At 47.0% G+C, this 71,093-nt stretch overlaps 1 protein-coding gene across 1 annotated transcript; it reads right to left on the reverse strand.

The window, feature by feature from the left end:
* Positions 1-16,975: 16,975 nt before the first annotated feature.
* Positions 16,976-53,133, reverse strand: CASQ2 (calsequestrin 2). Its single transcript, XM_054383942.1, has 11 exons — positions 52,900-53,133; positions 38,540-38,624; positions 36,197-36,297; positions 33,411-33,522; positions 32,517-32,590; positions 31,955-32,085; positions 25,461-25,506; positions 22,028-22,082; positions 20,818-20,918; positions 20,399-20,473; positions 16,976-17,206 (listed from the first exon to the last, which is right to left on the reverse strand). Exons 1-11 carry the CDS (start codon positions 53,131-53,133, stop codon positions 16,997-16,999), a joined length of 1,224 nt encoding a protein of 407 aa, XP_054239917.1. The 3' UTR covers positions 16,976-16,996.
* Positions 53,134-71,093: the final 17,960 nt, after the last annotated feature.

The raw sequence follows: 71,093 nt of genomic DNA on the forward strand, positions 1-71,093 counted from the left end.
CCTTTCCCTCCCTCTCTTCAGGCATCCTGTAAATCTCACGGCCTGTCTTTCTCCGCACGATTGCAGCGTCGGTGTTTTTGTTGGAGCGCTGCCTTGCCCGGTGTGCTGCTCTGCTTTTGCTACCTGCAGCTGTTCCTGAGAGCGCTTTGCTCGCCTCCTGCTACACAACCCTGCTTGCACAAGGGTGTGGCAGCCCCTGTTCGGTACAGGAGGAGAAAGGTATCAAAGGCAGATGTGAGAGGGCTGCCTCTGTGATCCATCTCGTCTGCCAACTGAAGACTTTTATGCTTTTCCTCCTGTCTGTGTGCTCTGTTCTGTCAGTGCTGGACCTGTATGAGCATAGTGGGATAGGTTTGTTCTCTGTGTCTCTTGAGTTGCTTGATTTGAACTGGGTCTTGCCGCTCTTCAGATTTACTTTCTTTTATGTTGGTTGGTTTGTTGGTTGTTTTTTTTTTTTTTTTCACGAATGCTTGTTAGTGAAACTTCTGTGTGACATAGCTCCCTGTTCTCTCTCACCTGCTTCCCTCTCTATTGCTGGCCTGCATCTTTGTCAGGCACTCCCAAAGCACCCTGTTTCTGTCCTTTTTCTCTCTGGCTTTGCAAACATGTTTCTCCAGCCTCAGTCCCCCTCAGGGTCTACCTTACTGCCACTTCCTTTTGCACCTGCAAGGGCTGCATATTTGCACTGGGACAGGGTAGGTAAGTAGCTGGCTGCCCCTCAGATAAATCACAGACCCTCCCTGTGTCTGACAGCCTCTCTGAGGGGAAGTGGGGTGCAGGCAGGAATGTGCCCCTCCCTCTCTAGCCAGCTTCAAGTGCATCTGGAGGAAAGATTCCAGCACTTTCCTCCTTGAGGAGAGGAGCCAGTGATGGGCTGACCTTTCCCACATGCACTTGCTGTGGAGAACTCGTGTGCTCTGGAAACACTGCAATGTGTCCTTCCGCACCATAAGCCTTCAGCTAAAGCTAAGAAATACCAAACTATGTCTGAATGTTGGGAACCTGCCTGCCTTTCTTGGCCTTTCTATGCTGTTGGAGCCTCTGCTCCGTGCTGGGATCTGCTCCTGAGAGATGCAGCTTCTGTGTGTGGCTTTGTCACCCAAGTTCTGTGGGGTTTGGAACGTTCACTGAGCCTAAAGTGGTGTCTGAAATCTGATGACCCTGGAGGCAGCTCTGAGGCTGTCAGTCATCTGTCTTCAGTCAGGTCCCCCTGAAACACCCCCCAGCTCTATGGCAGTGGATTTATGTGTGAAGCAGGGGGTTCATTCTGCCCAGTCTCTTGCCATGCAAATATCTTTCAGGCAGGATCTGACCTGCTCTCCATGTGGATGTCTTAATGCAGGGGGCCCTAGTTCAGTGAGGTACATAAACCGGTGCCTTTCATTGTCAGGGGGCATCATCTTCTGAGGGGGGCTGTGACTGCCCCTCCTCTCTCCTTTGCTCTTCCCCAGGCCTACCCTTGGCTCCTCCAGCAGCTCATGGGACTGCCTCCATGCCCCCACCAGCACAAAGTGGCCCAGCTAAGAGTGAGGTGCTGCTAGTCCTATATGGCATGGCTGGTAGGGGCTCGCCAGTGCCACCTGAAGCAGAGGTGATGACTCTTTAGCTTCAGCAGCACTGGAGCTGCATATCCAACATCACCTGCAGATAGTCCTCTTGGGATCAAGGAAGCACTCTGAGGAGGGAGGGTCCAAAACGGTGATTCATTGTTGTGATGATACCAGCAGTGTCCTGCACCTTCCTTGCAAGCGTGTGGTAGTCATCTGGATCCTCTCTTCTCCATGTAACAAGCAAGGTGTGGTTGTGAAGAAACTAGATGGTGCAGTATATGATGGGTTAAGGCTCATGTCCTCTAAAGGATAGGAAGTAGGTAATTTGTTTTTTTTCCCTCCTCTAAACTTATCGTTTGGGGGTTTTTCTACGTTGGACTTCCTGGTAGTCTGTACATGGACTTCTTAATCGACTGTGGCCTTCACAGTGTTTCTATTTTAGAAAAATAGGAAAAAGAAAAAAGGAAAAAACATAGAAAATAAGAGGAGTGTGTCATGTCTCACACTTGGCTATCCTGAAGATGTGTATATCTGTCTTTTATGGTGTTCATAAGGTAGCAGCAAGGTAGGAGAAACTGGGAGTAGCTTGGGAGACTGTGGAGCACTTATGGCTGTGTGGAGGCAACTGCCTGTGGCTGAATTGGCTCATCTCTGTGAAGCCAGAACAAGAACCACCTTGCCAGGGGCTTGGGTGTGCCGTTTGCGTGAGAGCTCCTTGTCACAGGCACCTCTGCAAAACTTTCTTACTTTCCCAGGATTTCCTTACCCTTTCCTTTTCCCTCCCCCGCGAGGGGGGTTATCTGACACTGTCTGCTCAGGAAACCCGTGTCTTAATTGCGTTAAATCCTTGAACACATGGAGAACCATACGGAAGCAGCGTGCACTCGCTCTGCTTCTGCTTCCTCATCTGTGTGCTGTGGTTCAGTGCTGCCCTTTCTGCCTGCTGCTGTTAAAAAGACACTGTCAACAGGGACCAACTCTTAAGTTGAGCACTTCTCCCTGTGTCAGCAGTGTGAATGCTTTTCCTGAGGAAATCTTGAAGGAGAAGACTTGGCCTCTCAAGCAGTCTCTTTAGAAATGCAACCTGCTTCGGGGTGAGGACAGACCGAACGGGGAACTGGGACTCCTGAGTATTCCCTGGGTTTTTTGGGGGGGATTTTTTAGTGATGTTTTCAGGGTCTCTCTTGTTTCCCATTCCTGTGCAAAACCAGGGGACCACTGTCATACCTACCTCACGGGGGTGTTGTGTGAGGCTAAACTCAGCTTGTTGACGAGTGCTTTGATATCTATAGGAATCCATAGGAGTTCAGACCATTTATCAGCACACTGAGTGGTGGGAGCAGACTGGTTTGTTTAACTCCATTTATAGCCAGATAATGAGTAAGAATCGAGTCACGGGGAACAATGCTCTGATCCAAATCCTGCAGTCCTGATTTCTGTAGAGCTTGCCAAGAGCTGAGCATAAATAAGGCTTGCTGGGTTTGCCAGCCAAGTGTAGGCTGTTTTCCTCCAAATGCCTCTCCTATCCTGTGCTTTCTCCTTGCACCTCCCTATTCTTTCCCAGCCTGGGTGCTTGTACCTGGCTGGGAATTATTTGATTGTTTGGGGTTTTTTTTTTTAGAATTCAAGTGGTTTGTAAGACAACCCTATTGGTGTTGATGTGGCCAATGTTGCCCTCAGAGGAGATCCTTGTGCTGGCCATCCTTCACTAAAGGCTGAACCATTTAATAGGGTGCTGTGTTGCCTACCCAGGAGTAATGTTGCCCCACTCCTTGCTCCCGTGTTGGCATTTTTCTTGTGACTCTCAAGTATGCTGCTCAGATACTTTAAAGGCTTTGTTGTTTTACTCTCAAGATTTGTTACAGCCTAAATCCAAAGCTCTGCTGAGACCCTCCAAAACCAGATGAGGTTAAGATTTTCAGTGTTTCTGGAACGGGTGGAAATGTCTGTGGCTTTCCACAAAGACTGGCTGTCTCTTTGATGGCTAAAGAGTGAAAGATTCAGATTTATCGCAGCTTCTAGGAATGTGGGTGCAGATGTTGGACCATTAATACCTTATCAGTCCTATAACTAGGCCTGACAAAGGTTGTTAGCAGACCTATTAGCCTGTCATTGCCATGGGGCTCTAGTCATTGATGCGTAGGCTCTGTGGGGATGTCCTAGGTCTTAAACTCCCTTCCTGCTCAGGGAGCAGAGCAGGCAGTACTCTGAGAACCACAAGCGTTCTAGCACTTCCCTGTGCAGCATATCAGTCCCTGACTGAGCCCCTGTGGGGAGGTAGAGGAGCTGCTGGCAGCTGCCAGATCTTACTGTGTGGAGGGGAGATGTAGTCAGTCACTCACCCCTTGTGGGCAGCAGAGTGGCTGGGAAGGGATGCAGTGTGATGAAGAGGTGATGTGAGGCAGCTTGCTTACAGAGCAAGGTCAGCTCCTGCTTTGGAAGTTGTGCTGGGTGCATTCAAGAGCAGTCCTCCCTGAAGGAGGTCTTATTGGAGAGAAAGGCAGATCTGATTTCAGCCCCTGCCAGCTATTCCTGACTTCTGCCTCTAAAAAGTTTCTTGACAGCAACTTCAGTAACTCCAGCTCCCATCCTCCCCTCTCTGTTTTTCCTCCTGAAGTTCCCTAGTGAAGCAGAACAAGTGGCTGCTGGGATGGGAGATGCTGGGGCTGCAGTTTGGAGCTCACAGGCAGCTCACGATGAAGCACAAGTTTTGGAGTGATCTGAACAAATCCCAACCCTCACAGAGCAGTGTAACCTTTTCTCTTGGGATGGGGATCTCCACGCAAAGCCTCAGGAATCCACTGTTGTCAAGTATGCCAAAAGCTGCATGGCATCAATTTCTGAAGCTAGTCCAGTGTAAGTGGCTTTAAAAAGTCTTCTTTGAGATGTCCTGGTTTCCAGTGCTTGCTGCTGAAGAAACTGCAAATCCATAGAGTCATAGAATGTATTGACCTGGAAGGGAGTCCTGAAGGTCATCTTGTCCAACACCCCTGCAGTGAACGGAGTCATCTTTAACTAGATCAGGTTGCTCAGGGCCCCATCAAGTTTGAGCTTGAATGTCTTCAGGGATGGGGCCTCCACCACCTAACTGGGCAACCTGTTCCAGTATTTCACCACCCTCATAGTAAACAACTTCTTAATGTCCAACCTAAATCTACCCTGCTCCAGTTTAAAAGCATTGCCTCTCATCCCATCACCACACTGCATGCCCTTGTAAACCTACTCTGTTAAATGTGGAAACCTCTTCAAGCCCATTCAGACTTGCTTACCAAAAGTCAAAAATCTGCCTTTTCAAAGGTAAAACAAAAGCCTTGCAGTCTTTTGCAGAAGTGCTCTAGTCTGGTCCCAGATTCTGCCCTTTAGCTGTGCCCAGTTCTCCCCTGCCTTGTGAGAGCTGTTCAGGGGATGTGTGTGCAGCTTGTGTGTGTCTGTGTGCTGTTGTCCTTGTGGGTGTGTACATTAGACCTGTCTAAAGCCTCAAGCAGGGCTTGGTGGTTCAGTGTTTGAACTGCATTAAGAAGGAAGTGCTCTTGTATCAAACACCCCAAAAAATCCCCAGATTTCTGTTCTCCTAAAAGAGGTGGGCTTTGGGCCATGAAGTCTCCTACAGCATCCTCCTGCACCCAGGCTGCTGCCTCCAGTAGGTGATGACAAAAAGTTGCTGTTTCTGACTGCTGCTCTGTGACTGGTGTGGATCATTTTGGGATGCTCCCAAGTCAGGTCCCTGCAGCACCAGCAGGACGAACTGTTGTTACCCATCCCTCTGCATCCCTCCAAGAGAATGTGTTGGTTTTTTATCCCCATAACATACTGAAGCCTTGTGGGCAGCAGGCAGCCAGCCCTGCCCTATGTGTGCTCTTCTCAAAGAGGGAACCCTTCCCTCTGCCTGCTTCCCAAGCACCTCTCAGCAGTGCTAATGGTGCTTGGGGGCATCTCCTGTGTGCACAGGGTGGGGGATGCTGTGTCTCACTGCCTGCACAGGTGGAACTGTGAAGGAACCTTACACTTTTCTGTGCCTGTTTCTTTGATTCAGCATTATCGTGTCTTGGGGAAGAGGGTGGGAGCGAAGGCCCTTCCCTCACCCTCTCTTGATCACTGTGTAATACTCTTTTTCTACACAAATTGTATAGTAAAATGGGGTTTGCCAAGGTTTTCTTATTGATAGACGTTAACCAGCATTCTGTCTTTCTCCTCCCCCCCTCCCCTGCCCTCTTCTTTGCACATGTGACTTTAACTGCAATGGTACCTTGTCTTTCTGTCCTTTTCTAATTGTGAACTTAAGTAAGCAAATTCCTGGTGTCTGTGACATTAATGCACTGTGGGTCTAGCCTAGTAAATTGTTCTGTTCCAAGCTGGGTTCTCTTAAGTTATAGCTGGATGGGGGTTGTGTTGTTTTTAAACTGAAACATAAAACAGTTTTACACTTTGCATATTTTGTACAGTAAAATTCTGGAAATAAACAGAAACCAGATTTGATTGTCCCACTCTTTCCTCTTATCCTTTCAGACAAAAAAAAAAAAAGCTTTTCTGGCCTTCAAGCATTCCTTAGCACTGGCTGGGAGGGGCCCTGCAAACATGTGGTTTAACCTTTTTGGGGCTGTCTTTTTGTCACCCTCACTATGGACCTTTCTGATCTGCCCTGCCATGGTGAAATGCAAACTCATTCATCACTTCTGAAGAAAGACTGGTAGATGACTGCTTTGAACACCTGAAATCTCAAATGATAGGAAGCAAATGCAGCTGGGGGGGAGGACATGGATGCCATGACTGAAGTGCAAACAGGTTTTTCTACCTCCTGTCTTCTCATGGTTTGCACACAAATTATGAACTGCAGGGATTTCATTGTTGAGTTCCTTATTTGGGCCTGGTGGGTAGGAGGAGTGGCAAGAGGCAGAAAAGCCAGTGCTCCCTGTTTGTGTGGATGAGAGCCTGTGCTCTTCTAGAACAACCTGTGTGGATCTCGCCTCAACAGCACCTGTGGGTGCAGCTTTCCCCACCTGCACTTCCCATCACCAGCACACCGAGGGCTTGGAAAGACCGAGTGGCTGTGCTCAAGGATACCTGGGAGCAGTCTTCTTACCTGGACAGTTTTTGGAGCCTGCTCTTCAGGAAAGCCCCCTTTCATGGAGAGTACCTGGCCTCACTGCTGTGTCCTGGGCAGCAGATCTTGGTGGCTTCAGCTGCTGGAAAAATCCACAGGATGCTGCCATGTGGTGAAAAACAGAGTGTGACAGTTGTGGAGATAAGCAGCACACATAAACATGCTGGTGAAGAGAAACAGCCAAATAGGTAATTCTCTGCTCCAGGGAGGGGGAGAAAATGGATGTATTTAGGCTACAGAGTACTGAACTAAGGTCTGGGAGGAAGCAGGAAGGGTGGGATAGGGGTGTGCTTGGTCCTGCCTCCTGCCCTCCCTTGATCTCTCTGCCTTTGATCTGTTCCACTCATTCCAGTGGTCTTTTGGCAGTGCCCAGTCCTGGGCTGTTTGCAGCACAGCTCCTGGAGGTGGGCAGGGAAATGGAACAATGCCTCTACTGCTTTGCAGAGCCTTTGATGGGCATGCAACCTTTTGCAGGTATCCTCCTGCCCCTTAGAAGGAAACCTGACTTACTGGACTGGAGCTGTGTAGGTAAAGGCTCTGTGAGAGCTGGCTGCAGGTGTCTCACAGGACGGTGTAAGAAGCAGGAATTTGGCACAAACAAGAGGAAAGGTTTGTTGGCCTTGTTGCAGGCTCTTAGCCTGGATAGTTGTGTCTGCATACAAGTTCAACATGCTCTGTTTCATTTGTGGTTCAGTGCTGATACCCCATCACCACCTGGTTGCTGCCATTTGTGGTGCTTTCTTCTCTCCTGCCACGGGTTGTGGAAGCTGATGGAAGGAACAGGCTTTGCTAGAGGGACTAGTTTTCTTGGCCTTCTCCCAGAGTTCAGCTATTTGAATCATAAGGAGCTGTGGTGCATGGCTCAGCAGAAATTAGAGCTGAGGGTGCTATTCTGGTTTGGCCAAGTTTTTCACTGAAGTTGCCAAGGGTCTTTGAGATGTGCTGGAGCCTCAGGTGCAGTGTTGACTTAAGTATACCAACCCAAACCTCTTACAGAAAGGTAATGGAGGCTTTCACTGGCAAGTAGTGCTCAGAGGGTGCTGGTGTGATGAATAAGAGGTAAGCACCTTCTGCCTGAGGCACATCCCAGACTAGGGTCCTTTGAGAAGGAGATGCCTCTCTCGCAGTGCCTTTCCTGACCATAAAGGCTTAATGCTGTAGCTCTTCTGAGATAGCACAGCAACAACCACTGGCATAGAGCATTTGGTGGCTGAAGTGTGGCTTCATATGTGAGAACATCAACTGACCACAGAAGGTGATGGAACCAGGTGTTCACCGTTAACAGATTTTCAGAAAACATCAACTCTAGGGAATTGAGTGGGGGAGGTATGAGACAAAGGGGCCACATGCAGTCATGGTGTAAGAAAAGGTCAAGAGAAGGATTCATCGTTTTAGGCAAGTGTGTCCAGAGCCTTGTGTGAAGCCCTGTACAATATTGTTAGCTAAATTAATAGTTTAATGAAACATCTGGCTGTAGAGGTGGGCCCACTTCAAACCCTGAAAGAGCTTCTCCTGGTGCTATATACTGGCTTTGTTGTCTCAGCCCCAGATCTGAACTTCTGGAAAGCATGGGGAGAGAATGAACCTGAGGTCTTCCAGGGGCCTGTGTAGCTCAGAGCTGGTAGGGTGGGTGCGAGGGAAAGGGGATCTCTCAGCAGGATGTGCTCTCTCACAACAACGTGCAGGAAGGGAAAGGGCATTGGGAGTTGGCCAAGTGAAGTGCTTTGATTTGTCTTTCAACACCACTCCTGAGCTGATGCTGGACTGGGAAGATGATGGGGTTGGGTTACAGTCCTTTCCGGTACTGACAGATAATCCACTGGGGCAGAGGTGTCTGTCCCCTTCCCCCGTGTGCATCCATGCACTGCAGGGTCGGGAGGTGCTGAGGGAAGAGAGCACTGAGCAGAACATGTCTGCATTTGTGGGTAGTCATGGTGCAGTGGGGTGATTGCACATCCATAAATCACTCTCCATGGACAAGGTTACCTGAGCTGCTTTGAAATGCTGTAATAAGTTTCACAGCCCTGCTGCGAGCGTGTCTGCTGGTTCCTGCCAACATGGTGCTAGTAGAATGGAGAGCACCTCAAGTGGGAAGACAGGAGGTTTCATCTTTCTCCCCATCTAGAATCCCCTTGCTCCTGGGGAGTTGGACTGGATGACCTTTGAAGGTCCATCCCCACACAAATCATTCTGTGATTCTATAATGTCCCAGAAGGGTCTATCCAGAGCCAGTGTGTGTGTGCATTTTGTGCATGTGTCTGTCACCATTTTTTATCTCCTGCTTTGTGTATTCAGGCTGGAGCTCACCTGCAGGAGCAGCAGTGGTACCCCATCAAGTCTCTTACAGCTGGAGAATGTTCTGCTGTTTTCAGAAGGGATGAAAACTGGGGAAAGGTTGGACAGGACTTTGAGCAACCTGGTCCAGTGCAAGGTGTCCCTGCCCATGGCAGGGGGGTTGGACTAGATGATCTTTCAGGTCCCTTCCAACCCAAACCATTCTATGATCTCTCTGCCCCTCTTCATGATGGCCTTGGATAAGGTTGTGAGTTGGTGGTTCATTTTTTTTTTTCTTCTCTAGCTACAGCTTATGTAGCAGTCTGTGATCAGGTTGGTTCCCACCTAGAGACTGCCAGACTACTCCAAAGCCCTGAGCTGGTCTTCCCTTTCTCCAAAATCTGGGGAACTGAATAGAGTGAAGATGGCCACTTCTGTACATGACTTGAGGCTTGCTCCAGTTCCAGCTCAGCTAAGGCAAATAACCTGGAGATGCCAAGAGCCCCTCATGTAGTAGTGTTGCTGCTTGTCAGCCTCCCAAAACCCATGGGTCCTGCCTGTGGGAGGGAGAAAATGGTTGTTTGCTGATGGGGTCATGGCCAAGATGAAAGGACCATGCAGTCTTTGAGCTCTGTGTGGTCAGCACTAAATACAGTTTCAAAGAGGAAGAGGGGAGATAACTTTCACCTTGCGAATGTGCTTTTTGGGATAGCTCAGTGCATCCACCTTGCTTTATGTATCAAAACATGGAGGAAGGGGGAAAACCTCCAAAGAGAAAGTGAGACAAGGAGGAGGCAATGTGAAGTCAGTGGAAGCAACCTTGGAGAACAGGGTGTGTTTTTTTTCCCTCCAGCAGCCTGACAAACATGAAGGTGCAGAGATTTTAAAAACAGAGACACCACAAATTGCTTTAGGCATGAAGCTACTCTGTAAATTGAAACATTTTAAGTCTCAACCAAAGGCAAAAATCAGGCTCATAAAAGGCTTAGACATCTACAGTCTTGGTTGTCTTTTTTCTTTTTTTTGTGTCTTTTTTTTCTTACTACTTGAGGAGGTAGCATAAATTAAAAGTGGATGCATGAAGAGAAGGGACTTGTTGATAAAACATATCTAATTCAGCCTCTCTGGAAGTTTTAAGAGACATTTAGAACTCTTTAACATTTTGGACCTCTCTTCAGTAAAAATCAGATCCTGTGGGCACACTTTAAAAGAGGGAACAAGAAGGAGCTGATTACGTCTGGGCCACAGATGTGAAACAGATCTGCAAACCTTTTAGCTTCTATTTTGTAAAAGTTCATTTACTGAGTACTTCTAATACCAGATCCTACAGTTGATTGTAATTTTGCTTTGCAAGTGGTTGGGAGAAACTGGTTTAGTAATTCAGTAACTAGACTGTGGGAGGCTGTGCAAATTCCTTCAGCGAGTTCATTTTGCAGGGACTAAAATGTTCTTCAAACACTGAATTCCTTTTGTCACTCAATAGCCTCCTTCTTTGTCACTAGCAGGAGCAGGGCTTTGACATGTTGGATTGAATTTTAAAGCACGAATCTAACATCAGGCAAGCTTCAGGGCTGCTCTCTGATCAAATATGCTTTTATTTTCACCCGAATTACTGAGGAAGGGACCTGATTCCAGATGTGCCCTTTGCAAAAAAAAAGGTGGAGGCTGAGGCTGTCCGTGGCTATTTAAGTCATTTATCACCCATGACCAAAGGAAGCCTCAGTCAGGACAACTACTGGTCTTCTTGGGCAGGTAGCTGGCTTGCTGGCTGCTGCTGCAAAGTGAGATAATCCCTCCAACAAAGTCACTGTGTCTAACCCACAAGTTTTCATTTTTCCTCTGTGAAGTCATGCCACTTCTGCTCAGATGGTGTAGCGGTGTGATTTCTGGTGACATTGTGGGTTACTGATCTTTTTCCACTCTGGGTTTGGCCACACGGTGATAGCTCCTCATCTGGATTTTGGGGCAATGGGAAAAGTTGCCCACCCCCAAAAAATCTTGATATTTCTTCAGTGCCCAGGCTACTGAAACAGCTTCACCTTGAGCATGTCCCACCTGTCCCCTCTAGAAAGAAAGCCAGCATCAGCCTTGTCCGGTCAGCTTTCTCCTCACTAAACATTGTCACTCCTCTTGTTTACAGCCATGGCTCATGGCATGGGGGTCCACCATGCCCGGTTCCTGGCAGTGGCCTGAAGGAGGCTGGTGTTTCCCTGGACTGGGGATGAGCTCTAGCACTAGGGGCAGGGAAGGTCCTTGTCCTTAATTGACTCTTAATGCCATATGCTGAAGGGGCAATAGGTTAAAGAGAAGAGGAAGACAAGTTAGGTGGAAATGGAGAAAAACAATTGTGGGAACCAGTGCAAACAGAAGAGCAGTCAGTCAAGAGGGTGAAAAGGCAGTTTCCCGCTTGTTTTCCCTGGCATTAGGGACAATGCCAGAAGCCTTTTGCATGCTTTGCCAATCTGCTTCATCACAGGAGCCCTGCAAGAGAAGACACAAGGTGGGAAAGGAAAGGGGGAGCAAGACACTGGAAGGATCTTTGCTTCCATCCTAAAGCTGCTTGTAATCTGACTCCAGAAACTTGCAGCTTCATGCTGCAAGGAAGTCATGTAGCTGCCTTCCCCACCCCACCCCCCCCTTTAAATAGTTTAACACCCTTTAAACCTATCAGGGAGCATTCTGGCTACCAGGACAAGAGGACTGTCTCTGCCCTGGACCCTGCCCCATGATCCACACAGTTATTAGACATCATGTTCTTCAAAACAGGTGTGAGAACCATCCCACAACTGATCCTGAGGGGTACTGACCAGTGAAGGGCCACTTTGCCCAGGTATTGGTGGTACAGGGGAGCTGGAAAAAGGCAAGGAATGCTGCAATGCTGTTGGTTGGCACAGTCTTGGGTTCCTAGTAGCACATGGCCCTGTTGGCACAGCCTCAACACCAAGGTTAATGATCCTGCCTGCTGTGCTCTGCTGCTTCCAGCTGCTAGTGGATGGTGTTGCTTGATGGAGAGGTACTGGGAGTGTAAAAGCAGCTTAGAGGCAGCTTGAGGTCTTGGTGCTTGTTCTTCATTCCCACTCTTCACCCCACCAAGTCCTGGCATGGCTGCATGTGGGGCTTCCCTAAACTCAAAGCTCTGGTTTAGAGGAATCCAGATGCCATCCTGGCCTGTTTTCACAGGACTCCAACTCAATGGGCAGCTGGGAAGTGACACGTTGCTGTCTAATTAGTTATTTGCCTGGGAATAAAAGGCAATGTTTTTTGTTTGGTCTCGTTAAGGAATCAGTCGTTCCGAGGTATGATGTGCAGACAGACACAGAGGAGCAGCCGGTGGCCTTCGGCCGTGCGAGCATGTCGGCGGCTGGCTGAGTGGCTTCGTTCTGGGATGGGAAGCAAATGAGGTCTTTGGTTTCACTACAGGGCCATTCCTCTCCCAAGGGCAGCATAAGAGACTCTCACCACTCCTCAGAAACATCACAAAAGCTGCTGACCCTGAAAATATGGAGTGATCTGTGATTTCCAGAGTGCCTCCCTCGTCCCTTTCTGAAGCTGTTTCCCAAATAGTTGACGTGAGGTCAGAGCAGTTTTGGATTCGCAGAGCCTCTCCACTTGGTGTCCTCAGGTCCCCTACAAAGGCAGAAGCTTTCTCCTTCATGTTTCTGTAGGTCAGCTGCAGTATGTAGCCTCTGATGTGTTTCCCTCTCCCTTCATCATTGGCCATGAGCAGCACAGGGTTGCCTGTGGTCCAGCACACCAACCAACCCCCTCCTCTGTGGCTCCTGGCCCCTGTGTCTGGGGACAGGGAGGAGGTGGGGTATCACTCGGTGGTGTTGACACATATCACACGCAAGGGGAGTCCTTACTGTTGTTGGTGGCTGGTAGGACTACAGAGTGTTGGGTACTTTTAAGTGACTGATCATCTTGAAGCACTCTCAGTTCGATGAGTTGAATACAATTCCTTGTCTTTGTGTGTACTGAGACCTATTTCATGTGAATGTCTCATCAGTGCTTTGGAGAAAGAGAGCTATTTGCCAGGAGAGAGACAATCTCAACAGGCTTGGCTGCCCAAACACTCCTTACTGCCCACATGTGCAATTTTTAATTTTAATTTTAAATTTTATTTATTTTTTTAAATAAGGGGGATTTTTTTCTGCTCCTCATCCAAACATAGTGACCTCTTGCTTTTCAGTATGTGCTGGGCAGGGTTAGGCTGGCATTGCTATGTCAAGGCCACCAGTGCTTTTCAAATGCCAGTTGTGCCTACTTCCGACAGGAGCCCAGGAGCACCTGTGTTTGGGATCCTGCATGTGATTCCTCCCCATAACACTATCTTAGCTGTCCCTGTAAGGAGGACCACCAAGTTCCATCTCCTTCCCAAGGGGTATCGCTGTGTTCAGTGGTTCGATCACTATGAACTTGGGGCATGTGAGTTGTTATAGGGGAAGAGGAGAAGCTTTGCTGCCTACTGTTTCATTTGAACTTAAGGAGAAATTTCCTTCCTTTGAGAGTGATGAAGCACTGGACCAGGCTGCCCAGGGAGGTTGTGGAGTCTCCTTCTCTGGAGACTTTCAAAACCCACCTGGATGTGTTCCTGTGCAATCTGGTCTAGGTGAACCTGCTGAGGCAGGGTGGGATTTGACTAGATGTTTCCTGCAGGGCCCTTTCAACCCCTACAATTCTGTGATTCTGTGACACTCATCTGATTGCTGCCATCCTTCCTCTACCGCAACATTTTCATAGCTTATATTTGTTTGTCCCAAAAGCTGACAATGAAAATTTCCTGTTTGTGGGCAAAGAGACTGTATTGGAGGGATAAGGGATGAGAGAAAGGGTGGTCCTATCAAAGCCTAAGCATCACTACATTCATTATCTTTTTCTCCCCCAAGCAGCGATGCTTGATGCACTGAAATATGTATGTCTGTGAAACACCTGTGCACTTGAACAAGTTCATAGTGCCCTTTGTAGGGTCTGCCTGTGTAATCTGTGCCTCTTGGAGCATCTAGAGAGGGCCACATTAGAGCATACCAGCATCCACAGTGGAAAGGGAGAGGTGTGGAAAGTATTCAGGCAGTTGGGATGTCTGGAGACAGTTCCAATCAGGAAAGGGAGTAGAGCAACTTTCTGTCACTCTCAAGTGACTGATCTGGAGCTGCAGGATGTGTACAGGCTGTTACCTTATGCAGGGTGAAACAGTTAATGTTTTACTCCTAGGAGTAGCCCCCAGGTAAAGATAAACAAGTACTTTTCTCAGGTGAGTATTTGTCCCTTAATCACAGAGTAGGAGACTACTATGGCTAATATTGCCTGTTCTTGCTCCTTACTAATCATAGAATCACCTGGCTGGAAAAGGCTTCAAGATCATTGAGTCTGAACATAACCCAACATCTTCCTGTAAACAATTTTTAGACCGTACCCCTAAGCTCCCTATACAAATGTTTTCTAAACACCTCCAGGGATGGTGACTCCACTGCTTCCCTGGGCAGCCTGGTTTCCAGTGCCCAGTGAACCTTTCAGTGAAGAAATTTTCCCTAATATCCAATCTAAACCTCACCTGATGCAACCTGAGGCTGTTTCCTCTCATCTTATTGCTTATTACTTGGGAGAAGAGGCTGGCCCCACCTGGATTCAACCTCCTTTCAGGTAGTTGTAGAGAGCAATGAGGTCTCCCCTGAGCCTACTCTTCTGCAGGCTGAACAACCTCAGGTTCCTCAGCTGGATGTCACAGGACTTGTGTTCGAGACCCTCACCAGGCTCATAGCTCTTCTCTGGACCTCCTCTGGCACCTCAGTGTCCTTCTTGTAGTGAGGGCCCCAAAACTGAACGCAGTACTCAAGGTGCAGCCTCTGCTGATGTGCATCAGCGAGACCTTGAGCCCTGCTTTGTCCCCCTCTCTCTGAGCTGAAGTCTGCCAGCAAACATCTCAAGGAAACAACTGAAAAGAAAGAGCAGAAGGAAGGTGCTTGGGCACCCTCCAGCCAGAAGAGACGAGAGTGTGTCTGAAAGAGAGGAGGGAACCAGTGTGACCAGGTGGATCATTTCCCCATACACACTTGGCTAAAGTCTTCCAGGCAGTGCTTATGCATTGTTAAAGAAGAAAGGGCAAATGGTTGACCTGGGGACTTTGCTGTCCTCTGTATTCTTCTCATAGGCTGTACCTTAACACCACAGGTTGGATGTTTGATGTTCAGTGAGAAGCTAACGTGGCTTATGGTCACATAGCATATAAGCACAGTATTCATTCGTGTACACAGAGATACATAGATATCCAGCTGCACATCCTTCATGCTGGCACTTTGCACCAAGGGGATATGCTACATGTATAAATATCTCAGTATTTCATCTGTTTTAGATCAGTAGTTTCAAGTTTCTATTTTCAGCTAATGTAGAGAGAGAGTCAAAGAAACTGATCAACAGGCAGGAAAAAGGAAAAAAAAAATCTATAAAACCTTGCTTTGCAGTTCATCTGATAAAGGAAATAACATATAGTGTGTAAACCTTGTTTCTCATCAGGCTGATTTGCATTCTCATGAGGAGCTTTGGTTCTCCTGTCCCTGACGCTTTTATTTCCCCTAACATCGCTCGCCTCTGACATAAGCCAGTGTAAGACAGGTCAGGACAATGGGGTTTGTCTGTAGCAAGAGAGGACCTGGGGACCCTACCTATGCTAAGGAGTCTGGACGACTGGAGAACATACTTATAAATGTATTTCTAAAGAGAAAACTACCTCCAAACTCTCCGTTCATTGCACTATTGTCAAACCGAACAAGCTAAGACAACTGAAATCTGCCAGCATGGGAAAGCAGGGACACCTAACACCATCACAGTGACCTGCACATGGAGAGTGCTGAACTTTTGTGAGTGACCCCCTTGACTGCCAGCTGGCACCCTGAGTTTCTTCTCAGTCTGCAGTCAAAAGAGGCTTCTCATGGGCTACCATGGGACATCTGAGTCTCTAAGCAGGGAGGAACTGTGCAACCAAATGCTTAAAAGCCAAACATCTTGAATCCTTTCACAGCTCATTGCCCAACACATGTTATCCAGCAGCTAATGTGGCTGGCTGGATGTGTTACCTCCCAACATCTTGGTCATGGGAAAAGGTGTTCTGTAGGTTTTGAGTTAAAAGTCAGCTAAAGCTGGGAAATCGTGGGGAACAGGAAGGCTTCAGGGTGGGCCCCTATGAGTGTTTCCACATCTGAAAGAGAAGGTGGGCCCAGCCCAGGTATGGCTGCAGATCTTTGGAACTGGCTTGGAGTCTGCTCTGGTGTTTCTTTGGGATTAAAAGTCAATGCAATGATCTTCAGCCTCAAGAACCTGGATCAGCTTTTCCAGCAGTTCAGGAACTCACAAGTTTTGACATCTTGTATCAGACCCCCTGTGCTTTACCCTGTCTTTGGCCTGAGCTTTCAAGAAGAAAGTGGTTCAGACAGGGAGCATGGTGTTTGGTTTTGCATCACACTGCCAGACAGGAATATCCTGTTGTCGTATGCAATCTCTAAAAACTTCAATAGCATTCCTAAAACCTTCCTTCCCACCCCAAACTTTTTGCTGTTGCTAGCGTGTTAATGAGTATCTACAGACTCCTGCAGCAGAACTTGCAGGATTGAGTAGCTGCAAAGGGCATTTAATAAAAGGATGAAACTTCATAGTGGCCTTTCCTATGTCTTGAAGGGAGATTTGGTCTTTAGATGTTAAATGCTGGGCTGACGAGCATGGAAAACACAAATTGGCTCTCCGTGTCCCTCTGGCAGCAAGCAGGCAGGCATTTTTCTCCTGCCCTGGGACACTGGGGGCAAATTCCCTGCAGTTTCCTGTTGTCCTTACTAAGGAGGCATGATTTGCAGCGGTGCTGGGTGCCTGCAGGTGCCGCCTGCCACAGGGGCAGTGCCAGTGGCTCAGCACCGCTGGGAATCAGGCCAGGGAGGGGAGTCCCAGCAGGGGCAGGGGGAGCAGGGCAGGGGGGAAGGAGGAGCAGTGGTGCTTGCTGACGCTCAAACACAGGTCTTCCAAAGGAGGGACCTGCCACAGGGGGAAGCCTCTTGGCCCCCACGAGTCAAAATGCACGGAGTCACAGTTAGTCATCGTCATCATCATCATCATCGTCGTCATCATCATCATCGTCATCATCATCATCGTCATCGTCGTCGTCATCATCGTCATCGTCGTCATCATCATCATCTTCAGTATTTATCTTCCCAGAAAGCACATCCTCTATCCAGTCCTCCAGCTCCTCAGCTGTGGGCAGGTCATCATCATCTGTGATCTCCATCCAGATGCTGTCAGCCTGTGAGGACAGATTATGGGGGATTAGCCACCCTCAGAGACACAGGGAAGAGACTGGGTTCTCTGCTGTTGTGGGGGTGCAGGTTGGGCCACAAGTGGGGTGCAGGGATGGTGCTGACATTAGCTCCCTCTCTGCCACAGCTTGTAGGCAGGCTTGGCCACCGTGTCTCTCTGCCCACACATTGGAATTACCACTGTGCCCTGAAGTGCTGTTGCATCAGATTAGGGGCCATGGAACTGGTCAGTGGGTTTAGATGAGAGTGTGGGACTGCTTGCCACAGGTTAGATGTGTGCCCTCTCCCTGTTCCAATCCTGCACTGCCTCCAACTGTGAGCAAGTGCTCCGTCCCTCTGATACATCATCCTTACCCTGTCTGGCCAGTTCTGTAGGCTCCAAGTCTACATAAAGAGAGCATAAAGAGACATATGCCAGCTCCCCCTGCATTGTCCCAGCTCACAGGACATCACTGTGTTTCCCTCTCTCCTTTCAGAGCCCCTCTAGAACCTCCTCCTTTGAGCCTTTATACTCTGCTGCCAGCACCCCTTCTCCCTGGCCCCTCTTACCATCATCTTTGCCACAGGATGTTGCTCTGAACTCTCCACAAGCACTAGTGGCTCCACCTCTTGGAAGAACTTTTCCTCAGATCATCTCAACTGTGCTCCCGCTGAGGAATGATGAAAACTACTGATGCCCTGGACTACAGGTGTTCTCTGCACCTTCTATCCAGCCCTCCGTGTTACTTCCAGTAACAAGATGCTGTCTGGATTGTGACTGTTACTCGTGAACAAGAAGCATAGCTTAGACGGGGTCTAAGGCTGGGAAATGAAAGGTTCTCTCTCTGCTTTGCTATAGGTTCCTTGGGTAAATGCCTGGGTAAGGCCCTTTGCCTTGACTATCTCCCCTCCATGAAACAGGATCAGCCTCCTCTTTTGCAGAGGTGCTGTGAGGTTATCTTGTTTGATGTTGGATGCTGCAGGAGCAAGTGCTTTTCATATGTCAGAAGGCAACTATCAGCCTTTGCAAATGCATCTAATTTCTTTGTCTCTTTTTGCTACATAATTCTCTTTGTGCTACATAATTCTCTTTGTGCTACATAATTCTCTTTGTGCCATGGTCTAGTTGATTGGATGGGGCTGGGTGATAGGTTGGACTGGATGATCTTGGAGGTCTCTTCCAACCTGGTTGATTCTATGATTCTTTGGTTTATGGCTTGCTGAAAAGCCAGACCAACTTTTGCTCAAGGAAGGCTGCTTTTCCCTTACACTCTTTTCCTCCCAAACCACCAGAACCGTAACAAAACGGAGCCACAGAGAGGCAGGCAGCTCTTGCTTCATGCAAATGATCTTATCATAGAACCACAGTGTTGGAAGGGACTTTTAAAGGTCATCTAGTCCAATACCCCCCTGAAGTAAGCAGAGACATACCCAGTTGGATCAGGTTGCTCAGAGCCCCATCAAGCCTGACCTTGAATGTCTCCAGGGATGGGGCCTTCAACAAGTCCCTGGGCAACCTGTTCCAGTGTTTCACCACCCTCACAGTGAAGAATTTCTTCCTAATATCTGATCTAAATCTACCCTTCTTTAGTTTAAAACCATTGCCCCTTTTCCTAGTGCTACAAGCCCTTGTAAACAGTCCCTCCTCAGCTTTCTTGTAGGTCCCCCTTCAGGCACTGGAAGGCTGCTATAAAGTCTCCCCAGAGCCTTCTCTTCTCCAGGCTGAACAACCTGAACTCTCTCAGCCTTACTTTATAGGAGAAGTGCTTGTCCTCAGCCTCAGGACTGTTTGTGCAGCAGAAAATGACACCTTTAAATAATGGGAAGAGGAGCTGGCCCATTGCACCTAGAGAAGACGACGTGCAGATGCAGCAGCAATATTTTGCAGAGTGTCATGGTCCTAGTCCCAAGCCACTACAATGTGACAGGCCAGTGGGGGCTGCTGGGAGCTCTGGTGTTTGTGTTGGCAGGTTTTTAGAGAAGTGATGGGGTCACAGGGGTTATGTCCACCCAAGCCAACAGCAGTGTTTATTTTCACTCTGTTGTGTAAGCCTCACTTTGTACCTGTGTAACTTGGCTGAATGCAGTGATGCAACACTGAAATAACAAAATGCACTCAGCATTTGTTTTAGGTATCACCTGCCAACCTAGAGCTTTCTTAAATCTCTCACTTGAGGAACAGAAATCAGACTTCAGGGGGATGAAATAAAAGCTGCAAATGCTGTCATCAATAATATGAAACATTTACTCTGTCAAAGCTAGATGATGCATGAGTTTTAACAGGTCTCTGAGTGACTGCTGGATAATAAGGCATATGTTCCTGCCTAATTCTGCTTTCTGTGTGATTCTCTTGCCACTGACAATACTACTTCCATGAATTTCCATTGACAGCTGTTTAATGGTCTTTTGACATGACTTAAACATGGTCAACAGTAGTATATATAATGAAGAGAGATACTGCAGACTAGTAATGAGGGCAAAAGACTTGAAGACTTGGGCTCTGTTTCTGGTTTGTCTGATCATCTTGCTCATGAACTGAGGTGACAGATTATCTGAGGGCCTGGATGAACCCCAGTATACCTTCTTTGCCTTGTCAGGACCCCTCTGTTGCCAGTATATGTTATACTCTCATTAAGACTGTATATTTATTAGGTTTTTTTTCAAGCTGTGCAGTTTTTCCCAGTCATCTGCTGGAGACCATCTTTCCCTCCTACACTCAAGCTGTGCCTCTCTGCTTGTGCTGTGAAAACATCCTCCTTTTTCTACTCTTCTTCTCCTTTAAGCACATCTTTCTTTCCCCACTACACATTTTTCCTTCACAAACCCACCCAGGTTCAGCCAGAGAAGGACACGAGCAAAGGTACATTCTGTGGGTCAAGGAGGAAAAGTAAGACCTTGAAAACAAAACTGAGCAAACCCCTGAAGATCAGACCACAGGGCTTGGTCTTGTCCTCAGCAGATGTGGTTTGTGTGTGACTCGCCAGCAGAAGTATGCCCAGACTGAAGCCCTGAAACCTGATGTCAGAGGTTCCCTGCTATGCATAGGAATGGTGAAGTCTTTACACTTTTTTCCTGAGGAAAAAACTGGTCTACCCACACTTAACAGCAGAAATCTCACTGGTTCCAGCAGACCTCATATCCCATCCCTTCTATCACCCTCATCCTGGGATGGCTGGATTTTCTGGGCAGACGCTACTCACATCTGTGACGTTCACCACCCCGATCTGTGGTCTGAACAGGTCTATCTTGAAGGTCTTCTCCCAGTAAGTGATCAGCTGGAGGAATGAGAAACAAAGCTCAGAGAAGGGTGTCTGCAATACCCCATAGCATTAATTCAGCCATCTGGGCTGTGGTGTGGGGACCCTGCATTGATAAATGCACTGGAGAGAAGAAATGCAGAAGGCAAGCTTGGGCTGCCACACATGGCAAAGGGAAGTGCCAACTCTGGGGATGTTCCCAAGACACCGCCTTCATGGGGGGGCAGACCCAAAACAGCAGCCCACAGGGATCACCCATGGTTCAATTTCTCAACCTTCCCTGTCCCAAATTCACTGGGGCAATTCGTGCACACATGCACGCACAGCCCCATCCATGAGAGCAAGGAGCCCCTGCCACTCACCAGAGGAAAGTCGTCAGGGTCAATCCAGACAATGCTCAGGTCGGGATTATCCGTGTTGTCCCTGGCAACCTGCTTCAGAATTTCCAGGAACTCAAAACCATCTGAAATGATACATGAACTGCTGCAGCTCTCTCCTGCAAGCACGCAGGCACTTTGTGGGATTTTCAGCTGCCCCCTCTCCCCCATGCACACAGGAGTTGTTTATAGTTCTCATTAAAATGCTGTCTCCCAGCTCGTTCTTCTGATAATAAGGCTTTTAATTTCCAGCACCCTTCTTGGGCACTGAAATTAGTTACACATGAATTAAGTCTTGTAATCCTTCCACTGAGTGGAACAATGTCACTATTTTCTTCTGGTGAGGGAGGAACTGAGCCCCCGAGAGGCCAAAGCTTTTGGGCATGCTGATGGCACCGGGAAGCATCGATGCTGCAGCTTTTCAGGAGCCGATGCCCTGGTGTTTCCCACAAGCCCATCTCACACCCAACTCTCTGCACTGTCTCAGAGCCACAGAGCAAGAGGCATGCAGAGTTAGGGAGCCAATCCTGGTGCTGGAGTAGAGTGGGCTTTTTTTCCCCAGTTGCCCATCTGTTTATATAGAATCACAGAATACATTGGGTTGGAAGGGACCTTTAAAGGTCGTCTAGTCCAATCCCCCCCTGCAGTAAGCAGAGACATATCCAGCTAGATCAGGTTGCTCAGAGCCCCATCAAGCCTGACCTTGAATGTCTCCAGGGATGGGCTTCCACCCCCTCCCTGGACAACCCGTTCTAGTGTTCTACCACCCTCATAGTACAGAATTTCTTCCTAATATCCAATTTAAATCTACCTTGCTCTAGTTTAAAACCATTTCCCTTTGTCTTAGTGCTACATGCCCTTGTAAACAGTCCCTATCCATGTTTCTTGTACTGGAAGGCTGCTTTAAGGTCTCCCCAGAGCCTTTTCTTCTCCAGGATGAACAACTTTAACCCTTTCAACCTGTCTTCACAGGACAGATGCTCCCTCCCTCTGATCATTTCTTAGGCTCTTCTCTGAACCTTCTCCATAAGTTCCAGAAGAGGAATTCCAGTTAGCATACCAGCTAGCATGAAAACCCAGAAACATTCCAGCTCCACATCCTGGCAAGCTGGAGCTCCACAATGCAAACAAAGTACATGAAACTACACTTTTTTGAGTGACAGAGAGTCACACAAGGAGGAAAACAGCCTCCTACCTGGGTCGTCTTCTTCAGCAAAGGCCACGATGTGGATTCCCTCCATGTCATCTTCCTGGAAACAACAAAACTATTACTGATGGGCCAGAGGATTGCAAAGGGAGGTTTGACTGGAGCCTGGTGATACACCAGAGATGGAAGCTGATATGAGGCCAAGTCATGGAGGTATTAGGTGCTGAAGCAGGTAGTTTGGGTAGCACTGCTGAAACCTTACAGCTAAAAATGAGGCAGACATCACATTGACAAAGGTGAGGAAGCTTCTGATAGTGCAGAGAAAAACCATGCCTGTAGAGAAGATCAAGAGCTCTGTGGCATGGGCTCACCTTCCATAAATAAAGTCACCTATCCTCATATCTACCACCATGGATGCCCCCAGACATGCTCTTTTGGGGTCATCAAAGGAGATTTCCTCACAACGTGAGAGGCGAGGTGGCTCACTTGGACCCCTTTTGGGAGGTGAAGCATCTATGCTTTAGGTAAGGGTCTCTGTGAGCAGTGAGTAGAATTTCGTAGGAGACTCATTTAGGGGCTCCAAGGAGTGGAGGACAGAAACGGCAGCCCGCGGTCTGCTTTTCTCCATGAGACCTGTGAGTAATGGATAACGATACTGGCAAAGGCCGACGGAGCTGCTGGCCAGTTCATCATCCTCCCACTAAGGATGCCATCTCTGAATTATCCCACAGACCAGCTTCGCCTTCCTCCCTCACTACCAGTCCTGCTTTCCATTTCAATTGGTTTTAATGCAGAAAAAAAAATTCCCATCTAAATGCTAATTTCTTTTCCCTTCTGAGCCCAGAGGTGACAAAGCCACCATCAGAAACTGAGAAGGGAAAAAAAAACAACCACCACCAACCAAACAAAAACAATCCAAAAAAAACCCCTGAAAGATTAAGTGGAAAACATTATCTTTAAAGACAATAGCAGATGCTGGGCCTTTGCTGGTATCTTAAGGGAATACATTTCCACCAGGGCGTCAGGGCAGATTTACTTGGGATTCAGACCACTTATGGCAAAATCTGGTCTGTTTCTTTTTCTCCATGTTTGCCAGCAGCATTGTCAGACAGCAAAATTAAAAAAAAAAAAAACAAAAACAAACATATATGATATAGAATTATATATATTTACATAATATAGCTCTATTCTGACCTCCAAAGAAACAAACAAAACTGGAGTAACTCCAGTGGGTGAAAGCATTGAGGGTGTTCTGAACTTGCAGCAAGGTCAGAATCCAGCCTTTTGTTTCCTGTAGGTGCAAGTCACCTACTCGTAGTAGGAGGCAAGCTGTGTGTTCCCAGGCTGTTGGTAAAATTAACATCCCACCACTGACAATTCACACTTTTCCTAAGGTTATTTCAGGACATGTTCAGGATGAAAGGAAAACCACCACATGTGAAATTTAGGTCCTACTGGAAGCCCTACGAAAAATCTTCAAGGGACTTGAAGCTGGTGAAAGGTCTAGAGAAAAAGCTTAGGAGGTGCAGCTGAGGGAACTGGGATTGTTTAGTCTGGAGAAGAGGGGGCTGAGGGGAGACCTTCATGCTCTTTACAACTTGCTGAAAGGATGTTGTAATGAGGCATGGGGGTCAGGCTTTTCTCCCAAGTAATTAGCAATAGGACAAGATGAAATGTCCTCAAGTTGTGCCAGGGAAGGTTTAGATACTAGGAAAAAATTCTTTTCTGAAAGAGTGGTAAAGCATTGGAATGGGCTGCACAGGGAGGTGGTGGAGTCATCCAACCCTGGAAGTGTTCAAAAAACATGTAGACATGGCACTTTGGGGACATGGTGGTGTTAGGTTGACAGTTGGACTTCATGATCTTAGAGGTCTTTTCCAATCTTAATAATTCTCCTCTCTGGTGAGACCCCACCTGGAGTACTGCATCCAGTTCTGGAGCCCCTATTACAGGAAAGATCTGGACATACTGGAACATGTCCAGAGAAGGGCCATGAGGATGATCAGAGGGCTGGAGTACCTCTCCTGTGAGGACAGACTGAAAGAGTTGGGGCTGTTCAGTCTGGAGAAGAGAAGGCTCCGAGGAGACTTTATTGTGGCCCTCCAGTATCTGAAGGGGGCCTACAAGAAAGCTGGGGAGGGACTTTTTAGGGTAGTGATAGGACTAGGGGGAATGGAGCAAAACTAGAAGTGGGTAAATTCAGATCGGATGTTAGGAAGAAGTTTTGCACCATGAGGGTGGTGAGACACTGGAACAGGTTGTCCAGGGAGGTGGTGGAAGCCCCATCCCTGGAGGTTTTTAAGGCCAGGCTGGATGTGGTTCTCGGCAGCCTGCTCTAACGTGAGGTGTCCCTGCCCATGGCAGCAGGGTTGGAACTAGATGATCCTTGAGGTCCCTTCCAACCCTAACAATTCTATGATTCTATTCTATGATTCTATGACTTCCATGGATCTAGAGAGCTCTCTTCTCTACACAATCTGTATTTCAAAACAAAATGAGAGGCTATCATGCCTAAGTGACTAATAACTCCTGGCTCAGTTTTATTACCTCTTGCCTTTTTGTATTAAAGACTCGTAAGTTTTTTTGATGCTTTGGAGTCCTGCAGTGTTTCATGTTACACAGCTAAGCAAGGAGGCGACTCAATGCTGTTATAAATGTACTGAGCTTTTTTGGAGGAATGACTGCATCATCCTTTGGGTCTGTAAAGCACCTGTTCAGCTTTGCTTTTCAGCATTCAGCTGGCACTTGAAGTTCCCTGGTGCGCTATTAACATTGTGCTTGTTCACAGCAAAGGGATAATTGGTTATACACAATTTTTCTTTCATTTTCACCCTCTCCCTCTTCTCTCCACTTGCAGGCTGGGAGAGTTCTCACTGTGTGATCAGTGCCAAACCTCTGGTTAGTTCCTCACAACTGCCAACCTGTGGCTTGCTCACACTGTGAGAAGTACAATCGATGCACAATTTGCTCTGTAATCTGTACAATTAACGGAACTGCTTGCTTGTGCTTGGAGGCATACAACTGCTCTGGTACATTCTCCATGAGTCATCTGTTGGGTACAATCTCACCCAGTGAGCAGATCACTGAAATCACTCCACCACCAGCACTGACACCCATTAGATGAGACAGAGACACAGCACCCATTAGATGAGACAGAAGGATGCTCTCAATAGCTATATCATGGCTGCTACAGATGCCCAACATCCAGCTGGCACCCTTGGTTAGCTTTCCCCATTCCCTCCCTGGGACAAACAGGGCCCAGCTCAACTGTCCATTGCTGCTGAGTGAAGCATTTGAGCACACCCTTTGAACCCAGATACTGGACATCACAGCCAAGGCTTTCCCTTCCCAGAGGAGGCAAAATGGCTTTTCAAGGAAGGAAAGATAATGTTTTGCCCAGCCAGAGGCTTTGGCTCCTGTGCAGCAGTCCCTTGCTGGAAGCTAGTAGGGGACTCAGGGTTTCCCACCCACACATGCTTACCCATGTCTCAAACATGTCTTCTGGGCGCAGCTTCCGCAAGGTGGCCCTGAAAGGAAGACAGAAACACTCTTTGGGGACATGTCCAGCACTGTCACACACGACACTGCCAGCATCATGGAAAAGGTCACTGTGGCACATTTAGTTGGTGGCTGGAGTCAGCACAGCCAGCCACGTTTTGAATACAGGCACAGGAGGTCAATGTACATTTTTATTTATGGTAATAAAACTCTGCCTTGCCCCCACTGGAGTCACTGCAGCCATGATTTGTGCTTGGGAAGATGAGTTGCCTCTCTGTGCTGGGACATGCTGGTGAATTAGTCCCACACATGGCAGATTGTTCTGTCTGTGACCAGAGCATGAGGTGATCCGTTCACTTCTGCCTTGCAATCCCTGGGGTGTTCCTAATGGCCTTTGTTCCCCTTCTCTCCTGGTTTTACCCCAGCATAATTTCACCATAATAATCCTTCAAAACTCTGCTAAAGCAAAGAAGACAGGATAACCTTTGGCAAGAAAACTAGATCCTAATAAGCACCATCAAGAAAATGTAAACCGTAAGACTGACCAAAACAATTTTTTTTACCAGTGGTTAAAAGAAAAAGAATAGCAAATATTTTCAGACACATTCATAGCAGGAACCCTGTCAGAGGTCCTGGCAGGCTGAGAGGTGACTGGGGTGTTGAAGGGGCTCCCAAGGAACACAAGGCTATAGCAGACAAGCATGAGTAATCCTTTGCTCTGCTGCTTGCTGTGGCATCAGGTGTTCAGGGAGGCTTCCCTAGCAGAGCAGATCTCCTTGGCTGACCAGCCCCTGGAGCTGTTGCAAAGAGAAGAATCACTTGATGAGGTCTTAGAACAGATTGGTAAAGGGATGGCATGTTGGCAGAACCTCAATTGAGGAGCCACAGATCAGGAAGGGTGACTTCTTTATTGATATGATGCTACCAGGGAAATCTGGTAACTATTTAGTCTGGAGAAGAGGAGACTGAGTGGGGACCCCATTAATGTTTATCAGTATCTAAAAACTGAGTGTCAGAAGGATAGAGCCAGACTCTTCTCAGTGGTGTCCAGTGAGAGGACAAGGGGCAATGGACACAAACTGGAACACAGGAGGTTCCACGTAAAAAGAAGGAAAATATTCTTCAGTTGGAGGGTGACACAGCACTGGGCCAGGCTACCCAAAGAGGTTGTGGAGTCTCTGCCTGTGGAGGTATTCCAAACCAACGTGGAAATGTTCCTGTGTGTTCTCTAGGTGATCCTGCTCTATCAGGAGGGTTGGACTAGAGGGTCTTCAGAGTCCCTTCCAACCCCTACCATTCCATGATACTCTGAAAAGCAGAGTTAATAGGCATCTGAAGGAACATTACACAACAGCATAAGAGACACATGGCATTCAAGAGGAAAGTCATGACCTTGGATCTGCTGCAGCTCCCAGAAAAAGTCAATGAGTGGGTGGAGGTATGATGGTCTGTGCAACAAGCTGCCTTTGGAGGACCATTGGACAAGGGCCCAAACTAAAGCCTCTTAGAGAAACAGAGATGCAGTTAGATCAGAGGAGAGGTCCTCCTGTGGAGTAATGACATTGGAAGATGAATGATCCCTTTGCACAACAGAGGGGACTAGCTAATTAAAATTCATAGCATATGCTTTGGCATCATCATCATATGCATAATATATTCTCACATAATCTAAAAGAGATGGGAAATGGGAATGCAGCAGTGTTTGCTTATCATGTCAAATTCTTTGACATCCAACAAAGGTCTGACTATGAGGAGATATAGAAGGACCTCCTAAGACTTGAGTGTCTGCTAACAAGTGATAGAATGAAAAGAAATGGCCTCAAGTTGCACCAGGGGAGGTTTACATTGAATATTAGAAGAAACTTCTTCACTGAAAGGGTTCTCAAGCACTGGGACAGGCTCCCCAGGGAGGTGGTTGAATCCCCATCCCTGAAGGTGTTTCAAAGACACAGAGATATGGTGCTGAGGGACATGGTTTAGTACCAGACTTAGTAGAGTTAGATAATGTTTGGACTCGATGATCTTAGAGAACTTTCCAATGAAAATGATTCTGTGATAGATAGACAAAGGAAGTAATGCACTTGCAGGAAAACAACCCTGGTTATCCAGGCGCAACTACAGGTTGAAATAAATTATAATTAATTATTGTCTCACAGGAAAGGGGCCCAGTTGTCACAGATTTAGAAAGCATCAGCTCCAAAGGCAAAAGGCAAAGAGAAGGTTACAAATAATTGGGAATTAATTAGGAGTAAAACACATTATTCCATTATGGCACAGGACAGCTACATTATGCAGCTGCACAGTGAACACATGTGTGGTCCTGGCCATCCCATCACAGAAATTATATGAAAAAGAGACATGGAAATATTGCAGTGGTGAATGAAAGTATGGAATGCCCTCTGTTTGGTGGAGAGTAAATAGATGAGAATGCATCTTGTAAAAGAGGTGACTGACAACGGATTTGGCAAGGGGTCTAAAAAATTGGGAATGGTGAAAAAAACAGAAAAGTGAAACAGGGAATGGTTGCTGAAGTGTGTCTACAGAAGGGCAAGAAAGCTGATGAAGGGCCTGGAGAACAGGTCTTGTGAGGAGCAGCTGAGGGAAATGAGATTATTTAGTCTGGAGAAGAAGAGGCTGAAGGGAGACCTTGCCACTTTCTACTACTACCTGAAAGGAGGCTGTAGTGAGGTGGGGGTTGAGCTCTTCTCCCTAGTATCAGGTGATAGAATGAGAGGAAATGGCCTTAAGGTGAACCAGGGGAGGTTTAGATTGCATTGGAACAGGCTGGCCAGGGAGGTGGTGGAGTCAGCATCCCTGGAGGTGTTCAAGAAACATGTGGACATGGCATTTCAGGACATGGTTTAATGGCCATGGTGGTCTGAGGTTGACAGTTGGACTCTATGATCTTAGAGGTCATTTCCAATCAAAACAATTCTATGATTCTATGATTGTTCCTCTTAACAACATAGCAAGTAGGTGCACAGCAAAATTATTAGGTAGCAGGTACAAAATGAACAGACAGGAATGCTCTTTTGATGCCATGAATAATTCAGCTGCCAAACTCATTCCTGTCAGATACTTTCAGCATTAAAATAGAAATGAGATTTTAAAACTACTACAAACATTGAAGAAATAACCACAAAGCACAAGATCAGGGATATGAGTTTTGACCCAGCAAGTCTCCTCATTGCTGATTGCCAGGAACTGGAGATGGTATCAGGTAAATGTATGTTATGTACTCACGCATGCTTGTACCTGGTTTCCAAGATGCTTTCCCAAGCCATTCTCTAGGGGCAGCTCTTGGAAAAAGAAACCTCGGTGGGAAGGATTTGATCACACCCACACATACTGATTGCTGTGGAGTGACTCAGGATTTGCTCTGATTGCTTCCCTGTGCTGCAGGGAGCAGGGTAAGTGGGGTTTAGGTGAGTAAGAGCAAGCAGAATTCAGCCCCCACATCATTACACCACAAGGTGTGTGGGATGGGGAATGGGCTTCCAACTTCAGCATTTTGCACTTGAAACAGTCATGAACCTAGAGGTCTTTTGCTGCAGGCAGAGGAAGTACCGAGTAATTTGTATTAGTGCAACTGAGAGCAAAGTCTGAGCGGAGAACTTGAAGTCAGGGCACCTGGCCACAATCCGCAGACAGACACCCATCTGTTGTGCAGCCTTGGACAAGCCACCCCAACGTGCTGAACACAGGCTTCCTGGCCTGCTCAGCAGACAGTTAACTTCACCACCACCACCCACAGCTGCCCAGGGAAGCATCAGTCAGGAGGCTGTGTACCTGGGCTTTCTCTGGGCACCTGCTTCAGACCCTGTGTTGAAGCTACAATGAGAGCTCAGCAAATGACTAGATGGTCTTCAGAGGTTCTTTCCAGCCCCTACCATTCTGTGAAATCTCAATTTCTGTGCAGGGCTGGAAGAAGAGGTGGTGAAGCCTATCTGTGCACAACTGCAGGGAACCCTTTTCAGAAGAGCTGTTTAAAGCATGCCAAAAAGCTCCTAGTGCTCAGGCTTTCTCCAGTGATGTGACAAGGCTCCTTCTTAGGGACAGAGAGGTGGCAGTGGGGCTTTGCACCTCAGTGGAGGAACAGCCCACACTTGCCAGCTGGGATGAAACGAGAAAATCTGCTGTGTGAGGAGGAGAACCCAAGTGGTTCTCTACATCTGCCTGAAGAGGACAAGATTATTCCAAGTTGTCTACAAGGATCCAGCACCTGGCAGCTGATGAGGTTTCTTCATTTTCCTCTACAGGCCTGATCATCTTTGTGCCTGACTAATTCCACTTCCAGCCTTTTGATTTAGGTCCTTTACTGGTGATACAGCAGGAAGAAACACTTCTGCTCTGAGATACTCAGCATTAGGTGCTGGGAATACACCAGCGTCACACCAGAGTTTTTCCCCTGCCATAGCACCACTTGACAGGTTAGGATTTCAGGCATCTGATTTCATGAGAGTCCTTTTAATTCCTTTCTGAGCCTTGGAACGTGCAAAATACATGGTCCACCCTCTTGCTCCTACCAAGCACCATATAACATTGTGAAATATGTAAGAGTTGGGGGGGTTCCACTGCAATTTAGTGCTGGTGAAGAGCTTGCCTTATTAGGCTAGCATTTAGTGGACTGTTTAATCAGCCTCCTGAAGCTTAACAGAAAGAGCTTAGGGAAAACAAAGATGAGAAGAACCAAGATCAGGAAAGTCCAGGAGGTCTGCAAAGTGACCTGCAAGTACATGGGAGATAGAGGACTCCATATCTTAGAAAAAGCAGAGAATTGACTCTGGCCACAAAGATGATGGGGGGCTGTTTAGTCTGGAGAAGAGAAGACTGAGAGGGGATCTTTATCAACGCTCATCAATATCTAAAGGGTGGAGGTAAGGGTGTGGCTGGGCTCTTTTCAGTTGTGCCCAGTGACAGAACAAAGGGCGATGGGTACAAACTAGAACACAGGAGGTTTCACTAGAGCTTAAGGAGAAACTTCTTGCTTGTGAGGTTGCTGGAGCCCTGGACCAGGCTGCCCAGAGAGGTTGTGGAGTCTCCTTCTCTGGAGATTTTTAAAATCCACCTCGATGCATTCCTGCGCAATCTGCTCTAAGTGAACCTGCTTAGAAGAGGGCTGAATTAGATAATCTCCAGAGGTCCTTTCCAACCCCCAACCATTCTGTAGTTCTGTAACTGTTTCCATGTCTGGTGACTTGCAGATTCTAGAGATGATCTCTTGTCTCTAAATGCTCTGTGTGTGAACATAAATCTCCAGCTCAGCCCAGTTTGGGGTCTTCTAATTATGTCGATAGCCCTGCTTTTCTTGAACTCTTTTCCGATCCCCTGAATGTCTGCTGAGAAGTAGAGCTGCAAGAGCAGCAGATAGCCTCTGTAACTATACTGCACTGTACTTTTAAGGGTGTAAAAGTAAAGCACCTCATAGGTAATTGTGCACTTCTATCCAACACTGTGATTTTATATGGAATCAGGCTTTCCAATCACTTCCAGACTCCTGGTAGATGAGTGCCTGATCAACTGTGCAATAAATCTGATGGCAAAAAGCATGGAACATCCACAGCTCCTGCTGAGTTCATCAAACACTGTAGGTGCTCAGCACTAGGGCCACATGAGACCCAAGAGCAGCCATAACAACAGTGGCTTCCTCTCTGTGTTTGCAATCAGCAGGAGCCTCTTAGTACATCACAGTTCCTTGGAGCTCGGTTTGTGTTTGGACCCTGCCTAGAGACATATTTGACATCAGGAGAGAGGTGTACTCATTAGTGAAGCTGTTTAGGGGAAGAAGACGACTAGAGGGAATTTGGAATTGGCTTGAGAGGCCTTGGAGAAGATCATCTTCTGTATAGATCTAAATTAAAAGCATGGACAAGTAGGGCTATATGTCCATTCCCCACTGCTGGCAAGCCTCCCTACTCTTTGAGAGAGAACTAACCAGAGAGAGGGAGGGATGCTGTGTTGTCACAGCCCCATGGTGGCAGGGTCTGATCTCAGCTTACACACATCTGGACCTCTGAGAGTAGGAAAAGACCAGCCAAAATCAATGTCTATAAATAGCTAAAGGGTGGGTGTCAAGAGGATGAGCCTGGCCTCTTTTCAGTCATGGCCAGGTTACAAGGGGCAACAGTTACATCTAAACATAAGGAGAAACCTCTTTACTTTGAGAATGGAGCACTGGAACAGGCTGCTCAGAAAGTCTTTTCTCTGGAGACTTTCAAAACCCACCTGAATGTGGTCCTGGGCAATCTGCTCTAGTGGGGGGGTGGGATTGGGGATTCATTAGATGATCCCCAGAGGTCTCTTCTAACCCCCACCATTCTGTGAATGTGTGAAAATCTCAGTCCTGGACCAACAAATCACCAAAAGGTTTTCATCATCCTATTTTTCTTCCTGAGGGATGCCCTAGAGCAAGGAGCCTGCCATGACAGTCACCTTTATCCACTTGCCATGGCCAGGAGCATCCTGTATGCTACATACCTTCTGTGCTCCTTCACAAATTCAACCAGCTCCTCTTCTGAGTAGGGCTTATCAGGGATGTGAACAGGCTCGTCCATAAATGGTTCGTAGAAGTCCACCTCGTTCATCTTCAGGCCTAGCTTCTTGGCAACCTGTTACAGTGCAGATGGTCAGAGATGAGTAAGCTTGACATGCCTCTTTGCCATCCAGAGTGGCAGAGATGAGGTCAAGGTGCTTGCTCTCTCTCAGCGCACACTTTTAAGGGTGGCCAACAAAATAAGAATGGAACTTTCCTTGGTTAAAAAACCCACTGATGCTGTCTACACCACCGGGGTAGAGCAAGGCCAGAGTCAACATCCCATAAATTTAATTGGGATGGTTTTCAGACCCGGATCAAGACCTGCCTCCAGGCTGCAGAAATGGCCTTTTACCTTGTGAGAGGGACAACCCCAAACGTAGACACCAGTAGCACAAGGTATAGGTGGAACGAAAATGAGAAACTGGAGACAGTCATTAAATCTGGGAACATCCTGAGCTTCTGGAGAACTCATGTGAACTCCCATGGAGGCCCCTGGATTCTTACCCCTTTGTCAAAGGTGGCAAAGAACTTGATGTACGGCTGGAATTGTTCAGCGGCTTCTTCAAATGCCTTGTAATCTGGAAGGACAAAAGGGGAATGAAACAAAGATTTCAAAGGCAGCCCAGTTTGAGCAGGTGAGACAGCTGAAGGGAGAGGTGAACAGGCTGTGGTGGTGCAGCAGAGCTGGGAAAATGTTGCTTGTTTAGGTAGGAACACTTGGAGTTTTTTGCTGAAGGCAAGCTTCTCTAATGTGGGGTGCACACTACCAGCACCACCTAGAAAGCAGGGGGATTGCCTGGGGCTGGCAAGAGGAGATTGCTGGAGCTTGCTGGAGAGAGTCTCAGGTGAGGATTTCTCAAGACTCATCTCAAGATGATATTTTGCCTGGAATCGTCTCTGAGGTGCCCATTGCTCAGGGCATGGGACCAGCCCCCTCTCAGTCTCGGGGTTCTGCGAGGAGGAACAGGTCAGTGTCTATGCTGAGCTTCTCTGAGCTGTCCTGCTTACTGCTGCTGTGTGTTTGCCAGGTTATGATTTAATGTGTGTCCCTCTCATTCCCTTTGCCTCCCTCCCTCTTTCTTTGACCCTTTAGGCTCATAAGCAGTGTAAGTGTAACCTCATCTGGTTTGGGATGAGGTAGACTAACGTTAAGCCCCTGGATTATCTCCCCCTTGCCTTGACAGCAGACACCTTGCAGAAGGGACACAGCTGTTGGTGTAGGAATGGGCTCATGCACAGCAACAACAGAAATTTCCCTGCAATCCCATCTCATCCTCCAGCAATTTTGTCACTGTCACAGCCCTAACATATCTTAATCTTAATGCAGAAGAACTAATGCCCAGTCCCCAGAGCCCCAAGATTGGGCTCCAAGCCCTTCAAGGAACATATTTATCTTACGTTCAGAGTCCTCTCCTTTGAAGTAGCCAATGAGTTTGATTTCCTCGTCAATTTGGTCAAAGGCCTGAAGCTCCAGCTTGCTGTTTATCACCTCCACAGGGTCTTCTAGCAGCTGCCACGACAAATGCATTTGGTAACACAACGATTTGTAGCATCAACCTATGCCTGGCAGAAGGTGTCACTAGCAGCCTAAGTGGGGAGAAAGAGGTCACCCAATTTCTCTGCTGCTGGAAACTCTGCTTAGTGCTCTCTGCCTTAATGTAAGGGACTGAGACATGCAGGTCACCTTCAGAGAAAGCTGTTATTAGGATCATTGCTTAGGTTGAAGCAACAAGAGGGAAGCTGGGAGATTCATTTGCATCTGGGTAACCCAAATGAGTGCTGAGGGACCTGCTGTGATGAGAGATAAGGGGTAGCAATTGCAGCTGGCTTTATCAAGACTGAGATAAAGCAGATTTAAAGGGGCTAGTATGGGGACCATAAGCTTCTGTGAATGATGAATATCTTTGTTTTCACTTGTCATTTTACTGAGACAGGTCGTTGCAGAGAGCTTGTTTGTGGAAAGCCTTAAAACCAAGACACTAGAGGGTGGCCAAACAGTGTTTTAGAGCAGTGGAAAGTCATGCGAATTTCCCTGCCTGGACCTTCTGTGCTTTCACCCCAGAGATGTCAGTGTTGTTGAGAAAGCTGGAAGACCTATCTCCCTCTTCAGCCTGTCAGTGTTTCTGTTTTCTTAACTAGTCACTGCTGGTGAAGATACTAGGTCTGATTATTTTGCCCTGCAATCAGGTGGATCAGGTGTAGTTTCACATAAAAACAACCCAGAAAAAAGCAGTCAGCCCACTGTACAGCCTACAGAGGAGCAGAGAACCTGTGGGTTTGTTTTCCTTTGAGATCAGGCTGCCAAGGCACCACAGATGTGTTTGGTTTTATTTCCGTTCTTTGCTGGGTATTTTCTCTTTTGAGAAATCCTTGTTCTCTTCCTTTGTTCACAGACCATGATTTTTCAGTGGCACACCACAAATAGAGCAAACAAAACCTCACAAAATACCTTACACTGCACCCCTTGTGAGTGGTGCTCTGCTGTGAGTCTGTCTCTGCTGTGTGTCCACAGCAGCATGTGCAGCTCCCTGCTGCCATAGTGACCTGAGCCATAGGACCTGGGGATCCCACTGCTGCCAGGGTCACAGCAGAGCCCTGCCCTGTCTGTTGCACTACTGGGTGGGGCAGATGCCTGTTTCTGTCCCTGAAGCCACTTGCATGTGTTTTGGGTGCAATACCTGGTACACTAAGACACAGACTGTAGGAGATCTAAGGTCCTAGGGAGCTGCTTTTCTTCTCCAGCCATGCCTCTGCCCACCAGCACTCCTGCACTGCAGGAGACCACTTAGGCAACCTGCCACCCTAGGAAACAAACCCTTGAAACTCACCTTAACCCCTGATCTGCATTATTACATAGCTGCTCGTTCAGGGAGACTCATCTCAAAGGAAAGCCAAGCTGCTGCAAAATGTTTTCCCTACAAAGCAGAGACCATGTTTTTGGGGTGTTGCCTCTCCTAGGAATTAAAATGGGCAGAAAGAGAAGGGCAACACACTGGTGAGGCTTTTGCAATCCAGCAGAAAGATGAGTACATAGTTGTGCCCATGCACAAAGTGACTCTCCTTCTCTGGAGATTTTCCTATGTTCCTGTGCAGCCTGCTCTAGGTGAACCTGTTCTGGCAGGGGAATTAGACTGGGTGATCTCCAGAGTTCCCTTCCAACCCCTATCATTCTGTGATTCTGTGACACAAGAGCACCAAGTCCTAGCTAGTACCTTGATCTTCTCTAACTCATGGCAGTGCAATACAGTAGGTTCACTGAAAAGGCAGTAGAAGACTATGCTGTTCATGTGGTTATGCCTAGAAATGGGCAAATAGTTTCCAGCAGGTGCCTTTTTCAATGAATTGAGCTCTTTTTAGTTGCTCTATGAGAATGCTACTTCTTGGATTCTTTTCTTTTTTTTAAATAGCTCTTCTTTTAGAAAAACTCTTCTTTAAAAAAGAAGACTGAAAGTTTTTGCAAACGGCAAAGTATTTTCACACCAGCTTGCTAACTGAGGTGGGTAAGGAGCAGTTATGAAGGACTGTTTCTTGCCTCCAATCAAATCTGTAAACAGGACAGGAAGCAGAACACCTTATGAAGAGTGACTGAATGATCTGAGGCTGCTGATTTGAAAAAGAGGAGGCCTCATCACTCTCTGCAACTACCTGAAAGGACGTGGAGAGGCTGGTGCTGGTCTCTTCTCCCAGGTAATTAGTGGTAGAACAAGAGGGAACAGCCTCAAGCTGCGACTGAGTAGGTTTAGACTGGACATTTGGAACAATTTTTTCATGGAAAAAATGGTCAGCCATTGGAATGGGCTGCCCAGGGAGGTGGTTGAGTCACCAACCTTGGATGTGTTTAAAGGTCATTTGGATGGGGTGTTTGGGGATATGGTTTAGCGGTGAACTTTGTGGAGTAGGCTTATCTGTTGGACTTGGTGATCCTGAGGGTCTTTTCCATCCTGCAAGCTTCAGTGATTCTGTCTTTAAGATGTAAGTGGCTGGTGGCATGCAAATATATCAGCTTTCCCGGGAACTCGTGGTCAGATAAGTATTTGGGAAGCTGGACAATGTCATCTCTACCAGTGTGTAATAAACAGGGATGGAATTTCAAATAAAGATAAACTTGTGTTTTTTAGCAGAGTGAGCACTTGCTAGGCCTTTTCTGAGAGGCTTTATCTAGCTTTGAGCTTATCTGTGCTTACATCCAGAAGGAATTCCACCAAGACATCTGTGGCCAGTTCCCCATCAAATTCAATCAACCGCTCATCCTTAAAGACGTAGAGACTCCCCTCTTCAATCAAACCTGAAAGAAGGAGACAGGAAACAGCACTTAAAGCATTTTTACTACAGAGTATCTTGCTTGTTCTTCTAGCAACACCTCCTGGGAAAATACCGTTTCCAGTTCACTGTGTTGGTCTAGTTGCAAACAGCCTGAGCAATTTCCTGACAATTGTTTCTGATGTTTGAGATGATGCCCTTCTACAAGAAGGACTGGAAGGAGGAATTTGGGAACTGCAGGCCTGTAAGTCAGAGATCAGTGCTGGGGAAGGTCATGGAGCAGATCATCTTGAGTGCCATCACACGGCACATGCAGATGTGTTCATCCTTCATGAACCTGATCTCCGTCTATGACAACCCACTTAGTGGATGAGGGAAAGGCTGTGGGTTTTGTTTAGTAAAGCCTTTGACACCATGTCCCACAGCATCCTCCTGGAGAAACTGGCTGGTCCTGGCTTGGATGGGTGGATGCCACACTGGGTAAAAAACCTGGCTGAATGGCCAGGAGCAAATCAAATTTCAAAGGGGGAAGAGGGAAAAATGAGCCTCACTGAGGACATTCCTGGGACAATTGTGAGACAGGGTGCCAGCTCCACTGCTATCCCAGGGGCTGTAGGGGATAGTGGATTATGCAACACCCACAATGGTAACAGATACTCCTCTGCTAAGTCTCTGAAGTGTCTGTATACCAACACAAGAAGCATGGGGAATAAGCAGGATGAACTGGAAATCTGGGTGCAGTCGCAGGGTTGTGATCTTGTTGCAATTACAGAGCCATGGTGGGACAGCTCCCATGACTGGAATGTGGTTATGGACGACTGTGTTCTTTTCAGGAAGGACAGACTGACAAGGGGAGGTGGTGGAGTTGCTCTCTATGTGAATAAGCAACTGGAATGGGTTGAGCTCAACCCAGGGGGAGATGATAAAAGTGCTGAAAGCTTATGGGTAAGAGTGAAGGGACACACAAACATGGATGATATGGTTGTGGGGGTTTACTACAGACCACCCAACCAGGAAGAAGCTGGAAGTAGCCTCAAGATGAAGTGCCCTGGTGCTTGTGGGTGACTTCAACCACTCGGATATTAGTTGTAAAGATCACACAGCCAAGCACAAACAGTTCAAAAGGTTCCTGCAGTGCATTGATGACAACTTTCTCCTGCAAGTAGTTAAAGAACCAACAAGGAGAAGTGCAATGCTGGACCTGATATTAACAAACAAAGAAGGACTTCTTGTAGATGTCAAGGTTGGAGGTAATCTTGGCTGCAGTGACCATGAGATGTTAGAGTTTAATATCAACAGACAAAGAAGCAGGGTGATAAGTAAAATTTCATCCCTGGACTTGTAAGACGCCCAACTTTCTGACTGACATTCCATATTTTAACAACCCATCACTGGAGGGAAAATGGGTTTTGATGCAGGTTGTGTTCTCTGCCCGAAGAAGGCTTAACTATGTGAACACAGTGACCTGAAAGCCAAAGTGAGCTTCAACGTCTCTGAGGTTCAGCTAGTCTTGGCAAAAGGGTAGAAATCTATGGTAGAGATGTCACAGATGGCAGATTTTATTGGCAGATCACTGGATTGAGTGGAGCCTCTCAGTGGAGGCTCCCAAGTGTTGTATTTATGTGCCATAATATTTCCATATGGCTCTTTGGGCTAAAATATGAGGGGATTTCTAGCCCCTGCAAGACAGCTGTTCCCAGAGGGGAACAATGCAAACAACCTTTCACCTTTATAGCAAATTTCCCCTTCTGCTTTGGGGAACAAGACAGAAGGATTGGCGCCTGGATGCCAAACAACTGCAAGGCCGGAGCCTCCCCATTAGTGGCCAGGGGTCACTCTGCCATGAGGCTGGTGGTATTTGGGGTCCTATGTGATCTGCCTGTAGATTTTGGTTCTGTGCTGCAGTGTCAGACCTGTGTCTGTGTAGGAAGAGCATGGAGTTACTCCATGGCACCTCTTTGCATTTTCTGCTCAGCAAGCTGTGAGCTTCCACTCTGTCATCACTATGACATGAATTGGCTTTCTTTTTCAGCTGGATAGTTTTGTTTTGGCATTCTCAGCCAGGAAGCTTTTTAGTGGAAGGGTCTCAGCTCATTCCTTTCATCCTTACCCCTATGTTTGGGTGGGTAAGTGGTCAGTGTGCAATTGCCACTATCATCCCCCTCATCTTAGCGACAAGGATTTGGCTGTCCTCTATGGGGCTGGATATTGGGCATCCTTCTGTGCTCTCTCCAAGCTATTCCACAGATATCAGACATGGGACTCACCTAACTTTTTGGCAAGTTTGGCATCCTTTTTGGAGTCCACCATCCCAAAACCAATGCTCCTGGGCTCCAGGACCTGAGCTGCCAGCTGTGGAAGGAAACAGAGAACTCAACATTAGTGGCATTTACACCACAGGGTATCTAAAGGGCATCATGCACTGCTAGCATGGCATGACAAGTGACCCATATTCTGCTTTCAAACAGTACCAATAGCTGGGATGCATCACATGCTGCCTTCCCATTGAGATAACACTGCCCAGAGGTCACAAGGGTTGAGTTTCTTCCCACTATGTCCCAGCACTGAGTTTGCTGACGATATCACACTCTGTTAACTGCTGCTTTGGCACTGGGGGATGGCTCCTAACCAAACTGGGGACACCAAAGTAGTGAGCATAGCTGGGAGAAAGACCTGTACCACCAACACAACCCAAAACCTGACTTCCTGAGTGGAGGGGAGTGTGACGTGTGTGCACCATGGACATTTTAACTTTGGAAGTGCTTGGTGCCAGGCATCAGTGGCTGCAAACTGGAGGGGATGCAGGGCACTGCAGCAGCACATTTCCTTCATACATGTTTTGGGTTGGCCAGAGCAGGCATCTGGAAAAATAAAGCAATCTGCTGGCTTTGCAAAAGCAGTCCCTTCTCCTACAAAATGCTTTAAGTCACATCTCATATTCAGGCTTCAGTCACCCCCCTGTTCCTGGTTCCATCTTTTTCCTTAAGGAATGAGTCTAATTCCAGCTATATTCGTGTTTGCTTCCTGCTTGTGTTGCCTCCCCAAGCTTCACAAAACCACTGCCACCCGTCCCCACCATTTTTAACGAAGGGGCCTCTTGCAGATATCGAGTTTCTGCCTGTTTTGTGAAAATAGATATGTGAGGAAAGGAGAGACTCTCTGCAAGTGCCCTGTGAATTCCAGATGGGCTCCACAGAGATGCAGTGACCCTGGGAAATAAGCCCCTTTACCCACCAGATGACTGGCTTAGCCCCACCACAAGCATGACAGAGACCCTACAAGGTGGTAATGATGCTCTGAGGTCAAAAAGCAGCTGTAAGAGCTCCCTCCTCCTCCCTCTCCTTCTGTGCTCCATGAATGCATCTGATGCTGATGGTTTCCTAGCTGTCCCCACTCCCAACCTTGCTAGATGGGGAAGAATAATGGGCACAAGGGGTTGGGGGTCTCTGAGACAGGAATGTCCCTATTAGGGCACAGCTGCCTGACCTCCAATATGGGAGGTTGGAGGGAGGCAGAAGAAAAGCTGTGGCCAGAGAGATGGAGGGCTGATTTATGAGGAACACCCTCCCTCAGGACACTTTTTGGCACCCTCCCCCAGCCTCAAAGCTAGTTCGAATGTCACCCAGTGACGCTGCCCCCACGGACGTGCGGCCCCTTAGCTCCCCTGCTATAAATAGCCTCTGCCTGTGTCTGGCTGCTCCAAGAATGAGCAGCGCTTAAAGGCATTGGGGAGCAAAAGCTGTGGGGCAGCCCTCTCGCCTGCACACCAGGTTGTCATGGGTCTGACCAGCTCCCTGTGCTGGTAGCATCCAGGCCTTCCTTGAAATCCCAAGTGATGACGGCAGGCACCCTGGTGATCAAGGCTCAGAGAACTTGCTTGGGCAAAGGGGAGCGACGGAGACCATGGCTGTCTTCTCCCTTCCACCCAGAGTGGCTGCATCCCAGACCTGTACCAAAGCCCTCCAAAAGGCCTTATTCTCCACAACATCACCATGACCTTGATCTCCCCTTGGCTACCTGGTCTGTTGTCTTTACTGAGAAATGCCAGCTTGGAGGCCAAAGAGGTGCTTGTGTCAGGTAACCTGAGTGACTCACTGCTCTTATCTTGCTACTCTGCCAGTGCTTCGAAATAAAGGTGAGGCTGAATGTTCAGGGCATGTTCTTACAATGGATACTACCTGAATGGGGCATAGCCCTGGTCTGTGTTTGCACATCAATTGCAAAGACAGCTGAGCACTGGTCTGTCACTGATCCGGCATCCCATCTCCTGGTTCAGGCCATAGATGCAGTAGCTGGTATCCAATAATGCAAGGAGAGAGGGATATCTCCTGTGAGTTTCCTAGACATCTGCAAGTGGGCAGTGAGAAGAGAAGCAGTGTTCTGTTCCCCATTATGGGGTTCTGCTTTAATGGATAAAGGGATGGAGCCTGTAGGTTCATCAGCTTTTAAGGGCACTGTCAGTCTGTTCCCTCTTGTTGGCAGTTGTGTAGACAAGCCAGAGGTTCCTTAGGGACAATATTTGAGGCTCTGGCTGCATTGTAACCAGAGGCCAAACACAGAAAACTCAAGGGAAGAAGACTGTTCCTGCCCAATCCATACTCCAACTAGCTAATCACCTAGGACTATGTTGGCCATACGCTGAAGTTAAGGCAGTTTAGGCTCAATAGTTCTTGACTCCTGTACACAGGAGAAGGTTTGAGTGTTTTGGGGTTGTTCAAAGAAGCTCAAAAATGTGCAGAAAACCCACAACACCTGCTACAGACAAGTAGTTGGGGGGGGAGTGGAGATGTTTGCAAGAGAGGAGGCATTAATCAGGAGTAATGTGTGTCAGCATGCAGCATTTGCAAAGTGGCTCTTCAGAGGGGAGTGGGTGCTGGGAAAGAGTAAATGTGTCCAGAAAGAATGGGTGATGGAATAAAAGTCTCTGTGTGTGATACTGTGGGAGTGTGCATTTCGTGAGGTCTCAAGGCAAAAAAGGTCACAGTAGCACTGGAAGTGTGCCTGTTTGTGTGGCAGGGCTCATGTGACTGTGTCTAGCCAGACTGTTTCTAGAAGGTGTATATGCTGTGGGTAGAGTGTTTGGAAATGTTCCTCTGAATAGGCCCATCCCAAGAGAAGATGTGTGACAGAAGATGTCAAATCCTCTCTCATGTGAGGAGAGGCTGAGAGACCTGCGTCTCTTTAGCCTGGAAAAGATACTGGGAGGAGATCTTACCAATGCTTATAAACACGTGAAGGGTAGAGGTCGAGAGGATGGGGCTGGGCTCTTTCCAGTGGTGCCCAGTGATAGGACAAGAGGCAGCAGGTTCAAACTAAAACACAGGAGGTTTCACTTGAACTTAAGGAGGAACTTCTTCCCTTTGTGGGTGGTGGAGCACTGGACCAGGCTGCCCAGAGAGGTTGAGTAGTCTCCTTCACTGCCTGGACATGTTCCTGTGCAACCTGATCTAGGCGAACCTGTGTTAGCAGAAGGGTTGGGCTAGGCTTAGGTGTCTCTTCCAGCCCTTGCTGTTCTGTGATTCTGTGTGAGCAGTGTGTGTCTGTGGGAGACTGCATGTGTACAGCATGTGCATGCACCTGCAGGGATGGAGCTGACAGACAAGTGAGCAGTCCACCTCCTTTGCTGGGTCATTCATGCTGGTGAGATAATCTGGTGAGGGGTACAGCCTGCACCTGTCTGTAGAGTACTGAGGTCTCACACTGGGAAAATCTTTATGCAATGTGAGGTTCTTGGGAGCTCTTTCCACTTGGCAGTGCCTAGAGACAGGAGAACTTGGCAGTGTCTCAGGACCTATGGTGGGTTTTTCAAGTGCAAGTTATGCAGGGGCTGAACATTGTTCCTTCCCTTGTTTTCCCTGCTTTCCCCTGCAGCAGGTGATTCTGACCAGTGCTTAGGTGAGGACATGTTCCCACACCTGTATTTGAAGCCTGTTAGGTAGCAAAATATAGAGTACGCCAGAGGCACAGGAGTTTGGCTAGTCGTCCTCTGCTCATTACAGTATCAAGCATTTATATATCCCCTTACAGTATTTTCTGATTCCATAATGCTAGTGGGATTTGAGTGCAGATAGAGTTTCTAATCTTGACAATCCTCTTGGCTCAGAACCTTGGGACAGAAGCAGTTGTAATGTAAGAACACAGCCCCTCCTCCTCCCTTTAAATTCATATCACTTGAAGTCTTGGCCAGCCAAAGCCCTTGCCTTTGTATCAGCCTCTGTAGTGAGTAATTTAGCTCCAACAGCTGCATGGGGAGGTGGAAGGGAGAAACTGCCCTGGAAGAACTGGACCTAACTGGTCATGCTGTACCCTAAGGTACAGCAAGAGCTTTAGGCAAGCAGAGCTGGCTGAAAATGTGAGTGAAAATCCTGGCAAGTTGTAAGCTCATTTCTCATTGCAGCCTTCCTGTCATGCACGAAGTCTTTAGAATGCACATTTTCTAGCCACAGGATCACAAGCTATGTCCTGTGCAGCACTGGGAAAAGGAGGTGTGAGTTTGGGAGCACTCCTCTTTTCTCCCACTTCCTTCCGGTAATAGCTGTACTTGAATTTGTATAAACATGAGGAAGTGCATAGCGCTCTGGGGTGTGTGAGAGATGCCAGCCCAAAGTGAAGCTTGAGTACTACCAAGTAAGCAACCATCACCTCCTCTTGGATGGATGCAACAGTTACAGGCAACCTGAATAATGGGGATGGAGAGAAACAACTCCCTGCCAGAACATCTCAGCTTCACACCTACCTGAACCTAGGTGTGACGCTGGAAAGCTTCAGAGGGTCATTCTAAGATCCTAGGCTATAGAGCAGCTGTGCCACTCTAGGCTGCCTGACTGCACGCCTATTCCAGCTGCAGACCACACTATGGCAAACCTGGCACTTGGTGTCAGTTTTGCTGCTAAATGGCAGACCAAATCCAACAGAGAAGGCTACAGATGGGAGTGGGAGGGGTGGGTGTCATGGTCAGTTTTCACTGTGGAGCAACATTATGGCTTTATGGCCTGGACTTTCTTTCCAATTACCTAGCACCCACTTATCTTCCACAGCTGCTCAGGCTGGGAGGCAAAGCACTGGGGACGTTTGGGCCTCAGTGAGAGCTATCATGGGTAAATTCCTCAGCACGGGGAGCTTTCTCTTTGTCTAGCTGGGAGTGGTGAAAGAACAAAACTCAAGCAACATGAGGAGAGCAACAGAAGATGACAAGGGAGCGTCTTCTCTACTGTTTTTCTCCTAAATCATTTAAAGCTGCAGTTTATGTTGATGGTCAGAACCGAGTTGATGTGATGATGATGATTTTATATCCCCAAATGTTAGGGTTTTATTCTCATAAAAAGTAGTAGGAGATGGCAAATATGTCGAGTGTTTCCCAAAAAAACCCTTTTGATCTTTATGCAGGACTCATGCCTTCATGCTACTGTTGCCTTCTCTGCTGTTCAAGCTGGTGGATGGTTTGTTGGAGAGCAGAGGAGGTTGTGTCTCCTTCTTAATGCTGTACTATGACTTCTAATGTTCCCTTGTATACCCCACTAGTAACATTTCAATTTCTTGCATAATTCAGGCTGGTCCTGAAGTGCAGTGGTTATGGTCATCAAAGTGAAGGGGCAAAAGCTTGCTGAGCAGCTGCCACTAGAGAAGTCACCCTGTTGGCAAAAGAGAACAGGAAAGAGCACGTTGGTCTCACCTTCCTGCCCTTTCCTACCACCTGAGCTGCCTGGAGAGGCTATTTATTGCTGAATCTGTTCTCCCAGAAATCACTGCTTCTTGATCTAAAAGGCAAGTCCCCGAATATGGAAAACTCAAAGGTCACTCCTGTGGAGGTAGCTTTCACAGGTAACACTCCAAGAAAGCCACACTGGGGCTTTAATTGCCACTCAGCCTGGTCAGACATACTCTTTGGCTGCCTCCCTAAAAGTTTCACATAGCTAGGGCAGTATTTTTATCTGCACTGAGTATCCCTAATTTTAGCAAGCTGTAAACCAAAGTGCAGCCTCCCCAGCCATAAGCTAACTGGGGCTGATGCCCATGCCACCAGGCACCCATGGGTGAAGGGACCACCTGCTGCGGCTCCCAGCCAGTGCTCACTTGCATTGCATCACAGATGTTTTCCAACTCAGCTGGGCAGCTTGCACACCAAGGGCAGCCCAGGGCAGGGTGTGTGTGTGTATGTATGCATTTGCTGACCCAGGCTGTGGAGTTTGGGATGATGTCTGGGCACCACCCTGCTAGACTCTCTTTTGTCAAAATAGAGACCAGAGGTGCAATCTAAAGGCTGTTCTTGACAAAACTGAAGCCATCACTGCCTTGTTGTCCTTCTGGCCTCAGAGAAGCTGCTTTGAAATCGAAAGCCAGACACTGCCATGAAGCCCGTTCAGGGCACAAGCTGGCTCTTTTCATTAGCTGCTGGAGAAGGGAAGCATGCTTGATATTTATTCTGTTCACTCACACATGACATTCCTACACCTCCATCTCCCAGTAACAAGACAGATTTTTTGATTTTTCTGGCCAAGTGTGTGTGAACCAGAACCTCTGAAACCTTGGAAATTCCAGGGTGCTGCAGGTGGGAGCCAGAAGATCCCACTCTGCTCCACAGGAAGGATCAGCAAGTGGGAGGCCTGCAGAAATGGTGGAATCCTTGAGACAACAAAAAGCCTTTTACCCAAGGAGTGAGCACAGAGAAATAAGAACTGAGGAAAGCTTTATAAATATGCAGCCTCCTTTGCACAGGGTTGGAGGTGTCAGAGGTCTGCTAGCTGACAGCAGTCCATCTCCTGCTAGGGCCGGACAGAGTTCCTGGAAAAAGGACGTATCATGTACAGCAGCTGGTCTTCACTAAAGCTGTGCCAGAGAGCATGCAGGAATGAGCACCATCAGCACTGGTTACAGGGGAATGTTGTCCCTCCTGGGGTGCTGGGGAGGGGAGGAGCTAATGTTTGCTCTGCCCACCCCTCCCCAGGAATTGAGTTCTTCATCATCACTGCTCGTTCTATTTCCTTGGGCAAGGTTTTGTCTCATGTATGTAGGTAAATCCCAATGTGCAAAGGAAAATAAAGCAGAAGAACTTCTACCTTGCTAAGTCACTTCTTTCCTAATGGAATTCTTGCCTGGGTGCCTGATACTTAGGGACAGAGGCTGTAAAATGACATCTTTGGTCATCAAACCCAGGACCATGTCATTCAATCTTTGTCACAACCTGGCCACTGTCCATTTAAAACTCATTGGGCTGTTTTCCCCTTGAGGTCTTCCTCCTGTGGTGATTAGGGACTTCCTAGTTTCCAGACTTGCTTTATTCATAGCCCATTTGTCCTTAGGCTTTGTGCTTAAATAGCTCTTCTGCCTCTTGGGTGTTTAAAGAGAATTATCATATCCCCTTTCCATTCTCCCCACAAATGAAGTTCAAGCATGAAGGAAGGGTAGTCACAGGCTTTGTTTAGCTTGGTTTTAGATGAAGGGCACAGGAAGGTGAAGCTCTAGAGTAAGGTCATGGTGGGCAAGCAGAGCATGGCCCACTCACAACCAGTCTGCCTTGCACAGCGACAGCTGCCCCAGCCTGCAGGCAGGCTCCTGAGAAATGCCAAGGTTGGGGGCAGAGAACATTGAATGATAACTATAAACACCACACATGTCCATTGAATGAGGCCACTCACTCAGGATGAGGCAAAGGTATGAGTGAAACCCTGCCTCCTGGGAACCATCCCAGCAGGAAGGCACTGGCAACCCTTGCTGGCACTATTGGGAAGCCAGGTGGCTTCCCGATGTTGCAGGATGGACAAGACTTAAGAGGATGGTGTTTTCAACATTTCATCAATGGCATTTCTGAAGGCAGGAGTGACACAGAAAGAGTCTGTGTCTTAAGTTCTTCCATGGCACCTACAAAGGTTGTCTACAACAGATGGATGGTGAGAAGAGCTCCTCAGTTCAGGGCCAAGAAAGCCTGCAAAGGGTAATCAGATGTGGCCTCGTGCTGTATTAGCAAGTGAACCCAAGCTCACAGGGGCCTGCCATGTCTCCAGGTGGCATTTGCATAACAGAGGGCAGAACACAAGAAAAAGATGTTCTGGTGGGAGGCAAATCACCGCACACCTTCTCGCCTTCCTTCACAGGAGAGTGACTCTGAGGAAGAGTTTGAGGAGGATGAGGATGGGCTGAATGTGGATTTAGATTATGAAGATGAAGACCTGAACTGTATCAAGTATGTCATAGGAGATGTCACCCCAAAACAGAAGAGGAGGATGCTATCATTGCCCACTGTCTGTTTGGGACTTAACAGGAATGTTGTTATATGAGGTGGACAAGGAGGATGAACTGTCCCTACCAACTCAGTAGTTTCTAATTTCCTTCCAGACCAAACTAATTTGGCCAGGCTTTGGAATAGGGAGGTGATGGGTCACTGTCCCTGGACATGTTCAAGAAATATGTGGACATGACACTTCAGGACATGGATTAGTGGCCATGGTGGTCTGAGATTGCAGGTTGGACTCAATGTTCTTAAAGGTCTCTTCCAACCAACCCAAAAAATAAAATCTGTGATACTAGTGTCTCCGAAGGAAAGCAGCTTGATTTTCTTTAGATCCTGGGGTTAGAGCTGGTCTCTGCAGTGAGAACTGCTGTTAGTACAGCTCTCTCTGACCATACTTCAGCAGTTGAGAAAGATGACTTTCAAAGAGTGGCATTGCATTGAAAGTAGGGTCTTATACTAGGTGGTGGTCTTGATTCCAGTTCAAACTCACTGATGGGAGCTGACAGAGGGAGAGAAAGAAACTGGGTACTAACAGGTAAAGCAGCCTTATAAATGTTTGTTGTTTGGGGGTTTTTTTGCCACTGTTACACAGACAGATGAACTCACACGCTTGGCCCTGGATGTTAATGTGCCCATTTACCAAATGGGGAGCAAACTGTAACTTGTTTTGGTGACTGACGTGTCAGTGAGTGAAATCCTCCTAGGTGCTATTGCTGAGAACCAGTGCTGTGCTGGCTGTTGACTAGTTGAGACCTACTTAAATGATCTCCATGGCCAAAGTAACGAGTGCACACTTTCTCCTTTTCTTTCCCCTGTACTCCATGCTGGTGAGGCCACAACTTGAGTACTGGGTTTAGTTTTGGGGCCCCTCACTACAAGAAAGACATTAAATTGCTGGAGTGTGTCCTCAGAAAGACAACAAAGCTGGTGAAGTGTCTTGTTAAAGGAGAAAGGCAAGCAGAGCAGAAGAGCCCTTTAACCTGAGCTCTGGAACAACCTGTGCTTGTGCTGTCTCTGCCCTGTGTTTTTCTGTAACAATTCTTTACCAACACTTTTCAATCCTAGCCAGAAAGCAGTAGGCAGCTGCATGTCCGGCAATTGCTTTGACTGATTTCCTGACAGATTAACCCAATACTTCCAAGCTTTCCTGTCTTGACCTAACAAGCTGGCACTTGCCATCCTTGGAGCTGTTTACATGCACAAAAGATGGTCCAAAGTAGCTGGTCCCAAAGAGGCTTGGTTGTCCCCAGACCCTGTCCTTACCAGGTAGAGCCCAGCAGTGTAAATGGTAGGAGCTGTCATGATGGTCTTCACCTTCACTCCCTTTTATAAACTGGAAAGGAACTCTGTGCTGTGTGGGCAGCAAAGATGGTGAAGGCACTGGAAAACAGGTCTCATGAGGAGCAGAAGAGGGAACTGGGGTTGTTTAATTTGGAAAAAAGGAGACTGAGGGGAGACCTTCTTGTTCTCTTCAACTACTTCAATGGAGGTTGTAGTGAGATGGGTGTTGGTCTCTTCTCCCTAGTATCAAGTGATAGGACGAGAAGAAATAGCCTCAAATTGCCTCAGGGAGCTTTAGATTGGATGTTGGGAAAAATTTCTTTGCTGAAAATGTGGTTAAGCATTAGAATAGATTGTCTGAGGAGGTGATGAAGTCACCATCTCTGGAGGAGTTCAAAATAAGTGTAGACATGGCACTTTAGGGCATGGTGTCATGGCTGTGGTGGTGGTGGGTTGGCAATTGGACTCAATAATCTTAAAGGTTTCTTAACAACCAAAACAGTTCTATGATTCTGCAATGCCCTTCCTTCCTTATTTTTGCATTAACTTATCTGTAGTGGAAGTCACAGCTTTAGTAGCCATGGAAACAAAAAAAACTCTTTTATTGCAGGTATGTAACAAGGCACATCCACTGTAGCCTTCTTCACACAGCTGTCCAGCCAGGTGAGTCTCATTTCTCACCTTGAGTACTTATCCTATAGGGACCCAGAGACCTACCAGTTGCTTTGACACTCAGTCAACTTGTCTTGTACAATGTGTCTACCCACCCCAGGAAATTGTGTCGAGGCACTGTCTCATGAATGTGCCCAGACTGAAATCTGTGTTTGTGAATCAAACAGAAGGGTACTTAAAGAACAAGCTTGTGTTTACATTTATATCTATATTTATATTCACATATTTATATATGTTTATACTTATACCCTGCCTAGAGAAGAGAATAAACAAGAATGAATTTCTGGGATAAACTACACAGACCTAAACTTGTAAATCTTTTGTCTATGTTGCATCAGAAGCAGAGAAGGACTTTTTGTTATGTATTACATGGCTATGAACTCTCATGGGACCATCTGGATGGAACTACCCCCAGTCCAGCTGATTAGTTTTTCCATCTCGAGCTGGAAGCTGCAGTATTTTCAACACTTGAAAATAAATCCTTGCTCTCAAGTGAACTGGGAGGCAGACCTTACAGTTTAACCATTGCCTTTTCCTGGATTCAAAATCTTTCCCTCTCACACTACAGGTAGCTACTGGCTGTGATTGCAGATGGGGAGGATCTCATGCAAGATAATCTCATAGTTTTATATTCCCAAGTTTGCAAAATTTCCCTTGTGTTATGGAACTGGCCAAATGCATTAAGGAGTTTCACTTTGTTCTGCAATTTATTGCTAGAGACCAGGGCCATCCTTGACCTCATCTGGAGAGTACTGTGTCACTCACCTCTAATCAGACAAGGGTAGTTGTCCATGAATTTTTATCCCAGAGGCACTGTTGCACTGAGGGACATGACCTTAACAAACCTCTTTTTTGTAAAGAATATTACACATGCACATTGATAACAAGGTAAGAATTCTAGTGGAGCCTGGACTGAGTGAGATTCATCAGGGAAGTAATGAGATGACCTCAACTGATAGAGAGAGCTTCTCAAGTGCAAAAGGAAAGCCTTTAATCCGGCTTCTCATTATCCTTGTTACATGATTCCTAGAAACAAGGGCTGGCCCACTGGAAAACAAAACTATCCCAATATTTAGGAGATTCAGAGATGCCAGGGAGAGGTAAGAAGGTCTGAGAACTGTTTTGACTACACAGAGATGTAGTGCTGAGGGACATGGTTTAGCACCAGGCTTGGCAGAGTTCGATACTGGTTGGACTTGACAACCTTAAAGGTCTTTTCCAAGGGAAACGGCTCTAGGATTGTATGAAATCTAGTCACAGTTCCCAGTATGCCTGAGTGCAGAGAGCTGAAGACCCCACATGCTGTTGCATTATAGTATCAGCTTGGTGATGGCATCCCTTTTCTGGTGACTGATAGCTGGTGTGCTTTGACAGTGACAGTCTGTGCTGCATGCTGGGCTTTTGTCCTGGGAAGGAATTTTTTTTTATAATATCACTTTCTTCTCAGTTTGCTGTTTGCAGTTATAGTTTGGTAAAGTCCTTAACTTTACTAGTGTGCTGTCAGGTTTTTGGTTTGATTTCCTAAGGATATGAGACCCAGGTGATTCTATTCTCTCCTCTCTCAGCCCTGTCAGCTACCCTCACCTAAACTATTGGCCTTTTTTATTCTAGCTATTGGCCTTTTTCAGCCATATTTTCCAAAAACTTCGAAGGGAAGAGATTGAAGTACTCTGAAGGAAGGAAATGTCACCACATGAGCTCAACCCCTGTTAGACACCAGAAGACTCAGGTAGGCAGAGCCTCACGGGCTCCTCGCTCATGGGAGAAGCCCCAGTCAGAGCTTATTATTGACCATGATCTATATATGTTTGTGGTGAAGGGACAATGTATTTCTTGGCTCATGGAGTGTTTGTCTACACCCATCTTGCCCTTCTCAGGTGCTTTTAGCTGTGGATTTTTTCCCTGTGATGAAGCCGAAAGTGGTGGCTTCATCTGGAGTCAAGGAACTTGTTGGCACTGCTGGAACTTCTGTTTGCTTCAGCAACATGCCAGATCATCCAGCTGGGCACAACTGGAAGTTTCTTCTAGCAAATTTGCAGATCCTGGGCACTGTATCTCTCTTGTTCTTTTTTTTAGTGTCTAAAATACTTCTTCTGCTCCTTAGAATTAGAAAGATACATGTGGGAGAAACAGAAAAGGCAGAGAATCTGTTTTTCTTCTGGACTTAGCATCCATATATACATGTAGTCTCATCAGGAAGCAGGACACAACCCTCAACCACCCAGCTTAGATCTTTGCTTAGTTTCACACCCACCTGTGTTTTGGATGAAGGCTCCCTATTAGTAGTAGTGATGGAGACCAGTGCCATTTTATGGATGGGAGGCTAAGGACATGATGTTGCCCAGGCTGTGGAAGCAACATCTCATGTTGTAAGTCAGTAGGTAAATTCCCAGTGCAGTAAGATGGAAAAATGTGAGATGCTCCAGAAAGGCATCTTACCACAGGCAGCAACCTAAGCTGGGAACTCCCCAGCTGGCCTGCAGAGAAAGGACTATTTGTTTCTTAGGTACCTTATTTCAGGCATAAAGAACCTTTAGCACTCAGCCCTGAACCCTCTACTGAAATTAGATACACAAAGCCTTCCCAAGTGGCCATTTCCCAGTTTTGGCTGTGAGGAGAGGTGCTTGAGCTAGTACAGATTTGGGGAGCACTAGCACCTTTCTAGGCAGTGTCTTATGCAGGAAAAGACACATCCTATCTTTGTTGCCTTCTGAGACCCTCCCTCTGTCTGCTTCCCTCAGGTAACAGAGGCAAAGAAGTGCTCAGTCTGCAGATTACTCTGGTGCTTGAGCTGTCGAATTGCTGCTGCTGCAGTTCCCAGTTTGGGGTGGGGGAGGCTGTGAAACGTTGAAACATGCACTGAATCAGCATTGCAAATGCTTGGGAAATGTTGAGGTCAAAGCCATAGGTGCCAGTTGTTGCATGGCACAGTTAGCCAGTAGCTGAACGTGAGAGGACTGGAGCACTACCACTATGTAAAGTCTGCTGCAGATCTAATCCTCAATCTCTTGCCCAAGGTCACATAAGAAGTCCATGGCAGAGAAGCAATTAGAAACCAAATCACTGGAGTCCTAAGCTAATGTACTCATGGCTGAATCAAACCCTGCAGAATAAAAGCTTTAAGCCAGATGGTGTTGTAGTCATCACACCCTTGATAATGGTTAATGTGGGTATAGATATCATGGAGACTAAAACTGATAATACACAACAAATACCTGCTTCTGGCAGATTTCTATAAATACATATTTAGCAATCACTTGCCATCTATTCAGCATAAAACAACTCTCCTATTAAGTAGAAATGCAGTTGTGCTACCAAGCTTACACATTCCAACAGGAGTTTCAGTGTTATTCTTTCTTTTCTTTTTTCCTTTTTCAATTGTTATTTTACTGCTCACCTGGAGCTAGTAACTGTTTCCTGACAGGTGAGTAAAATATGGTTAGTTTTTGAATCTTTCTTGTTGCCGGGCTTAATGAGGAGGTGAGTGGACTCTGAACTTGACATTAGACTGTTTCAGGCCCTAGCTCTCAGCAACTGTAGTTTCTAATTCACATTTGCTATACTCCTAGAGGTGCAAAGCATTTTCTCTCTGGATTTGATATATAAAGTTTATGTGCCTCTTCTGCAATTCTTACTTTCTTCCCAAATGTATCTTTTAATCAGTGGGGAGTATTTCTAAGCTCCTGGAAGGAAAAAAGCACCTAACAATCCAGGCTTCCATCTCTATGATTCCCTAGCTTACAGCTACGCTACAAGAATGCTATGAATCTACTTCACGATTTTTACAGTGGTTTATTTTACTGAAGATTAATTAATCATTCTTTCACCAAATAATTAACACCATTTTTTTGGTTGTTGTTGTTTCAGCACAGAAGCGAATGGTTGCATTAACAAGAGGCTACAGACTGATTCCAAGTAGGCAACCAAATGCCAGGAAAACAAAAAGGGATTTAATGCTGCACCAACAGGGAGCTTTTGAGGTGGGCAGCTAGGACGCCCATTTGCAGCATGGTTTGTTAAGGCTTCTTGGCTGATTATTCCCAGTGGGATAAAAAATGGGACTGAATCCAGAATACGAGAGGGATACTGGCTTGCATGGAATAAGAAAGGATCTAAACATTTCAAGTTATAGACTAAGGTCTGTGCTGAGATTTGGGAAAGCTCAGCTGAGTTCATGTTGAAAAGGTTGGCAAGGTTACTTGCTATTGCCTGGATTTCTACACACAATCCAGAAAGACAATTTCTCAGCAAACAACTCAAAAGAGCACAAAAGAGTCTTTTTCTTAGGCTTTACAGAACTCAGCAGCTAACTTAAATCCAAGGAAAAAAACGCTAAACTTTTGGGCACTCAACACTGCCCTGCACAAGACCCTTTGACTGTCCTATCCCACGTCTCCAAGCATCCCTGTGGTATTGACCCCGGCTGGGACATGAAGCAGTGCTTACCTCCAGGACCATCTCTGTCATCTGGAACTGCTTCTGGGAGACCTTGTCAGAGCCCACAGGCTCATGGAAGAGCAGGCAGAGCATGTCATACTTCTTCAGGGCCTGCTTGTAATTCTTCTCATTCAGGTCGATCACTCGGTCTTTCCCATCATAAGTGGGGAAATTCAGTCCCTCTTCTGCTTTGCAGCAGAAAAGCAGGTAAAAACCTGCCAGGATCCAGCAAATCACCTTCATAGGGGAGCCCTTGGAGAGCAGCAGAGGGCAGGTAAATGTCCCTCTCCTTCTTAATTTGGGAAAAGGGGGAGAACAAAGACTCCAGGTGAAGTTCAAACTGAGTTTCTCTTTCTGCTGCCTTCCTAGTGATCAGCCCAAACGCTGGAAGGCTGGTGGGGAGCAGCAAACTTGCTGTCCTGGGCTCACAACAAAGAGACAGACAGGAGAAGCTGTCAGGCCAAGCCCTGGATACCTTACATAGCTGTGTCCAGCTCCCGTGTCATTAGGAACTCCATTTTTAGGAAGCAGTTGTTTCAGGCTAAAAATAAACCCTGCAATGAATAAAAAGGACAGATATGACACCACTGAGGGACTTGCTGGCACTCTACATCATCTGAGAGAGAGGGAGTGAGCAAGAGGGAGGGAGTTGAAGATGGGAATACACAGGCAGGGCTTGCAAACGGGCAGGCTTCACTAGTACAGAGAACCAAGGCACAACCTGTCCTACTAGGGCATCACAAAAATAGAAGGTATTTACTGCATTTTTTAATAAGGGTTACTCTCTTTGTAACCCCTTGGGCATCACAGTGATTAGGCTTTGGATAGCAGCTCAGGCTAAATAGTTTCAGAGCCTCATCTGCACTGCCAGAGGAGAAGTCCCCTTTCCACAGCAGCAAAGGAGGTGAGCCCTCATGGGACACCCTCCGCACCCCCCCACTCCTCCTCTCTCCCAAGGCACTGGCCAAAGCTTCTGCTTGATATTTAAACTCTTTTCTGAAGCACCTTCTTTGCTTATGGAGTACCAAGAGAATTGCTGGCACTTGGATGTGTGATCCCAAAGTGGAGGGCAGCATATATTGCAACCTCACATGCTCACAGCAGTTACTGAGCCCCAGGATGTTGCTAGTGAGTGGTCAAAACCTTATCATACTAAGGGGGATGAAGGACAGGAGCCACGTGCCCAGGCTGGTGAAAATTCTGAGGCAGGAGGCAGAGCTCTCCTTAGATGATGGACATACTCCACCATCACTGCTTGGCCTCCCAGCCAATGGGACCTGCCCCCTGAGCCTAAGCACAGCTTTCTCACACCCCTGTTGCATTTCTCAGCAGGTAGTCCAACATATTCCTTCCTCTTAATTTTCTAGGAATGGTAGCTGGTTCCCCCTTCCCTGGGGAGCTCAGTGCCAGCTGCTGCTTTGCTGCATCACCTGCATCACGCTGCTGGGGGGAATGGTTGGGTGGCACACTCTTTCACCTCTTCTCCCCCTCTGACCGAGGTGTCACTACTGCCCTGTGACTGGCAGCGACAGGCAGATGGAAGCACGCCAGCTGACCGCATGCCAGCACCCGGGCTGACGTGGATCTGCTGGAGAAGGCATGCTGAGGGACTGGCAGAGAAGAGCTTGCCAGGGGCTATGATTCTCCCCCTGCTGCCAAAGTGATGTGCAGGCACATGGCCTCATCAGGCCTCCCCCTTGCACGTAGCTCCATGACAGCCTTGCTCCTTTCCCAATGGGAAGGAAATGGATGTCCCTTTTTGATGCATGCAACTCTCTTCCCAACCAGCTGCTCCCACTGTATAGCTGGAGTATTTCAATGCTTGGGGCAAAGGATGAGTATTACTTAGCAATTATGCCCATCTCCTGGGTGACATAGGAGCACACCTGCTCTTCAACTTTCACTTACAGCCTGAACAGCCCATGATATACTGATGGAATCTCTGCAGCCAACAGTTTTCATAGTGGTGTCCTATTTCCAAATCCTCTTCTTAGTTTCTGGCCATGCGTTTTCAGAAGTTCAATGTTTGCTTGCAATTAATGATGAAGCCTGAGGATTCTGGGTCAAAGCAAAGCAAGACAGCCTCAGAAGTTCACTCCCTACTGAAGTGTCTTTCAGAGGAGGTTGTTTCTAGACGGAGATGTGACAAACTTGGGTAAGTCTGATTGCTTTTAGTGGGAGAGGCAAGACTTGTGTCACAGTGGGTGGCAATTGCTGGCTGGGTTTTTGCTGAATGATTAAGCTGTAAAATGCACAACCAAGCTTGTGGAATGATGTCCTGGTTTTGTTGGGAGAGAATCCAAGGCCAGCCATGAGCTGCAGGCCATCAGCACTTCTGAGTCAGCCAGGACAGCTGACTTGAGTTGGCTACATGAGCATCTCAGACTATGAGCATCACACTGAGTACCCACTATGGAGAGAGCAGCCTCTTGTTGGATTTTTTTTCCCCCTGTTCCTCCTTACCTTCTCCTGCTCTTGAGAGCTGCCTTTCTGGGTAATGTGGCTGCTGCACTTCTGCTGGAGTGAGTGTGACTTCATATATCTTGTGCTTATCATAGAATCATAGACTGGTCTGGGCTGGAAGGGACCTCCAAAGGTCATCTAGTCCGACTTCCCTGCAGTCAGCAGGAACATCCTAATTATGTTGGCATTAATTTGGCTCCTTCATTAAATCTTTTCTCATTTCAACCTGTAGGTCTTCTCCTCCTGATTCCCCTTCTGTCCTGGGGAGGGGTCATTGGTGATAGGGTAAATACTCCTAGCTAGGGACTAAATATGCAGATGACCAGGAGTCCATGGATTTTGGGTGCAGGAACAGGCTTTTACTGACATCAAAGTGTGTTTTAATGCAAATATACATCAGACAGGGCAGTAGAAGTGAAATGCTCACAGCACTTCAAAACTGCTTTTCTAGGCTCCTGCCCTCCTTTCATTCTTGCAGGTCTTCAGCAGTTGCTCCAGTTTCATATCACTCAAGTTTTATTTGAGGTGCTATCTCTCTAGTATGAATAACTTTTTAATCTACCTAAAAATAGATACAGTCCCATTTAATTTTTTTTCTTTCTGCCATAAAAGGAAGAAAAAAGGGGGTTTATTCACAATGTTACCTTGCTAGCCTTAGACCCATCTGGTTTATGTGTATGTCATAAGTAGCAAAGATCTGTGATTATTGGTCTTCACCTCTGTTCCAAAGGGAATTCCTCCAGCAGATTGACAGTGGATGTCATAGTGACATCCCTTTGTCTCTCCACTCAAATTCTCCATAGACCTGTTGGTACTAAATCCAATGGATATTTTCTGTGGTATTCTAGCTCTAGCTGCATCTCTCTGTAATTCAAGATACCTTGTCCACTGTCAGAAATGGTCTAAATGGCTGTATGCTTCCCAGGAAGCAGAATTTGTTTGACTCAAAACGATGAACTTATGGAGGCATTCAGGATTAATTCCTCCAAGTGTGAATTGCCTCAATTACTTAAATCAAATTAAATTCAGTTAAAGGATGTTCTCCTTGTAACCCTGACAATAAAGATCTGTAGTCCTGGATTCACATTTTGGGATGTTCAAAATGGTGATTAAATACGTAAGTCTGAACAGAAATACTTTTTTTCCCCAAGGATGATGTAGGGTGCCAGCATCAGGGCTAGGATAAAAGCAGAACCTTCCACACCCTGACAAATGCCCTGAGTAATGTATCTTTTCTTCATCTCTCTAAGTCTCAATAGCAGCACACTGAAACATGTCTGCCTTGGCCCCAGGAGCAAATTTTGCAAGTTCAAAGCTGTCCATCCACATTTAGACTGTGAATTTTGATTTGGACTCATGGTCAAGAAAGGGATGATGTGTAGATTTCATGGATTTGAGGAGTCTGAGTTTTGTTGGATATCCTACAGGACACTAACATCAGGTTTCTCTGTGCCAGATCCTCCCCTGAAGGACAGGAACAATAGCCCTTCCTCACAGGAGAAGATGAGGGGGACAAAGAGCTTCTCTGAAATCTTAAATTTTGCATTCAGTACTACTGTGCTATCTTTCTGCATAGTCCAAGTTCTTCCTGATTCTATTTAGCTGCCTGTTTCTGTGGCCATGCAAAGTATTGACATGGCCAGCACTCTGTCCTGGAACATATGTCCTCCAGCTCATTCCCTGGCAAAGATGGCATCTGTTAGTCTTTCATAAGCTGACTGCAAGGCTGGACTTCTCAGTTTTGACTCCTTAACTGTCTTTCAGTCCAGCCTCCAGAAATCAGTATGGTACTCTTCCCTGGCAAACCATCCTGCCATCCACCTGAAAGACCTTTAAGAAATCAGCTAGCATGCCTCAATGCCCATCCACCTGGGCAGATGCTCATGTTGTTCAAAATTGTCAAAACTGGCCCCAACACTTCACAGAATTAAAGGAAAAGCTTGCTATGAGTTTAGCCATTATTCTAGGCTCTTTGTTCAAAGTCCTGGCTCCAGGGAAGGAGGCTGCAAAACCCTTGACATGCATAGAAGTAGGATATTACTTTGTGTCTTTGAATTTTGTGAGGCCAGGCAGCCAGTGATGGCAATACAACAGAAGTACTCAAAACAGTTCCCTTCACTTTGGGCTGAGGAAATGCTGAGTGGGGACATTCTTTGAATCTCCTTCTTGTTGAATTTTTTTTTCCTACTAGTATTATAGGTTAGGTATATCTGCTTGCTACTCTTCCATCCTGGCTGCTGCTGCAGCACTCTTCCATCCTGGCTGCTCTCACCTTCGTTGTCCTTTCTAGCTTATGTGGTAAGAGAGGTCCCCAGCCACTGCTGATCCAAATGCTTCAGTGAGCCTTTTTATTTTTTTTTTCCAGGGCTTCAGGATTTAAGGTTCTGCTTTAGCTAATCTCTTTTCAAGCTTCTAAGACCTCATATGTTTTGCAAGATAGGACTATTCAGAAAATACGCCTCTTGCCACTAGCAAGCCAAGCAAGGTCATATCGCCTAGTAACTACTACTGTCATTAGGGTGGGAGCCTTTCTAAGGAGATCAAGAGGATTGCTGTCACCTTGAGGAAAGCTCTGCAGTGTAAGAAAGCCTAGTTTTCCCTCTCTTTCCTTCAGCCCTGAAAGGTGGCAAGTCCTTCATGGTGCTTTACACTGCCTGTACTCTGATCAGTAATGTCAGTGATGGCAAGTACAAGGCAGAGACGTTGTATCATTTGTACTTTCTCCCTTTTTTCTATTTTAAGCTGTCAGTGATCTTTACAGCACTTGATGCTTTGCATATTTTTCCTGCAATGCTATGAGACCTGCCATGTGACAAGATGCAATAAACCCTCCCATTTTCTGACATGGACTTTTTTTTTTTTTTTTTTTTTGAGGAAAATACAGCACAGACAAAAAGCACTTGCACAAAATTATAGGGAAGTTGTAAAGGAAGGTCAGTGAGATGATGCAGGAGTCCTGACTTCAATCTAACCCATGTAGAGGCTCTGACATACCAAAAAACATCTTGTAGTCTTATTGTTTTTAGACATTGTTTGAAGAGGGAACTTTATCCTAGTCCCTGACTGCAAAGACTGAAAATAAATTACCATTGGATGTAAAAGGAAAATAACAATAAGGCCTATATAATTCATTGGCTTGCTAATGGGAATATAGAGCAGAGGCATAAACAGTTCTTTCTCTCTTTCCTTCTCCTGTTGCTTCTGCTTGCAACTTTCCTCTCTCTCCCTTGTGTGGCCTTGCCAGGGGTATCTCTGTTTTCACTACTGTGTGAGGTAAGAGTAAGGATGGAGGGAGTGGGGAAGGAGGTGAACAGGTCCCCTGGATCCATCCAGGGGGGGGTCTGAGGAGTTTCTGTGTTGTTTATAAGTTGTAAAAAAAAAAAAATATATATATATATAGTACATATATTGTATATTTTGTACATATTCATTGCATTTCGTATTTCTAGATTGTAATTTGCTTGTAAATATAGCTTCATTTGCTTCCAAAACCTTCTGAGCTAGTCTGGCAATTTTATTCTGGGGGTAGTTTCTCCAAATTAGTTGGGGGGTAATTTCAACCCACCACAGTCTCTATAAGCAAAGTTGCTCTCTGCTGCCTTATGGGGATTGTTGCATCTTCCTGTCTTTGGGAAGTCTGCCACCTGTGTCTTATACAGGTCAAAAGTACTTTAGAAGGTCAAAACCAGGACTGTTCCAGCAGTCTTGGTATGGCAAGAAAGGGCTTTGGAGCCACATGAAAATGGGCCCATCGGTGTGGATGGGAAGAACAGCAACAAAGTGAAAATGCAAAGCAAAAGGAGAAATGCTTGGAGCAGACAAACCTGCTGCTTCACACAGGGGTCTGACAAGGGACATCTGAAGGCAACCTGCTGTGGTGATCACTGTGAAAACCCAGTGATTCACAGCCAAGCCCTGAGCCAGTGGGAAAGCATGGCCCAAAGTCAGCCCCACCAAGACCTGAGGTGTGAAAATGGGTGCAGGCTCAGTTCTGGCCCAGGGACTACAGCAATTGCCAATACAGAAATAGTAATTACTAAAGTAAAAGAAATAAACCACATGGTCTGTCAGAGTATGATCCCTTCTGGAAACCCTCAGGGCACATACAGTCTGGCCATTTCCACTGCTCCCTTCCCTGCCTTTTTCTTGGAGGAGGTAAGATCACTGGACTGCTGCCTAGATTTGGCCATGATCGGTATGTTCGAGCACAGACCTGTGTCTCTGCCTGAGCGCTCCCCTGCACGCATTAACCACCAGTGCTGCTCCCACTCGCACTTCTGGGGCCAGGGTCTTAAACAAAGATCCTGCACCAGACAGGGTTGAGCTGGCCAGCTCTAGGGCGCCACTTGCACCTCGGATTTCTCCTAACTATGAGAGCAGTGGTATATTCAATAGCATCTTGATGACCGGAGGAATGTTTAATTTAGCGACGCAGCGCTGGCTGCTGCCGACAGAGCTGTGCCCAGCAGATTTACACCTGTTGCACTGGAGTGGCAACTCAGCTCTACTTCGCTCCCATCCTCCCCCTTGAAATCTTCCCCCTCTCCTGTCCGGATTGTGATGCCTGCAGGGGCTCAGCTGGCAGGGCTGGGAAGCGATGGGGTGAGCTCACTGTGCCACTGGGAACTTCATTCCTTTCAGATGATGAGCTGGACAAGGTTAGAGCACTCCTTAATCTTGTAAGGGGACAGAAAGGATTTGCTGCTCTTGAATTTCTGCTCCATTTTGACCTCTCTCTTCTCTGTTTGGACTTTGTACAGTCTAAGACAGCACTGAATCTCTCCTGCTGGCACCTATCAGACACTTGTATTCCTAGAGTAGATTTCTAGACAATGCTTATATCTTACGGGTAGTCACTTATGCACGGTCTGTTCATGACCTTTTTTTTTAATGCCAGGCTTTTTTTTTTTTTTTTTTTTTTTTTATTCAAATTCTGCAATGTAAAAAGGTCTCACTGGCAAGAAACAACTGTGGATGTTGGTAGGTAACTGAATCCCCAAAATTCAAGAGTAATGACTCTGGTGTCCCCTCCTCAGATGATAAAGCAGTTGCACAGCATTCCCCAAAATTCAAGAATAACGACTCTGGTGTCCCCTTTCCTCAGATAATAAAGCCAGCCTAGAAAACTGGAGACCTGAAAAGTGTATTGTTTGTGATTTTTTTTCACCCCTGCCATGGCAGCTTCTTGGTGCCTGTGCTCAAGCTTTTACCTGCAGGCACAGAAGAGGGAAATCTCTGTTAAAACCTCTTGGTTTGAAACTGGAAGGTGGAAATGCTTGAGTAACAGCAGGAAACCTGCCTTCAAGAGCCACAAAAGGACCTGAAAATCACAAACTATATGGTGGAGGCTAGCAAAAAGGTGGAGACTTTGCCTTACTCCTTAGGGATAGAAGAAAGTTCCTGCTGCTGCTGACAGTGGGAAGAAGCATGTCTCTGCCTTACTGAAAATGAGCTGCTACCTGAAATGCAGGGTGGCTGGCAGCTGTTTAGCTGGAAGAAAAATCACAGCTCCTTTTGACTCTTTTTTAGAAATTGTCACTTGTGCTTGAAGAGATACAGGCTTGTGTTGCTGAGGAGTCTTCTCATTCAGGGACAGAGCACTCAGTCTCACAAGCCATGAGCTGTGCTTCCATCTAGCCCATTGGCCATGGCTGCTGTAGAAAGATGATGAGAGGCTGAGGTTCCACCTGCTCAAGCTGAATGCTCAGAGGAGCCATGCTAGAAGGAGAGATCTTGGCAGCAGCCTCCTGCACCAACCCTGTCCTGAGAAATCTGGAGGAAAAACACCCCAGCACGCTGCAAAACATGCACCTAGCACTTTCCTGGAAAAAAGAGAGATGCTGTGTCTATGCAAGCTAGGTCCTAGCAGCTTTGTGCCAAAGCATGGCTTTTCTTTTTTTAACCTGCTAGCAGATGGGACCTGGAGGTTGCTAGTTATAGAGCACAGAAAAACAGCCTGGGGGAAAAGGGGACTGGCAAAAGGGGGTGCTCAGGAGATATGTTGCCTGGTTTCAAGTGTAAGCTCTAGGGGGTGTGTGGCTTTCTCTGATGGTGCTAGGAAAGCATGAGCCATTACATCCCTGTGGGGGACTGGCTATTTCCACATCTGTGAAGAGTTTTTTTCAAGTGTGTTTTAGTTGGCACTGCAGGTAAGGAGGATTTAAAAAACTAGGACATTACTACTTCACCAGATAAGACTTTGGATGTAATTGTACAGCTGGCAGTTGTACAATGTGGTACATTCTATTCAGAGTTGTACCAAAGACAAGATTAGAACCCCAGATGCCAGCCTGAGGCCAAAATTCAGACATTGCTCACGGCATGACAGGGAGAGCAAACTTTGATGTCGTTCTCAGAAGGTTTCTTACTGAGTGCTATAGCACTAGTGAAGGCTGGAGGCAGGTGGGCAGGTGTTACAAATCAGCTTGGAGAATGTGACAGGTTTTAGGTATGAAGTGAGGCTGCATATTGGTGTTCTTCATCTTCTTCTGTCTCAGAACACGTGCACAGTGTCAAGAGCCAGCACCGCAGACTCAGCTACCCCACCTCTCGGGAGCCCCACGTTGTGGCTATGTGAAGCATTTGCATGCAGAAGGCTGCAACTAAGCTCCTACAAAGCTACCCAGATTAGCAGGTGTGGATATACAGGGCAGGGATGGAGTAACTTGAGACGGAGATACTGTTAGTTAGCACAGTTAGGCAAATGTCATATGTGAAGAGAGGATCTAAAATGATCTGGCACAGCAGACTGTGCTCCGTTCTTACCAGCCAGCAGAAAGAAACAAAGGTAGCTTAAGATTAATAACAAAAAAATCCCTGGTCAAAACCTTTTTCCTGACTTTTTTTTTTTTCCTTCCTGTGTGGTTTGTTTTTTCTTTCTATTTCAATCTAGTACAGAGGGAGAGGTCCCCAGGAGAATTATGGAGCTTTCCTTGCACTATCTGGGATGTTTTTGACAAAGATACAAATGCCTGCCTTGCCAGAAAGTGGTATTTTCCTGGACTACTTATATTACTGTTTTGTCTGAGTTAAAGCCTGCAGATTTATGAACATGATGCCCTTTTAAAGACCAAATTCAGGCTGCAGTTATTTCTGGATCACTGCTGCATTAGCAGATTTTGGGGGGTTAGGTCAGCAATTAGATATTTAAGACTAGTCTTCTGAAAATGTGCAACTTCTATTTTTGCTCTTACAGTTCATTCTGATTTCTCTTTGTCCAGATCAGATCCACAAAGCAGAGTTTAGGCATCTAAAAGAATTGGAAGAGGCCCTGATTCAGTGATGTATGTAGTGTTTTTCAAATCTGCTGAAGACTGCAGGTACCTAAGACTTAAGTGTGTCCTTTTGACTTCCATGTGTCATAGACATACACATTTATGCTGATAGCATGAACCAGATAACTACATATGTCAAAGACTACCTAAAAATGTCTCAGACAGACCCTCAATGACATTAATTGAAGTGCTAATTAAAAAATGCATTTAAAACTCTCCAGTGGCAGACAGTGCAGATCTTGTAATAAAGGATTTCACAACTGTGCTTTAATTTGATAGAACTGTTCTATCAAGTGAAAGCACTTATTTTGTACTTCAGTTGCAATATATTTTTATTTTTATCCAAAATTTTCTTCCTTAGCCTGTGTCTCAGATGCTCTTATCTTGCTGGAGTGGTCAGTGAGCCCACTGCTTGAGTATCAGGCTCTAAATCTCTGCATTTGCTGGAAGCATCATGAAGATAACATGGTGAGTGTGATACCGAGGGAGAGGGTGCAGGAGCAGCCAAACCTGCCCATAGTCCTCAGGCCCTGAAAGACTCATTTACTGAACTCCAGTGAACCAAACACTATGACCAGCTGCTATCCAAAGCTACCCAGTGACAGTAGGGTGGATTATTTTTCTGCCTGTAAATTATTGAACACAGATGGGGAATTTATTAGCATAAGTAAAATTAGGAAGCAGCACCCCATCCATCTCCCCACTGATGCTGATGTGCTGTGAGATTTTGACCTTCTCAGAAGCATTAGCCTGTGTAGCCCTGAACCCAGAGAAAACACTTAGGACTGTGCTTAATTTTGCATCCCATTAGGTCTGCCCTTGTGATAGAAGTTAAGCATGTGGGTCACTGTTTTCCTGGATCAGAGCCCAACTCCTGAGGGTCCTTCAAGATTTAACTAGATAGAGCTTCTTAAATGATACAACATAATTAATATAATAGGATTCTGCTCTCTTCTATTAGTGACTGATTTGTGATGGCTAGGCTGGGCTGGTCAGCAGTGTATGTCCAGTCATTGACAGTTTCTTACAAACTATCAACTATATACACATTAGTAAATTCTAGTTAATGAAGTCTCTTCCAGGGTATCTTTTTGTAACTGATCAAGCCTGTTCCTTCTAGTAGACCAAGGGCGCAGCTGCAGAAGTCTAAATCAGGACCCAGGCTCTGAAGCTTGAAAGTAACTTTGCTTTAGTTTGGAGTTGACAGAAGGCTGAAGGCAGCTACTACAGGGTGACCAGATCATCAGGCTGTACTAGGGCCTCTTGAGTCTCCTACATGGTGGGATATAGCCCTATGTCACTTACATGGTGGTGTTCCTACTGCTGCAGGTGACAGGAATTGATCACTCCATCTCCTTAGACACAGGCAAAGTAGGTGTTGGGATGAGCACATCCTCTGAGTAAGGTTGTCCTGTTCTCTTCAGCCTGCTGTCCTTGACTTCTCTATTCTTGATCCATTCCTAAAGTCCTGCAGGGTCTGCTTCCTTGAACAAGAAAACAGCAAACAATTATACTCCATCTTGCACTCTCAGAGCATGCAGAAGCCTGGCTCTGAGAGACATCCCCCATGGTAGGTGCTGTACAAACACAGGACCCAGTTGCTGCAGCAAATGGTGAGGGATGCACAGGGAGAATGCAGAATCGTTTACTTATAGAATGGTTTGGGTTGGAAAGGACCCTAAAGACCACCTAGTTTCAACCACACTGTCATGAGCAGAGTCCTCTTCCACAAGGTCTGGTTTCTCAAAGCCCTGTCCAACTTGGCCTTGAACACTTCCAGGTAGGGGTTAGCCACAACTTCCCTGGGCAACCTGTTTCAGTGTCTCACCACTCATGGTGCATAATTTCTGGTTTTCTGGTCAGCATACACATAGACAATGTTTTTTTTCATGGTGTAATGTAGACAAACCCCTGCTTCATGAAGATGTCTGTCTAGGGCTGAGATTGCAGTGTGGTTCAATAATCCAACTTCCACCTCTATCTGTCCACCTTTCCTTACTAAGTCTGTAGGTATTATTTCACATATTTGAGACCCTCATCTTCTAATCAGTTTCATATAATTATCTAACCAGCTCAAAAGTTATTGAGACACCAATGCAGGCAGCTGTTACCCACACAGCAATACAAATAGACCAAGTGCCAGATCCTGCATTTGGGTCACAACAATCCCATGCAATGCTACAGGCTTGAGGGAATGTGGCAGGAAAACTGCCCTGAAGATCTGGGGGTGTTCATCTATAGCTGGATGAACATGAGCCAGCATGAGCCCAGGTAGCCACAAAGGTGAACAGCATCCTAACCTGTATCAGAAAAGCTTGGCCAGCAGGACCAAGGAAGCGTAATCAGCACTGGGGAGGCCACACCTTGGGTGCTGGGTCAGTTTTTGGGGCCTTCACTACCAAAAAAAAAAAAAATGGTGCGGGAGAATGTCCAGAGACAGGCAACAAAGATGTTAAAGGGTCTGGAAAACAGGTCTTGTGGAGAGCAGCTTGAGGGAATTGGGATTGTTTAGTCTGGACAAAAGGAGGCTGAGGGAAGACCCCATTGCTGTCTACAACTCCCTGAAAAGAGGTTGCAGTGAGGCGGGGGTCAGTCTCTTCTGCCTAGTAAAAGTGATACGACAGAGGAAATGACTGCAAGTTGCACCAGGGGAGGTTTAAATTGGATATTAGAAGAAAGTCCTTCACTGCATAGGTTGTCGAGCACTGGAACAGGCTCCCGAGGGAGGTGGTTCAAACTCCATCCCTGGAGGTATTTAAAGGACATGGAGATGTGGTGCTGAGGAATATGGCTTAGTGGTGGCCTGGCAGTGCTGCATTAACGGTTGGTCTAAACCACCTTAAAGGTCTTTTCCAACCAAAACGATCCTATGGTTCTGTGAATGTGTGCGTTCGTTTAGGAAATCACGGCTACACAACCATCCGCCACCGCTATTTCCTCCTCCTCCCTCCTTCCCGGCGGTGTAAGGGCCTTGGCAGTGTTCCCGGCAGGTCCCCGCTTCCGCCACAGGCCGCCAGGTGGAGCCACCGCTCCGTGAGTGGAGCTGCCTGCTGCCCGCTCCGCCCGCCCTGCCCCGGCAACGGCACGCCGTGACGGGGGAGCCCGGTCTGCCTCCCATGCCCTGCCTTGCCTGTTCTTCCTGTCCTGCCCGCTGGATCAGCCCGCCTCCTGCTGAGGGCCTGGGAGAAGCAGCAACGGTGATGTTGTATGGAATATCTCTAAGTGAAGATCAGTGACAAGTGCTGTCCCTCAGGGGTCCATACTGCAACTACTGCTATTTAGTATCTTCATCAGTGACATTACCAGGATCGAGCATGCTCTCAGCACGTCTGCAGATGACACCAGGATGAGAGGTGTGGTTGACAAGCCTGAGATATGGGATCCATCCAGAGGGAGCTGGACAAGCCTGAGAAATAGACCTGTGTGAACTTCATGAGGTTCAACAAGGCCGAATGCAAGGCTGTGCACCTTAGTTGGGGTAATCCCTAATATCGATATGGTTTGGGAGATGAAGGGATTGAAAGCAGCCCTGACAAAGTGAGTGAAAAGCTGGCTATGAGCTGGCGATGTGTGCTCGCAGCCCAGAAGGCCATTCACACTCCCAGCAGCGTGGTCAAGGGACGTGATTCTGCCCTGCTGCTGTGGTGAGACCTCACCTAGAGTACTATGTCCAGATCTGGAGCCTCATCACAGGAAAGACATAGGCCTGTTGGAGCAGTTTCAGAGGAGGCCACAAAAATGAGCAGAGGGCTGGAACACCTCTTCTGGAAAGAAATGTTAAAAGAGTTGGGGTTGTTCAGCCTTGAGAAGAGAAAGCTCCAAGGAGACCTTATTGTGGCCTGTCAATACTTACAGGGGGGCCTGTAAGAATGATGGGGACAAACTTTTTAACAGGGCCTGTGTGACAAGGCAAGGTGTAATGGTTTTAAAGTAAAAGAGGGCAGATTTAAACTAGATACAAGGAAGAACTTTTTTATAGTGATGGTGAAACATTGGAACATGTTGCCCAGAGAGGCAGTGGACGTCCCTGGAAATATTCAAGATCAAGTTGGACAGGGCTCTGAGCAACATGATCTAGTGAAAGATATTGCTGCTCACAACAGGAGGGGTTGGACTAGATGGCATTTAAAGTTCTCTTCAAACCCAAAGCATTCTATGATGTTCTTCCTTACCTGCCTTGCCAGCTCAGAGCTTCCTGACTCGTAACGCCATTTGTCTGATGGCTGCTCCCTGAGCTGTGCTGTCAACAGTTTAAAGTGGTGTGCTGGTTTGAGGCCAGCCAGAACATCTCTTGCCCCGAAAGGCACAAAAGAATGACACATGCAAACGGATTGGAGAGTGATGGAAAGTTTAAGTGGAAAAGCAATTGGTGAAAATACAGAAAAACTACAAACTACAAAGCATAGTGGAAAAGAACATCCCAAAGCATACAGAGTCCCCCACACAGTGCCCAAAAGCTTCCCAATCCTCCCTTCCTCCCACCTGAGGGTCTACCCAATCCCTCAGGGCTCTTCCTTCCTCCCCCTCCCCCACTGCTGGGCAAGTCTCAGGCTGGCCAGGTCTGAGACTGCCCCCCCCCTCCATTTTCCTCCTGGCATTAGGCCTAATCAGGCCTAAGAGGCCTGAGATACCCCCCCAGCATTACCCGATAAGAGAGGGCACCTCCCATGGGAGCAGAGAGGGAAGAAAGAGGAAGAGGATGACTCTGCAGATGGCTTTATAGGGCGCAGGATTTATGGGTAGAAATACGCCGTTTCCTGTGTCCACCCCTAGTGGACGGGTACCTGGGACACCAGAGGTGTATCTCATGTAGCAGTGGCAGGGGGCACCCAGCCTAAACTGCCACAAGTGGCTACATCACAATCTGGATCAGAAAGCAGGTCCAGTTCAAGAAGGACTTTCTCTTTGTTTTGTTGGGTAGTGTTCTAACAAAGACCTTTTCAGAAGCCTGGGCTACAGTGTGGTCCTAATTAACAGTGTTTGCTTAGTCAACATAGTGGCTGCAGTATGAGAAGGAGCAGCTGAGAGTCAGAGGACCTTTGAGGCAACGACTAGTGTGAAATCCAGGTCTTGGCTTTCCATTTTTAAAACCTAAAGTTCCTCCAAGTCCCAGCAGTTGTGTCCTGATGCGAGATGTAGGTTAGGTCTCAAAGATGATTAGGGGACTGGAGCTACTTTTTGACAAGTAGCTGGGGTTTTAGAGAGACCTGGTGTTTTTTAGCCTGAAAAAGACAAGACTGAGAGGGGATCTTGTCAATGCTTATTAATATCTGAAGGGTGGAGGTCAAGAGGATGCAGCTGGGCTCTTTTCAGTGGTGCCCAGTGATACGAAAAGGGGAAGTGGGTGCAAATTAGAACACAGAAGGTTTCACTTCAATGAAAAAATACTTTGAGGGTGCCAGAGCAGTGGACCAGATTTCCTAGAGATGTTGTGGAGTCTCCTTCTCTGGAGACTTTCAAAGCTTTGCATTCCTGTGCAACCTGCTCTAGATTGCTTCAGCAGCAGGGTTGGACTAGATGATCTCCAGGGGTCCCTTCAAACCCCTACCATTATGTGATTCTATGTGAATGCCCTCTCCCAACCAAACACACACAAATCTATTTTTTTATTGAAACCTTGTGATTTAAAGATGGTTGTGTAACTGTGAGGACCATGATTTAATAGGTAGGGATGGATCTACTGGGATACTGCACACTCTTCCAGAACTGATGGAAACCAGGTTACTTGGCCAGTTGGGCTCAGGTTTAGTCATGTCTGCTGGGCCCACATTTCAAGCTGACTCAGCCTGGCATTACTCCACTTTTTCATAAAGAGGAGAAAGTCGGGGGAACCACACAGATGAACAAGCAGGCAGTGGAGCCTTCAGCAAGCTCTCAGTGAGCTTGGTGACACAGATGGCATTATGTCTCCCCAAGGGCCATAGGGTGCCCGCAGCTGTGCTGGTGTGGGGCTGAACAGGGCACTGGGGATTTGTAGAGGCCCTTTGCATGCCAGGCAACAGCTATTTGAATGACAATGGGGTGAGGAGCAGGTTAGATGGAAAGATGTTTCTCAGTCTGTATGGGCTGCTGCTGGCAGCTGCAGTCCAGCAGCCATCCTCACCTCCCCTATCAATATCCTTTCCCCTGAGCTGGAAGGACTAAGGGATAATTTAGTCTTTATGCTAGTTAGGACTCTGCCTGATTACCAGCTGAGCCTGATTACACAGGCCTTGCTGTCCCTTCTGGGAGATAGTCCAGACAGCAGAGGAGGGGCTTCTCCTGCCGGCGCTGCCACTGCCCAGCCTTCTTGTTTCATTTTGGACTACAAGATGGGCTGCTCGTTCTCACCACTGTCCTCCCTGTGCACCCACCATCTGACACCAAAGGACTAAATTTTTCTTGAGGACTAAATCACATTCACATGCAAGGCTTGAATGTATATACATAGAGGCAGCTTCTGGGGAGCAGAGCTCTTGTGACTGATGGGTCCAGGAGCAAGGACCAAGGCGGAGTTCATCTTCAGGGTCTCCTTACACACCTCAGTTTCCCCTTTCTTTCACAGCTTGGCTTCTAAGCCCTAGTCTGGGCCATAGCTATGCTGAGTGCCTTGGTTTTCTGTGAAACTGGGAACAAGAGCAAGCTGTTAGGAAGGAACTGGTTCAAGCAGCAAAGCTGAAGGTCAAATAGACATTGCAGCTTCAGCTATTTCAGTGACAACAGAGCAAGTGGCAGGCTGGACAGATGAAATGCTGGGAACTGGCAGCAGCTAACAGTTGCAGTCCAACAGCCAGCCCGTCCTCCCTCATCAACAAGAGTTTGACACTAGAAGGAGTATTTGAATCAGCCAGACACAAGATTCAGATCTCCATCCATATCAACATTTCTGCAGAATTCAGATGAAGGGAAGTTTTGGCTTAGGACATGCTCAAAGCTATTTAACATATGGTGGTTTACTTGCTGTCTGCAGCCCCTTTGTGTTAGCTGTGATCCAAGTTTAAACACTGAGGATGGATTAGGATTGTCATGGTCCCACATTCATTTGGAGGGGAATTATGCAGAGACGTGGAAGAAAATAATGCAAAGCTAGAGCCAGAACCTATTTAAAAGCATCCCTGCACAGCTGAGATATCCCTGGAGCAGCCTCTGTTGCATAGAGAGTTACCACAATTTCTGAACCTCAGTGAAAACACTTGACCTTTGACTTGAACTGAGACCTCTGGCTATCGATCCCAGGCAAACTTAGGAGACAGGTCGGTCTCATTTTGCCTGCACTAGCTCTGGCTCTTGAATGGCTCTACCTGATTCGAGGAGCTTCATCTTCTCTGCATCATCTCCACAGCCTGTGGATGACTAGGACATATGAGACTTTGGCTCCATCACTTTGAAATTCTCTTTGAAATAAGTGTAGGCTGCTAATATGCTGCCTAGTAGCCTCTCTTTGTCAAGGTACAAGCCCAGCTCCCATAACCTTCTCTCCAAGGTTACGTGCTCTAGGCGTCTCACCATCTTAGTTGATGCTTCCAAGTTTTTCAACATCCCTCTGGAACTGTAGAGTGGGTTCAAACAGGGCAAAATATCAAGGTGCACCTTCCTCTGAATGAAGTTGAGAATGTGGATGGCTTTATTTGCAATGAGGACACTCTGCTTGTCCTCCACTTGTAATGCCTTGGTTCCTTTCAGCTGAGTATGAGGATGTGTATCTACACTGACAGACCAGGTAGGCCCAAGGAGTGTTACTGGTGGCAGTGATAAGCCCCTCACTGCTAGGTGCATTTGGAATTTGGCCTCCTGAACCCCATTGGTGGTGGTGTCATAGAATTATAGAATGGCAACCTGAGTGTCCCTTTTCTGATCCAGAGATCTGGAAGGATATGAGAGCTGGGACATAGCAGGACACAACCATCTGCTGACCAAAGCAAGCGTCAAAGGGCGAAGCTCAAGCAGTGGTTTTCTGGTGGCACTACGACACCGCCTAGCACAGGCTGATCTCTCCTTTGACATGGCAGGTTCAGGTATCACAATGCTATCCTGTGCTCAGAGGCACAGATGGTCTGAAAGACATGCTTTTATATATCACACAGAATGATAGGGGTTGGAAGAGACCTCCAGAGATCATCTTGTCCAGCTCCCTTCTAAAGCAGGTTCACATAAAGCAGGTTGCACAGGAGCACATTGAGGTGGGTTTTGAAAGGCTCCAGAGTAGCAGACTTCACAACCTTTCTGGCCAGCCTGGTCAAGTACTCTGGTAGCCTAAAAGGACAGAAGTGTTTCCTTCAGTTCAAGTGAAACCTCCTGTGTTCTAGTTTGTACCCATTGCCCCTTGTCCTGTTACTGGGCACCACTGAAAAGAGCCCCACCCCATCCTCTTGACCTCCACTCTTTAGATATTGATTAGCATTGTAAGATCCCCTCTCAGTCTACTCTTCATACTAAACAGCCTCAAGTCTGTCAGCCCCTCCTCATAAGAGGGATGCTCCAGTCCTG

This window comes from Indicator indicator, chromosome 1 (assembly GCF_027791375.1).
Source record: "Indicator indicator isolate 239-I01 chromosome 1, UM_Iind_1.1, whole genome shotgun sequence".
Lineage (NCBI taxonomy): Eukaryota > Metazoa > Chordata > Aves > Piciformes > Indicatoridae > Indicator > Indicator indicator.

What these genes read in the sequence shown, in the direction of transcription:
- CASQ2 (XM_054383942.1), bottom strand. Translation starts at nt 53,133, where the DNA reads ATGAAGGTGATTTGCTGGATCCTGGCAGGTTTTTACCTGCTTTTCTGC. An exon ending in TGGTGGAATTCCTTCTGGAT is followed by an intron (nt 33,523 to 36,196) that starts GTAAGCACAGAT and finishes TTGTCGTGGCAG; the next exon opens with CTGCTAGAAGACCCTGTGGA. An exon ending in AAGACATGTTTGAGACATGG is followed by an intron (nt 22,083 to 25,460) that starts GTAAGCATGTGT and finishes TGTTGTTTCCAG; the next exon opens with GAAGATGACATGGAGGGAAT.